Raw genomic sequence first — 68,460 nt, 5'->3', positions numbered from 1 at the left:
TTTGTGATGGGCAAGCCCATTAGGGTTCACACGTAAGGTTACGTGAATAAATCCTCTTTTGTGTCCTTTATCATATATATTATATGGCAAAAGTATTTACCATGACAAAAATACTTTGTTTTCCACAAATGTAGGATATTATAACAACTAATTAATATTACTATTAATATTATTACCAATCAATTTTACCGTTAGATCGATTATGTGGATCAAACAGTTATATTTATTTTTGTCTTTGTATGATTATGATTATGATTCTCCATATTTAATGTGAAAGCATTAAATATGAAAAATCATAACCATACAAAAGTAAAAATAAATATTAAATATAGAAAATCATAACCATACAAAGATAGAAATAAATATAACCATTGGATCAACTTAATTGATCTAATGGTGAATTGATTGATAGTAACACTAATTGATTGTTACAATATCCTTCCCCTTCCCACAAATATATTTTAATTGTTGGAGATCCTGATTTTTTAAATAAAAAAAAAGAATCCATCAACGGATCCTGATGAATATGTATCTATAAATTTTTCTGCAACAGTTGCAGAAAATGGAACCCATATTATATTCTTCGAGATTTTTGAAATGTTTGAGAAGAAAAATTATTTTATCAAGTCAATACTAAGTGCGCGTTTGGATATTTTTTTTCTAAAAAAATCTCTTTAGAATCATTTTATGCATTTGTAGCAACTTTAAAAAAAATAGAATTTAAAAAATAATTAAAATAATACTTTTACTTTTTTAAGAAATCAGGATTCCTTACTTATGAAAAAATAAAAATAGAAACCAGAAGTAAAATAATTTTTTAAAAATTCAATTTTATCCCAACCTCCCTTTTAATAATTTTATATATGAAAAGTGCTTATTAATTTTGATATCCAAATAATATTTTATTTAAAAATATTTTTTATATATTCGATTCAAATATAAAATAGTTTTAACTTTTAAAAAACCTCCATTTTTTAAAAGCCCATCCAAACTAGGTATTCTTTTTTCTTGTGAATAACAAATAAGATACAAGCCGATTAGGATTTCCATGTAAGGTTATATCAATAACTCGCCTCTCTTGTCCTTTATCATACACGTACATTCTTCAGGTGGTGTTTGGTTCAGGGGAACCAAAAATTTCCCCATGCAAATGAACATGGTTTTCTAGAAAGTCCCTGTTTGGTAGAGGGATTCAGCCAAGTTCCCCAGCAATAACAAATGCATACCATTCCCCCATTTGGTCCAAATAGCCAGGAATTGACACTGTTTGCAAAGCCAAGTTGGGGGTGGTTTTGTGCAGAAAGCAAGGTAAGTTGCAATTTGCAAAAATGAGCCAGACGAAAATACCCAATAGAGAAGAAAGACAGATGCATATGATGGTTTTAAAATGCCTAACAGAGCTTCTCAGACGAGGGTATCTCCGACGTACCCTCTTCTTGGAAAGGTAGTTGTGAAAAGGTTCATGACTTCCCTGGTTCTGCGTGTAACAAAAAGATAATCGGAGCCAAATCGTTCTTCAAAGGCTATGAATCATATATCGAGAGACCCATTGATGAGTCTGTGGAATCTAAGTCTCCGAGAGACACTGAAGGCCATGGAACACACACTGCTTCAACTGCTGCAGGATCTGTTGTTGCAAACGCTAGTTTGTTCAACTTTGCTCAAGGTGAAGCAAGAGGAATGGCCTCAAAGGCTAGAATTGCTGCGTACAAGATCTGTTGGAAGCTTGGTTGTTTTGATTCTGATATTCTTGCTGCTATGGATGAAGCTGTTGCTGATGGGGTCCACATGATTTCACTCTCTGTTGGTGCAACTGGGTATGCACCACAGTATTATCGTGATTCCATTGCTGTTGGAGCATTTGGTGCTTCACAGCATGGTGTTCTGGACACAGTGATACATTGGGCATTACCAATATGATTCAAAAAATGGACCTCACAACTGCCACCAGAAATGGTTAACAAACTCAACTGGGGTGACAACCTTTTTATCCCGACCAACGAAATGAGAGGAGGAGAGGATTATAGTCATGATGTGTTTGTTTGTTGGATTCATGTAGTTATTTTAATTTACATAGTATGATTTTGTTTGTTGGATCTGATGAAATATATGTTATTTAGTTTGAGCATTTTGCTTTTGAAAATGACTTAAATGCATATTCTATTAGTCTTGTTATGATTCATGATTCTGTTTAGACGTTGAAATTATGATTTTTGGTGTAGCAACATAATTTGAGTACTTTATAAAGTTGATTCATAGTTCTGCTTGGAAGTTAAAAATTAACAGGCTAACGGGCCAAGTCAGGCCATTTGTTTTTTTATAAACGGGCCAAACCAGGCTAACAGTTAGACTCATACAAGGCTTGGGCTAGGCCAAATTGAAATTTTTTGACGTAGGCTTGGGCTTTTCGGAGCAAAGCTTGGCCCAGCCCAACCTACTTTCACCCCTAATTACAGAGAAATGAAAACCTTTTTATTTGTCGTTGGTAGAAATGTGCAACACGCAATGCACACAACGGTAAACACTTTTAAAAACAGTAAAAAAAGAAAGGGTATTTTAGTATTTTCAAACAATTTTTCCATCAATATTATATCTTCAACCAAACATACACTCAGAAAATTTAACCCAATTTCCCCGGTAAACTTTTGTCGAACCAAACAACTTTTTTTACATCTTTCTACCAAACTCACTTTTCAACCATTTTCTTATCAATTACTTTTTCTTAATATTCAAAAAATTTCTCCTCAACCAAACGCCCCCTCAACGGTTTTCAATTAGCGAGAAGAAGATTTATTCCACTGAGTCAACACTCAATTGAACCTTGTTCAATTTCTCCATTTTTTTTGTTATGGATTACCAAAATGGTATTGTCTCAATTTTTAAATCTATATGAATTATGGAATGATTGATTGATTTCGACTAATTGCTAACATCACATTTTCAAAATTCTATAGGGTTTAGGGTTACGACAATATTTGACAATACCTTAGATATCATATTTTATCGTAATGCATTACTAACTCGTACGTTGGTGTCTCCGCAGCCCTTCAGTTCAAGGACGACAAAGCACTATCGTCAACTATGGAGACCAGCGAAAAGGAGTCTGATAGTTCGAAAAGAGAAAAGGAGTCTGATAGTTCAAAAAGAGAAACGGAACCTGATAGTTCAAAAAGAGAAAAGAAGTCTGAACCGTTGAGGTAACCATACAGATAATATTTAAGCCAATTCTATCTTGTTTCATACGAGTTCTTTTACTAGGCGAGCCTCATGTTGGAAAATCTAGGTCAACGACTAGTTATTTTACATATGGTACATAGCTACATATAGAGGTGGCAAAGCGGGCTGCCCGCCCCGCCCCGCCCCTGCTCGCCAAAAGCCCGCCCCGCCCCGCCATTGAAGGTGGGCTAGATATCTTTGCCCGCCCCGTCTTGTTTGGGCGGGCGGAGCGGGTTGCCCGCCAAGCCCGTCACATTTTACACTAAAAATTAAAAAAAAAAATCAGCCCGAGCGGGCTGGCGGGCTTGGCGGACAGCGGGTTTAGAAAACTCAGCCCGCCTCGCCCCGTTTGGCGGGCGGGGCGGGCCGGCCCAGCAGGCTCGGCCCATTTTGCCAGCTCTAGCTACATAGAGATTTAGTTAATGGATTTTATTAATAGCATGTTAAGGGAGATATGTAGGGGTGTAAATGAGCTGGGCTGGACTAGGCTTTGGCTTTCCTGGCCCAAGCCTACGTAAAAAAAAATTCAGCCTGTTTGGCCTACTTGTCTATCAAAGGCTTTATTTGTACGTCAAGCCTGACCTATTTTTAAAAATAAGAAAGCCCGACATGGCCTACAGGCCTTGTAGGCCTATCACTGTAGATACTAAGCAAAGAAAATAATTATACAGAGCAAAGAAAGTTTCATTCATGAATGCACTAGTACTTCTCATAAGAAAAAAATAAGAAACTAGAAAGAGTCAACATAATACCCCAGCTTTAGAATGTATATCATAGAGGAATAGAGTCAAAGAAATGAGGAAAATAAGAAAAACACAGTTATTGGGTGCTGAAATAAAGTCTACAAGAGAATGTCATTCATCTAAAAATTAGGGTTGGTATTGGTACTTTGTCATGCCACATAAAATAAATATTATTTTATTATTTTATTTTTAATAAATTAAATAGGCCAGCCTACAAGGCTTTGGGCCAGGCTTGACAAAATTGGCCTACGGCCTATTTGTTAAAAAAGCTTTCTTAAAAGCCTAAGCCTACTCTACTTTTCTGAAAGGCCGGGCCAAGCCAGACTTAATGTAAGCCGGGCTGGGCCAGCCTGGCCCATTTACACCCCTAGAGATATGTTATCTCATGTTATAGAGATAAATTTGTGGGCTCCACCATCTGAAAAAAAAAAGGTGACACAATTATCAAAGAGTGTGTAGGAGATAAATTTATCACGTAATATAAGAGTAATTTTCCCCTTAGTTACTTACTCTCTTATTTTATTTTTTAAATAACAAACAGCATAAAACTCCAAAATTTGCTAGGAATAGGATAGTATGAATCATAGACCTACAATTTATGATGACAGGTGGTAATGATGTTACACCAATATCAACACGGAACACGAGATATGACACGATATTCTGATATGTTAATTTAAAGATATATTAGGATACATTTGGATATTAATTAAAAATATATATTATATTTAATATTCAATAATTTAAAATAAAATAAAACTAAATTTATAATATCAATTAATTTTGCAAAAAAAAAAAATGAGATATAAATATTTACTATTATATTTTTAAATTAAAAATCTCTTATACATTACAATGAGATTTATTCAGTATCCATTTTTAATTTTTATTATATCAATTTGATAAGCTACTAGGATTGATTTAGTGGTGAAGGATCTAAGTAGATTGTATTAGGTTATGTGTTCATTTTCTACTTTATATCTAAAAAATATGGAATATTATACTTACAACCTATTTTCGTTTACAACTTCTTACAATTATATTTTATCCGTTGATTTCTGACAATCAACGGTTTAGATTTTCGCAAATCAAATTTATTAATTAATTATTAATTCGCAATAAATGACAATCTTTGATGACAGAAAACAACGGTTAAGATCTGATTGTAAAAAATTGTAAACGAAAATAGGTTATAAATATAACTTTTCTTCTAAAAAATTATATCAATTTGATAAAATATCAATAAATTTTTTTATAATATATAATAAAATTTTAAATATTATAAATTTCAAAACCTGTAAAGGGGTGTCAAGAAGTGTCAAACACTTTGAAGTATGGGTATTGGTAACACCAATGTAACCTTAAAAAAACCATGAAAAAGTGTGAGACAGTTACTTGTGTTTTGTGTAGAAGCTTAATTTGACTTCAATAAAAAAAAAGGAAAAAGAAAAGAAAAATACAAGTGCATTGAAGGAGGTTATTAACGACAGGGAAGAGGAGGATGCACTGTTGGGTTTGGATTGAAAGTGGCATTTTTCGTAATTTGACCAGAAAAGGAGGGCTACACACACAACGCTCACGAATTGTAGAATAGAGCAGTGTGCGTTGGCAGTGCCATTTATATAACATCAGAAAAACCATCTTTCTCTCTCTCTCTCTAAGCTGAATCGTGATCAGCCGCCGAATCCTGTGTTTCTTCCATATCGGTTCGTTGATTCTTCTATTATTATTGTTGTTATGTTATTATTATTTTTTTAGATCTCCAATTTCAGTATTCGTTCCACTATTTTTTTGTTGCATGCGCTCAATTTCTTTTTCCATTTTCGGATCTCAATTCTACTTCCCCTTCGTGCACTTGTCCTATTCACTTTTTTTTTTTCTTGCGTTTGTTAATGCATGTACGTTTTCTGCTTCTGGATCTATAGCTGCATAGATTGAAATTGAGTTTCAATTACTTTTTTTTTTAATTTTTTTTGAATGTTTGTGTGGATAGCAAATCGGAAATGGCATCAACAGCGACAGGAGCCACGGGATGGTACAGAGGAAGAGTGAAAGCTGTTCCTTCAGGTGATTGCTTGGTCATTGTGGCCATGGCCACCGCTAAGCCTGGTCCCTTGCCTGAAAAGACTATCACTTTATCATCTCTAATGGCTCCTAGACTGGTAATTTTACTCAACTCACGAATTATCCTGTTTTTAATTGTATATTGTAAAAAATTTCAATACTCTGTTGTATCAGTGTTATGGTATATGATATTTAATTTGGAAATCATGGTTGCCACTGCTGAGATATTTCCCTTGGTGATCCCTGTTTGAAAATTTTGTTAGGCACGTAGAGGTGGTGTAGACGAGCCGTTTGCGTGGGAAAGTAGAGAGTTTCTAAGGAAGCTCAGCATAGGGAAGGTGGGCTGAATAAAGTTTCCGTTTTGGTTACATACTCTGGTAGTTTGGTGTTATTTCTTTCTGATAAAAGCATTCTAATTTTCTGACCTGATATATTATTGGAACAGGAGGTGACCTTTAGGGTTGATTACAACGTGCAGTCCATAAATCGTGACTTTGGCACTGTTTTTCTTGGGGATAAGAATGTTGCAATGCTGGTTGCTTCTGGAGGATGGGCGAAGGTTGAATACCGCATGCTTCTGTGTGAATGTGCCCTGTTTGAATAATTTCTATATTGTTGAATTGCATTAATGCGGTTTTGTTCCTGCAGGTAAGAGAGCAGGGACAACAGAAAGGAGAAGCGAGTCCATACCTAGCAGAATTGTTGCGACTGGAAGAACAAGCTAAACAAGAAGGCCATGGTCGTTGGAGCAAGGTTCGTTGCTGAGTTTTCATCTTTTATTGTAGGACCGTTAGAAAATTAACTAGCGTAAAAAGCAATTTCAAAAACTGTCATTGGTGAACAAGTTGTGCTTTAGTTGCAACGAACAAGGCGTGCTTTAATTGCAACGAACAAGTTGTGCTTTAATTGCAACGAACAAGGTGTGCTTTAATCGTATCTTAAAAAAATTACGTGCAGGCCCTTGCTTTGTTGGCAACTCGGTTTACTTGAAACGTATGCGGATTATGAGGGGCATCTTTGCTGACATAAAGCGTTACGTTATGCACATTGACCTAATTAATGTTGCATGTAAATACGTACATTGACGTAAAGCGTTACCTTACGTACATTGACCTAGTTAACGTTGCCTGTAAATACGTAATGTTCACTTGTGTATTGTGTAAATGAGTATTTTCTTGTCGCCATTCAAATAAGATTTAATTAGAGTGAGGTTATGCTTTGTCATTGGTCATCCAATATATTATGAAAATAGCTTCATACACTTCCATTTAAAATTACAAGGCAGGATGATGTGTTAAATGTGACTGAAAATGGTCTATATATGATTTTGTGGCTGACTGCAGATTCCTGGTGCTGCTGAGGCATCGATTAGAAGTCTACCACCATCAGCCATCGGTGACCCTAGCAACCTGGATGCTATGGGTTTATTAGCCGCAAACAAGGGCAGGCCCATGGAAGGAATTGTTGAGCAGGTTCGTGATGGCAGTACCCTGCGCGTCTATTTGCTCCCAGAGTTTCAGTTTGTCCAAGTTTTTCTTGCCGGAATTCAGGTGTGTATCATAAATGTGATGCTACTTTTACCATTTTTCAGGCATGCAAATAATTGTTTTTCCTTAAATTAGGCCCCACAAATGGGAAGGAGAGCTGCACCTGAAAGTGTTGTTGAACCAGAGGTGACAGCTGATGAGACTAATGGAGATGTTCCTGGGGAATCCCGAGCACCACTTACATCTGCCCAAAGAGTCGCAGCTTCAGCATCTGCTCAAACTGCTGCTGATCCTTTTGCACCTGAAGCTAAATTTTTCACTGAGATGAGAGTATTGAATCGAGATGTGGGTAATCCGCTTTGGCAATTTATATTGCTTTTTACATTTCTGCATGTTTTCTAAATTCCAAGTGGGTATGTAGGTTCGAATTGTCCTGGAAGGTGTTGATAAGTTCAGCAATTTGATTGGGTCAATGTATTATCCTGATGGTGAATCAGCAAAAGACCTGGCATTGGAGCTCGTGGAAAATGTAAGTGCTGCACTTGTGTAGTGATATTACTATGGTTTAGCTTGTTTAATTCTACTCTTGTTGGACTTTAAATATTTCCTGCAATACGTTGTATTTAGCATTACTACATTGGTTTATGCGAGTCAGCAACAAGCTTGTAGCCTCTTGAATTGTACTTAATTTGAGGAGGGTCCAAAGTTGGGGCCTATCTGTAATTGGCTTTATTATGATAAACATTATATAATACATATTTAAGCCTCGAAAGAGTATTTTATTAACTACATACCAACTATATGGATTTGACAAGGAAACATTGTGCTTAGTATTCCTGCTGGTTTTGTGGGTTCATAGTAAATAGTGGCCTATCAAAAAGGAAACATCAAATGGTTTCTTGTCCTGTAGCTTTGGAAATTGTATTGTGCTGAAGTGATATGCGTTATAGTTTTCTAGAGTGAGATTTGAATATTTCTCCATGTCTCTTCACCTGATATGATATCACGTAAACTAGCCTGAAAATCTGTCATTTTATTTTTGTCAATCATACAGGGTTTTGCCAAATATGTTGAATGGAGTGCAAACATGATGGAAGAAGAGGCAAAGCGGAAGCTGAAGACTGCAGAGCTTCAGGCAAAGAAAAACAGGTTAAGGATTTGGACTAACTATGTACCACCACCTACAAATTCAAAGGCAATTCATGATCAGAATTTCACAGGAAAGGTAAAATTTTCTCCAATCATTGGTTTATTCCCAATAGGCAATCTCCTGTCATATAAGTGTATAATATTTGGACTTGACTTTTTCCAGGTGGTTGAGGTTGTTAGTGGAGATTGCGTCATTGTAGCCGATGATTCGATTCCTTATGGCAGTCCGCTAGCGGAGAGGCGAGTCAACCTTTCAAGCATTAGGTGTCCGAAAATGGGTAATCCTCGTAGGGATGAAAAACCAGCTCCGTATGCTCGTGAAGCAAAGGAGTTCTTGAGAACACGCCTCATCGGTCGTCAAGTATGAAAATATTATATGATGTTTATTTTGATATCATTGGTGAATACAGTTATAATTGATTTAAACTGTTTTCAGGTGAATGTTCAAATGGAGTATTCTAGAAAGGTTGGTCCAGCAGATGGATCTGCAGCTCAATCAGGAGCTGCTGAAGCTAGAGCAATGGATTTTGGATCAGTATTCTTACTGTCTGCTGCAAAGGCTGACGGAGATGATGCCCCTTCATCTGTTCCACCTGCTGGAAGTCAGCAAACAGGGGCGAATGTCGCTGAGTTAGTAGTTGGCCGTGGCTTTGGAACTGTCATTAGACATCGTGACTTTGAAGAAAGATCAAATTACTATGACGCTCTTCTTGCTTCTGAATCACGTGCCATTTCTGGAAGGAAAGGGATCCATTCTGCCAAGGATTCTCCAGTCATGCATATAACTGACTTGACCATTGTGAGAAAAATGATAATTATACTAACTTTTACTTTTACTCTGAAATATTCTTAAACCTTTAACTCTTCCCCCCTTTTGATTCCTTTTAGGCATCAGCAAAGAAAGCCAAAGATTTCTTGCCTTTCCTGCACCGCAGTAGAAAAATTCCTGCTGTCGTGGAATATGTCCTCAGCGGTCATCGTTTTAAATTGTTAATTCCAAAAGAAACTTGCAGCATTGCTTTCTCATTCTCTGGTGTCAGATGTCCTGGTCGTGATGAGCCATATTCTGATGAAGCAATTGCGATAATGAGGCGAAAGATAATGCAGAGAGATGTTGAGGTAATTAGGGGTTCCTCTGTGCTCGAGATTTCTCCATGTTACTTTCTTTTTGTTAATTAAATGTATTTTTTAATGTTTTCAGATTGAGGTGGAAACTGTTGATAGAACCGGAACTTTTTTGGGGTCCTTGTGGGAGTCAAGGACTAATGTGGCACTCACACTCCTTGAAGCTGGTCTTGCAAAACTTCAAACCTCCTTTGGCAGTGACAGAATTCCTGATTTTCACCTTCTGGAGCAAGCCGAGCAATCTGCCAAGAAGCAAAAGCTGAAAGTAAGAAGGAGGTCCCTAACCATTCTTGACATTACCACTGTTATTTTCCTGTTTATTGTTCTAAAGTGATTTGTATTGCAGATATGGGAGAATTATGTTGAAGGGGAGGAAGTATCAACTGGTGCAACTGTCGAAAAAAAACAGCAAGAAGTGCTTAAGGTGCTTAAGATATTGTTGCATAAATGGCATTTTCTTTTTGTGTTGAAAAAATGCTGAACGATTTGTTCCATTGTTATATGTTCTTAGGTAATGGTTACAGAAGTCTTGGGTGGTGGTAAATTCTATGTCCAGACCGTTGGTGATCAAAAGATTGCATCCATTCAACAACAGCTTGCATTTTTGAACCTTCAAGAAGCTCCTCTGCTTGGAGCTTTCAATCCTAAGAAGGGTGACACAGTCCTTTGTCATTTCGGTGCAGATAAATCTTGGTACCGGGCAATGGTAAGTTCTTTACATACTACTGAGAAGACATTGCTATTCTATGGATGAAAAAAAGTGGCCATTAATTAGTGAGAAACATTTCACTTGATGATCAAGTGATGGATCAAGCATCATTTTTTTTGTGGGGGGGGTGGGGGTTGGGTAAGAAGCATCTTTTTCTTTATCAAAGCGTCTTTTTTCCCCTACTTTTTTATTAATTTGTTTTCCAGTTTTCTTAGTGAGCATTTATGCAGATTTGCCATTAGCATGTTCTGTATATCCTAGGATAATTTTTTTGCTTGATTAAAGCAATCTAGTGGAGTTTTAAACCTACAGTATTACTGTTGAGTGGTTTCATCTCATTAAATATTTCATTTTGAAGACAATCCTTTAGACAATTTTTTTTCCTGCCAGAATGAGCATTTAATTAGTTATTTCATTATATGGCCGAATATTTTGTGCACATGCTCGTTGTAACCACTTTTTGCAATTTCATGAATAGAGTTGATGAAATGTGAATAGTTAAGTAAGCTCATACTTGTATCAGCTTGTCCGTTTTCACTCAATTTCTTTTTCCATTATGAAATGGTGTTTGGAATTGTGTAGATAGTCAATGGACCTCGGGGACCAGTTGAATCTCCTGAGGACAGATTTGAAGTATTCTACATTGATTATGGAAATCAAGAAGAAGTACCTTACAGTCAGTTACGGCCTCTTGATCCATCTGTATCTGCTGCTCCTGGTCTTGCACAATTGTGCTGCCTTGCACACATGAAGGTTCCAAACTTGGAAGAGGATTTTGGCCAAGAGGCAGCTGAATATTTGAGTGAACTCACTTTAAACAGTGGAAAAGAGTTTAGGGCCAAGGTTGAGGAGAAAGATACTTCAGGAGGAAAAGTGAAAGGGCAGGGAACTGGGACAGTTCTAGCCGTAACCCTTGTAGCTGTGGATTCTGAGATCAGTGTTAATGCTGCCATGCTACAGGTTTTCATTGCTACTCAATCTTTGGTTTGAATTGATTTCAAAGGCATATTCTTTGATTACCTGCATACAGTAATACTTAGATCACACTTCGCTGATTTTGTTTGCTTTGTGATATTTTCCAGGAAGGACTTGCTAGGCTAGAAAAAAGAAACAAGTGGGACAGAAAAGAAAAGCAACTGGCTCTTGATAATTTGGAGAAATTCCAGGGAGAAGCACGGACCAGTAGGCGTGGAATGTGGCAGTATGGAGATATCCAATCAGATGATGAGGACACTGCTCCTTCTGCAAGAAAGCCTGGTGGCCGGAGGTGAGGGTAATTTTATGACTGGAGGTAAATTATACTATAGACATCTTCAGTGAGGCTATAGGCATGAATATTTTACTTCAAGTTAGAGAGGAAAAGAAAATGCCGTGTGTAATCCTTAGTAAGTTTTGTTTTGTTTACTTTTTCTTGTTTTAAATTTTGTTTTTAGGTTCAGGGGACAATTTTTTATACAGATGTTAAAATAATAGGTGCATGCGGCAGGTTCTTTTCGTTTTTTTAATATCTTGGGGACTGCGGAGATATTGTTTTATAATTTATTTTATCATAGCTGAGAATTTTTTTGGTCGTTTTATATTTTATAAGTTTGATTGGATTTCGGTGTAAAATTTGTTTACATAATCATTCTGTCATGTCTTGCTATGTCGTAAAGAGTTTAACGTTGCATGGAGTTGTTATATAGTCAAAACTCTTTTATTAACACAGCAAACATGAATGGATAACAGTATAAAATAGTTTTACATTGCCAATGAAAATGAAAACCAAATCCTTTTAAGAAATTGCTTTTCCCTTTTCCCTTTCCGCGGTTGGTCTTGGTTTAGGTGAATTTCGTTATTGATGATTATCGTGGTATACAAATATACTGACCACAGAAAAACATAATAAACTAATTGAACTACCAGATTAATCCCATATCAAACAAACCCAAAATGATGCTACGTAAGTGTGTGTGTGTGTAAAGGGATATATATGGGTAAATGATTTCTTCAGTCAATGGAGATAAGTTATCTCCGGTGAGTCTAAAACGATATCGTTTTGGGATTGAAATCAAGATATTTTTATAATTATAATATATTGTAGAGTTATATTAGTTTTTATAATTATAATTTTTTAATCTTATAATCAAAACGACGTCGTTTTGAGCTTACTGGAGATAATTTTATCTCCGGCAACTGAAGAAATATTTTTTCATATATATATATATATATATATATATATATATATATATATATATATATATATAGTAGGAGAAAACAAACGGAGAAAAACATAAGGTTCGTTTTGTTTGTCCAAATGCTTTTTATTTTTATTTTCTTTTTTATTGATAATTTCAAAAATGTTATATTATTCTTATTTTGTTTTTTATTTTTTGTTTTTAAAGAATACTACAGTTGTTTTTCAGTTTTCACCATTTCCTGAACAAATTTTAAAAAACGGGATACAAATTAAAAAAGAAAAAATATTTGTCATTTTAAATGACGTAATTTTGTGTCATTTTTAATGAAATTATATTATGTTGATGTGTTTTTATATTCTTTCTCCTCCACTTTCTTTTTTCTTCTAATTTTTAAAAAAAGGAAAAAATATAAAATAAATACCAAAAACACACCAAAACAAAAAGTAGAATACTATTCGGTTGTAGATTGCGTTTTATGTGGATAAATCGCTTAGCCCAAGTGATTATGCTGGGAGCTCTCCCAGCCTCTTTGACTGTATACAGCAATACATTTTAAGAAGTGATTTGATTTATAATGAAATTGTTTTATTTGTAAAGTTGCAAAATAGTAACTGATTTAATTTTGAAATCCTTTTGATTAACTAATTTAGACACTCATTTAAATTTGGGGTGAATTTGAGTATATTTGATATTTAATTATGAGTTTAATGTTTTTACTTTTGCTGTAGAAATTTTTTTCCTTTTACATCTACTCACATTTATGTGAGCGTAATTATTTGAGTTACTATTTTATATATACAAATTTACCTATTTAAAATAGGGATATGTTATTCTACACCTACTCTTATTTTGTCTATCTTTGTCTTCTTCTTTCAACATGATTAGATTATAATCTCATTCAACAGTGGATATTTGTAAAATAAAATAAACTCTTTTTTCTCTTTTTTTCTCCTCATTTCCTCCCACACCCTTTCTCTCACAGAAAATTCAGGGAACAAAATCTCTTTTTCCAAAACAAAAAACACATACTCCATCAAAAAAAGAACGAAATACACATACCATTAATGACTATCATTTGGAAAAAATAAGACTATTTCCCCCTTCCCATATTCATAAACATTTCTTTTTAAATAAAAAACAAATATCTTAATATTATCAACAGTGATTCCTAATTAGATTGTTTTTATGAATATTTTTATGATTTTTCAGTTTTGACTACAATATAAATCGCAATTCCTAATTGGATTGAGTTGGAATTGGAAGAGATTAAAGCTTTTCTCTAAGTGCTCTAGGTTTTCTGAGATCCTAGATATTCTCTAGTTGGATATTCACGGACGCAAGCCCTCAAGTCATTTGCAACTATGCAAATAGATGTCCCTGATCCTGATTTACATGATTTTTACAAGGATCGAACTGAAAGATTTTTTTCGTGAAAATCAAGTATGGGCTATGTATGATTTTTCAGAGCGATTCCTAATTGGATAATTTTATTTTTCTCTTACAATATAAATCGCAAGCATAGAGATAGAGTTGTGACAATGAAGTTTTGGAGGAAGTGATTTTTTTTTCAAATGGTAATCGTCAATGGTATGTGTTTTTCATTCTTTCTTTAATGGAGTATGTGTTTTTCGTGTTGGAGGAAGTGATTTTTGTTACAAGAATTTTCTGTCTTGGTCCTCGACAGAGAGAAAGCGGAGGAATGAGAAAGGGTGTGGGAGGAAATGAGAAGAAAGAAAAAAGAAAAAAGATTTATTTTATTCGGCAAATATCCACCGTTGGATGAGATTGTAATCTAACGATGTTGAAAGGGGTAGGCAAATGTAGGCAGAATAAGGGTAGGTAGAATAATCTATCCCTTTAAGATATTCAAAATAAGAGTAATAAAATGAATGCTTAAATGAATTTAATTTACTTTAAAGATATTTCAAACATAGAATTTGATTTATAATTAATTCAAAAAAAATTATAATGGGTTTTGAACAGAGAAATTGATTTTTACAATCAAATTGATTTCATGCTATTATGATTTCGAGATTTAAACACTATAGTGTGCATGATCATGTTCTCAATTTTTTTTTCTAATCTCCGAGAAAGAAATAATTAAAAATAATATTTGATAAAAATCAATTTAATTTTATATTCCAGGAAATAAACCGTAGCAAAGGAATGCAAATTGATAGAAGTAAAGAATAAATTTTTTCCTGATAATATTTTTTCATATGCATACATATATACTATTAATTAAATATATTATTTATTATATACATATTTTGTCTTAGTGGAAATAGAAATGAAATTGTGTTATCAAATATTTTTTTTCATGATCTCCTTAATACAGAAATAAAAAAATATTTTTCCAAAAACAGTGTCACAGAACATAATTATTATCATGTACATTTTTTCAGCAATTCATTTAGATCCCGTAAAGATGATACTTTAGGCAATCATGACGCTTTTGGCACGGGGAAAGAATAATAAAAAATCATTAAATTAATTTTTAAAAATGATGTATTATAAAAATATTTTCTAAATATTTATATTTTTATAATTTAATTAAGGAAAAAAAAAAGTTTCTGTTTTTGTTTCAGAATTTTTTTTTCTGTCATGTTTACATAAAGTTGTTATAAAGAAAAGAGAAAAAGAACCCAATCACTTTTATGTGAATGTGAAAAAAAAAAATTCTACATTTAAAAGCAAAAACATTAAACCCTTCAATTAATCTTTCCAAAATACAAAATAGTTATTACATTTTGTATCACTTTTTAATCTTCGATAAGACGAATGGGATAATATTTTAGATCTTTCAAAGGATTAATTTGGTGGCAAATTTTTAAATAATGAATGCGATGACACATTTTTAGAGAATTAATTTGCAGATTGTAAATTTCCCAAAATAAAGTGATGTACTCAGTTTATTTTTATATTTATTCATTGATCCATTTTAAATATGTTTCTACTCATTGTAAGATCGGACGTCTGACGAGTTTCTATTCATTTCTGAAACCTTAGGAGAAGAATCGTGCTGCCGGCTGTTGGTGTTTCGCCTTTGGTTGCTACTGTTTCGTTCTCTTGTTATATTATGTTGGTTTATTCTTTTGTTTTGTTTTGTTTTTTTTTTATTGCTTTTATTGAATAAGAATCTACTCAAATTCTTTGCGATTTTGATTCTGTTAGTGTACTTCTAATTTATGTGTTTTTAGTTCTTTGTTTTTTAAGTAAGAAGACTTATTTTATAATTCATGCCTTAATACAAGTGGATACTTTAATAATTTAATAAATGATAATATTTTATTATATTTAAAAGGATAAAGTGGATTAAAGAAACTTCAACTTTAATTCAATGTTTATGTTTTATATTAATTTTATGGGATGTGTTATATTTACTATTTTTTACTACCAATTGATCAAAATCAAATTAAGACTCTCACTTGATATTATTTTATAATTATCTTTATAATATAATTTATTTCTATTCCTAAATGTGTATTTAATAAATAATGCATATCTTATCCAATAACATATACTGCGATATATATTTAATAAAAAAAATATTAGGAAAAAATTGTCATTCACATCCTAAATTTTCGGAATTTTTTTAATAATAATATCTTCCTTGCTTCTTTTTTTACTTATTTATTTTTTTTAGTATTATCCTTAATCAAGTTTATTGACATTTATCAGTATTCATTTAACAACTACTAAATTTATAGAAAAAATTTCTATAATATTTTCTTATTTATTATTTATTTTATCTTACAAAATTGAATTTTTTTTAATTTTCTTAATATCATCCGTGATTAATTTTTTGTTTATCGAAATTTACCCACTCTTTCTTCATTTAAACTCACATTCTTAAGGAAAATTTTCGCTAAGAAAGTTTTTAAATATTTGTATTCTTTTGGATTTGATCTCTAATCTTTTACTTGATGCATGTTTCACTTATTACTCCACAACACTGTTTGAATTTTTTTTCTTTATAATGAAATTATCTAGTAAGCAAGTAAAACTAACATTAGTGAATTAACATTATAATATACTTTAAATAAATTAAAAACAAATATATCTTTATTAATTTTAAAATAATTTCATTTTATCGGTTTGGTTCAGGAAGCTAGAAGCTACTTATAAGTTAAAGCTAAAAAAAAGAACTTAAAAAAAGAAGCTAAAAGCTGTTTGGAAATTACATAAAAAGTTTAGCTTAAAAATTACTTAAAAGCACATATTTCAAGAAAATTATCTCTCTCTATCTTTATCACTCTTCATTTAAAAAAAAAGCACACAATTCAAGAAAAATATATAAGAGCTTAAAAAAAAGCTCCTCCTAGGAGCTTTTAATTTTCAGCTTTTTTCTTCATTATAAAAAAAGAGCTTTTCATTATAAGAGCTTTTTTCAAAACCTATTTGGCCTAGCTTATACTTATAAGTAGCTTCTAGCTTAAAAAAGAGAGGATCCAAACAGGCACTAGGTTAGCATTGTTGTGAGAAAAAAAAGAAAAAGAAAAGAGAGAGCTTGTTTTATCTAATCTTGATTGTATTAGTTGTCGGTCTAGGATGGCCACTAAAGTCATACCCTTCCGCCGTCCCCTTACCATTTCACAAGCTAATACGAAGCTAGGCAATGGGGGAAAATAGTTACTTAAAAATAAACTGACGGAACCAACTTTAGAACTGGTTATTTATTAATCTAAACAAAAAATCTGGTTATTTAAAAAACAATACACTAGAAAAGATAATAAACAACAGGTACAAAAAGAATAATGGGCGAAGGATGCACCAACTGCACTAAAGATTCATACATAGCGTAAACCTATGATTTACATCATACATAGCACTAAAGTTTCATGCACTAAAGATCAAATGAGGACGGCCACCTATTCATTTAATTTCATTATATCGATTGACGCATATACTTAAATCGGGGTTCAAATTTAAGCATGGGTATGTTGCTTGGTGAATTGACTCCTGTGCTACTTTATTAGAAAAATAATTGTACAACCTCAATTAGCTTAAAATACTCAAGTCTCCAAATTGACCAGCACGACACGGAATATCTGATTTACACTCCTTATGCATATCATCTTTCAAAAGGTGAAGGAGAAAAATGAAAACAAAGTGCTATGGAAATTGACCTAATGTCAACTAAAGCTCAAAATTTATATGTGGTGTTGATCTTAATCGGCCGCCCCTGTCAATCTTCAATCAATTTCAAGTGTCTCGTTTTACCCTCCGACGTGGAGCGGAAGATGATTCCTCCTTCTCTTTGTTTTCTTCCTTCTCTTCGCCTTGGTTAGTGGAAGTTTCTTTCGGTTCTGTGTTTGTCTTCTCCACCCTTGCCTGCACAAGAGACATGGTCCAGAGATGAACATGAACTCCAAAACAAAGCCCCAGACAAAGAAATATAAAAAGATAAATGAGTTTCACTACTCACCGGCTTCTTCTTCCCACCAAATATGATCCTGAAGAAAAATGTCAAGAAGATAACCACAACGGCTACAAGGACTCCAATGGTGAGATTTGGTTGCTTTTCACCCTTTTCAATGAGATCCTGCAGAGAAGGATGGAATTCAAGTCATATTGCAACAAGTGTAACATTACGGGTACCAAGGTTTAGAAAGAAGAGACATTTGTTTAGCTACTTACATTTATTTTAAGCTTGTAGTCACTCAGGAAGGGAATGTCCGCGACCTTGTATAACAGGTCAAATACCTTCTTCTGCAAGGTCAAAACGAAAAATCACGCATAAGAAAGAGGAGTAGGGGAGGAGGAAATCCGGAAAGTAAAAATAAGGCAGAAGAAGAAAGTGGGAGAGTTAAAAGGCGGAGAAGTGTGTGTGTGTGTGAGAGAGAGAGAGAGAGAGAGAGAGAGAGGAAACTGCAAAATGACATTACCTGGAGGCCTGCAAGACCACTTGATCCAGTGTCCAAATCTTCTTCCTTCTGTTTCTCCTTCTCAATGGTAAACTTGGGCTTCCATGTAGTCTCCCGATAGGACGCTGCAACCTTATCATCTTTAGCTATCAAAATATTGTCAAACAATATGCCATCTTGCATTGTCCAAATCTCAATACCAATAGCAGCGATAGGCTCAAAATCAGGTTTTTCAAGTTCAAAGTAGTCAGGATTTGGAATATCCTGAGGCTTCCATATACCCTTATAATCGGGGTTTTCAATAAGGGGGGCATGCCATTTCCCCTTATAAGCTGGATTCTTCTTCATTGGCTTCTTCCACTCACCACAACCAGGAGCTGATTCACACTTCGGGTTATCAATCTTTGGGGCTTCCCATTCGCCATCCTCCTCATCATCCCAATCCTCTGGTTTGGTTGCATCTGGATCATCTATCTCCTCAGGCTCATCATCTAACCATCCTTCAGGTTTCTCAGCTTCTTCATCAACAATTTCCAGGGGTGCATCCTCGTCCCAGTCATCTGGCTTTACTGCAGTGGGGTCTGGAATTTTCGCTCTCTCATCCCAGTCCTCAGGTTTCTTATCATCGGGATCTGGAATTGTCTTGGGAGGGATAAGAGGAGGCTCGAAATCCTCAGAAGATAAGAAATTTGCCTTTTTCTTCTGTTCCCCATCAATCAATATTTGCAACTCATTGTCAGGCTTCAAAATAGCAGTGTACACGTGAGATAGTTTGTCAGACGGGACAGATGGGGGAGTCTTCAGATGGTGTTCAACATACTTCCCACTCTTGGGATTCTTATGCTTGAAAATGAAGTGCACCTTGTTTGTGGCCCCGCACTTGTCAGGACCAAACATGATAGAATATGGAGAATCGTTGTCAAATTCCTTGGGTTTCCATCCAGCCTCCTGTGGTCGAAGATATTTTATATATGCACCACCACATTCAAGGCCATCCTGAAGGCGAGTCTCAAACTGAAGAACAACCGTTTCATCCTTAAGACTCACAGACTCATCAAGTTCCTTTACTATAGCATATTTCCTTGCTTTCTCACTGACAAGAAGCCCATAATCATCATGCCCCTCACTCTTGGCATGCTTCCAGACACCTAGAACCCAAACAAAAGATCACATATTATATCAAATTCAGCAAGAACATACTATGTATGAAGCCACTATGATTGGAGTGGAATTTAGATAATTTGCAAAAGGTGTGCAAGGTTCAAACCTCTGTGTTTTCATCATACCAGGTAAACAAATCAAAAACAAAATATTAATCTACTTCATCCAACTGCTTCAAATATGCACCTCACTACCACAGGAACTAATGAACTGAAGCATGAACGGGGAAAGAAATCCAAAACTAAAATATAAGGAAAAGATAGTTTGCCTAATAAAAGTACTAGCAACGTGTCAATTTTCATGATTTATCCATTCCTATATAATATGGTTGGACTGCGACTGCCACAATATGATGTATGCAGTTGACTCTTATTTTGATAGTCAACACAAAAACTCAGTCAATGACGGCCATTACATCCGCAAGGAGTAATAACTCAGTCAAATCTTCACCGTTGATCTACTTGCATCTAACAATTTATTTAATTAGATGCAAGTGCTATTAAAATTGAGAGGGTTAACTTACACCGTGTAAAACGAAGTAACAGTCTTTGCCAGTGAGGTTCATTCTTTAATACACAAGAGATCCTCAGCATTTGCTAATGCAATCTCTTTATTACTATCAATATAATTATAATTAGAGATTTGCTAACAGAGCCCTTAGCTTAAGCAACAGTAAAAAGTATTAAATGAAAAATAAAGTATTCATTTCATTGAGAATACAAAAAACATTTGCTATTTGCTTCTTTTAAGTACTTCTAATGTCACAAGGAAATACGGGAGGTAAGTGTAATTTCCCAAAAAAGAAGAGTTTTATTTGTTATAAGCATTAATGTCAGGGAAGAAAATGTAATTACGCCATATTATTTTTATTATTGCTCCTACTACGAGGACTAAGACAACCCCTGCCACTATACTTTCCAGGATTGGTTCTGCTCGTCTAGAATCATAAATTTTAGTGAGATTATTATTCAATTCCATCCAATCATGTATCTAGCAAATATATTCATTGTATTTTTCTTTTCTGGATTTAGTAATAGATTTTCAATACAAGTCCTTCTACTACTACAGGGAAAATTTCAATAGATTTGGATTTCAGAGTTATTTGTGAATAAGTTGAGTGACATTCATCCACTACGCCAGAGAGTGGATAGACTGATAAAAAACTGACATGAAGTACGTAAGAAAATTCGCTTTAAAAATTAACAATATCAAGGAACCAATGGAAGAACAACGTTAACTTATAAAAAAAGTTAATTAAAACAACACAGTTTTCATCACACGGTAAATAATATGCAATCAAACAGCCTCCAAAAGAAACAACAGAGTTTGTCGTAGTTACCGTTGTATTCATCCTTCTGGGACACAACCCAACGGCCTTCAAAAGTATCGTCAAATGACTCGTAGAAGATCTAAACCACATCCACATACAACAATTCGTCAATTACAGCGTCACAAAAACATGGATCGGATCCAATTATCCAAAACACACACACACACACACACACACAAACAAAAACGGAAATGAATAAAAAAGAGAAGATGAATTATTACCGCGTCATCGGCATCGTCGGAAGCATAAGAGCTAGAAATGAAGAGGAACACCACAAAAATCCCCAGAGGGATTCGCTTTCGCTCTCCCATATTACACTGTTTCCGTCACTCTCACGGTGAAACCCTAACCTCGAAAAACTTTCCAATTTTAAGATCTAAGTGTTGTTAATTCGAGTTCTAAATAGTAACTAAATCCCACTCTTGTTCAAAGGCGGTTAGGTTCTATTTTATAGATCTCCGTCACACTTCCTTCGAGCTGTTTCAACCAATGGTTTTATGTGCCACGTGATACTGTCCAATAATATCTTGCCACGTCTTCCTTTTGCATCACTCCCCTGTCCTGCTCCATTTAAAAATCAAACCATGTAAAATAATAATTAATATCTTTTCAGGTTTTTTTCCTTTTTAGTACTTTCATCAGGTTCTTTTTTGGTTTTATTAATCTCATGTTAAAGGAATTAAGTTATCTCATGTCATAGAAATAAATTTGTGGGTTCCACCATCTGAAAAAAAGAAAAAAGAAAAAAGAAAAAGGTGACACAGTTATCGAACAGTGTGTAAGAGATAATTTTATCACATATGACATAAGAATAGTATTTCCCTTCTTTTTTTAGTATGAATATATATATATATATATATATATATATATATATATATATATATATATCTATCTCTGAAAAATAATTATCCTTTTAAAAGGATGGCCATTTTGGCTTTTTGACCCGTTTGTCCTTCATTAAATAAAACTAACCATTTTTTCCTTCACTCAAAATATTTTACCAATCTGTCTCTATCTAATCAATTAAACCACGAGACTCAATCGATTAAGAGCAAACCCTAAGCCTCCATTTGTGATTTTGCCCAAATTCTTCCTCTAATCGTGTGGTGAGTTCACAGAACAACATTAATCTCTCATTCCTCTCATGTTTTGGCATGTAGTTATCAGTTTACACCATTATTTTCTTCATTTTTTTATTACGAACCCTAGTTTTTCTCATTATTGTTTGGTTCGATTGGATTGTGTGTTTTGATCTGATTCTTCGGTTTGATGGCTATTTAGTTTAGGTTTAGGGTTATGTATGTAGTCTAGGGTTTAGGTTTCATATATTATTTTGGGTTTGAATTTGATTTCTATTTTTCGTTTTTGTTTTGTTTTGATTATGTTTGTTGTTTGATAAATCATCATGTGTTACTTCTGTTTATCATGTCCCAATTTTTGGTGAATTCCTCCCTTGAGCTCGTTGTATGTAATGTCGCATTTGATTTTCATCATTTCGTTTTTCCTTCACATTGAATACCATCGGGACCTTCAAAATGCCTCTTATCGTGGTAGATCACTATAACATACGTGTTTAAACTTGAGCTCATCTTTCACATGTAATTGGGACCAGGTTCGAATTTTCGAGGTTTGGGTTCAGATTTTTCCAACAAAAAAGGAATATGTAAGTACAATGATAATGATTTCACAAGATTAAAGCTTTAGAGATGGTTGGATAAATAGCCTCTTGATGAGCTGGATTAGAGACGAAAATAAAGAGATTTTGGTGAAAAAAAATGTATAAGTGAAATAAGACCGAAACATGTTAATATAGGATTTCTGACATTGTTTAATTGATGAAGCAATAAATTTGTAATCGACTAAATCATGTGATCAATGTATTATGCCTATTTTGACTGTGTAATCGATTAAGCCCCACGGGTTAATCGATTATACGTCTTTTTGTAATTAATGAAGGGCAAAAGGGTTAAAAAGTCTAGCCATTTTAGTTAAAATTAGTATTTTTTTAATTAAAATTAAAATTAAAAAAATACACATTTTCTCCTATGATCTTCACCGTATGTCTCTTTCTCTCATTTAGAAAAACACAATTATATAATTTTTAAAAGGACAAACATCAAGTCATATATATATATATATATATATATATATATATATATATATATATAGTATTTACTTAGAAACCCTCTAAATTAATATTGTTTCGAAAGCGAATAAATAAGACTAAATATATTCTTAAATTTTGATAGATTAAAATTATAATATTTTAAAATAAGTTAATAATAATGATGTTTTTATATTTTTTTAAATATATTTATTGAAAAAAATCTTTTCCAATCTTTTTATATTATGTAATATGTAAAGATTTGTCAAGATTTATACTAAAAAAAAAAGATTTGTCAAGGTTTGTATTTCAGGCCCATGGGCCAATAAATAACACTATATTTAGACAAAAATGTCAATTAACTTTACATAAATCCTTGAGTATGTTCATGTCAGAGGGTTGACTTGATTAATTTTTCTTACTAATAATAATTGTATAATTTAAATTTTGTTCGGTTCAGGTGGACCGTGAATATTCACCGTATAGGTGACAAATCTATTCGCTCAGAGATATCTATGAGAGTGGGATATCATACGCGCATATAGCCAATGTACAAATCACTGCACACTAACAACATGCGTATAGCCAAGGCGTGGGTGTGTGTGCACAATTATGGCAATAAAGTAAAATAAGTCTAAAGTGTGTACCTGAGAGGTTTAACCCTTTATTTATATAAGAGGTTACCTGTAGGTGTAGAGTCCTGATAGGAGTGTGATTATTTGGGATAGGATGATGGTGATTATCCTTAACTTACTGTTGGGATAATATCACTTTAATCTATCATTGGCTGTTATATTGTTAAGATATGAGCCCATAGAATAGGTCCAAAATAGTTGCTCCCAGTCCGATAATCTGAGTGTTCAGGTTGGCGGGCTGTAATAGTTTTCTTGCATCTCGGACGCTTCTAGGTCCATCCTTATTTGACATATTTGTGGCGTTCTTGAGTCGCTCTACATGCATTTTTTTGTGGGGGCTTAAGCCCCCTTTTGTGTAGTGAAATACGTTGTCGAGTTTGTTCCTGGCCTTTATTTTCTTTGACATGGCCATTTCAATTTCTATCATGCTTTTATGATGCATCTTGCCATTCTTTTTGTTAAAGTTGCTTTAGCTCACCCCGTGTTGTCGAGGCTTTATCTTTTGTGAATTTAGCTTGTTTTACTGAGACTCTATCTTGTACTGCTTTCCAGGGAGCTTTAAAGATTTAGGCTCAGCATGTTGCCTTTTGTCCCTTATCCCATTTATTATCCACGTCCGAATGGTAATGCCTTGGCTTTAGCGCTTTTCGAGCCAATGATATCGCATTTATGAGGTGCTCTTAGGTGTTGGGTTTGTAGCTCGAACAAACTAGGACCGACACGTTCAATCATGGGTCTTCACTAACTGCCCTAATTTCTATTCAGGGGTCTTAAGTCTGAACCTGAATCGATTTGCCGATATCAAAGTGTACGCAAAATATTCTTGAATAATTCACCTTTTACTGAAAAAGTAATAGTCTGTACATAGCTCTTTGCAGTTCACTGTTGTCGTAGCTGCTTTAGGGCCTTTGGAGCTCGAGGCTATAGCCAAGCTTCTGAACTTGGTCCAAAGGTTGGGTTGCTTACAGTGTTGCTAGCTGCCCCGCTGCTTCAGGGCATCTTGGAGCGGTCTGATCCCGTGTGACTCCGCAGGTTGGCCAACCGAGATTTGGTATAGATTATCTGGCCCTCATAAAATACATCTTTTATAAAGTTGTCTAAACCAGACTTGATATGTCATGGAATATAGTATTTGTCTTGATGGCCTTGTATAGTGTTTGTATAGTATTTTGTTTGGTCGGCATGTGTCATCGCGGGCCTTCGTTGGTTGGACCCCCGACTTCTTATCCAAGATCTTGACGATTTATTTTCCAATTTCTTACGTGGAGTCTGTAACACCCCGTATATATCCGGTAATGTTATCATATCATCGTATTAAGTTGCGCTTAATTAAAATGCGGAGTATTTTTTTTATTTTCAATTATGACGTCATTAACATTACCAAGTTGAATTACTTAATTCATTTTCAAACCATTGCTTATATGTAAATTGCAATTCAACATCTAACTGGGAAACCTCATAATATAGAATGACGGTGTGTATCTAAATCACGGAACTACAACACGTAGCTCGGATCATAATCCTGATACATTAATACAACTCGGTTCTAACTAAGGCATAGTCAATCAATAAGGCATGGACAATCCCCATGCTCACCAAATAAAGCAACAAGGCCCAACAAAGTCACAGCTCAACAGTAACAACATTATCATAATATGGAGCTAATAGCATAATAGCAACAGACATAATCCAGCATCCAAGCATAATCAGTGTAAGAACCCGCACCGTTAATTAAGGAATTTAATTAATAAATTATGAGAAAATAGGAAATGATTCCATAATTGACCCTAATAATTATTATGAGGCTTTAATAATTATAGGGCCGACAAAATGGGCTGAGCCCGCCCCGCCTGCCAAATGGGGCGGGCTGGGTTGAGTTTTTCAACCCACCAGCCCGCCAAACCCGCCAGCCCATATGGGTCAGCCTGCCAAGTCCTTTTTTTTTAGGTTACCCAATTGTTATGTAGCTCCGTATCTTAGATTTCTCTGCATGCAAGTGGCTTTTTTGAATTGTTGTGGACTGCTCATACAACACTTTGTTACTTGTTTTGTTACTCTATTTTATCCTGATATGATTTTATTTTTTTATTATTATTTTTGGATTGAAAGATGCATATTTATATGCAGATTATTAAACACTGATCTTCTTGGTTTCATAAGCATATTAGGATTTTATGCAGATTTTTGTATGCTTTCATGCAGAATTTTTTATGTGATTTTATGCAGAATTTATTTTTTTGTATTTTATTTTTATATTTTTTTTACTTAAGGCGGGCTGGCCCGTAGCCCGCCAGCCCACTCATAAAATGGACCGGGTTACTCAATTCAACCCATTTTGTCAAAACGGGCCGGGACGGGCCAACCCATTTTGGGCGGGCTAGTGGCGGGCCGGGGCGGGCTGGCCCATATTGCCAGCCCTAAATAATTATAGTAAGTGAGTAATAATGCTGAAAGTCGCTTTTCGGAAGAAAAGTGCAGATACCGGTTCTGCTAGTCGGTATAAATGCGTGCCGAAAAAGTATCCCGGAAAATTAATATAAGTGCATAATAATTACTAGAATGATATGTAGGACTTGTAAAACGAGTTTCAAGTCCAAATAATGAGAACTGGTGCTACAAACCGGTACTGGCTTGGAAAAGCGCGTACCGGAAAGGTGCTCAGAAAATTATAAGAAAAATATGATAATTCTTGGAAAAATGTGTAGTTTCAGATTCCAAAGTTTGGGATTAAAATGCTAAGCGTAGCAATTAAAGTTAATACTGTGCGTTTAAATGTTAAGTGGCTATATATAGGCTTGTTAGCACAAAACCCTAGGCCATAACACATTCTCTACGGGAGTCTTGGGGCTGGTCAACTGCTGAGTACTGTTCCATTGTGTTCCTCTTCCATTTCTTGAGCTTTGACGCAACTTCCTTCACAAATCCTTCTCCTAAACACTTGGTGTGGGTGAGAGTAGCTTTGGGGCTGTGTTGTTGACCCTGTTCTGTGTTGGGATTGCTGTTTGTGAGTGTTGGAGGGGCTGTCCTCTTGAGTTGAGATGGTGAGAGTCTTGTTCTTGGCTTGTGAAGCTCCAAGGAGCTTCCTTTGTGTGGAAAGGGCCAAGCTTTGGTAGCATTTTCGTGTACCCTTCAAGTCAGACTTGGAGAGGCAGAGTGTGGAGCTCCAAGAGCCTTTACTTATGAGTTTTGAGCCTTGGTATGTTGTACCAACCTTTAACTTGAGTTTTAAGGCTAAAAAATGGTACCTTGATGCATCTAATGGCTAAAAGATGATAACTTGTTGTTGGGTAATGTTGAACACGCCTAGAAATGCATGATTAGGTGTTTAAAATCGGTAAAAATGGAACCTTGGAAGGATATCTTCACGAAATGCATTTTCTGCATTCTGTCGTGAAATATCTGGATATGTGCCCGAGGAATATCCGGATATGTGATATCCGGATATGAGTTTTGAGTATCCAGATATTAGATATCCGGATAAGGGATTCTGGATATCTGGATATTGCATATCCGGATATGTCCAGTTAGATATCCGGATATTGCTTATCCGGATATGGTCCCGAGGAATATCTGTCTGGGATTTCGTAGAACAATAGCTGTGTTGTGTTACAGTAGGCTATTGGGGGTTTGTGGACCCTAGATTGATGAAGTTGAACTTCTGTAATTAATGATTTAAGTCAGAATCGTTGTGATTAAGGAGTTATGGCTTGGTATGGAGCCTTAAGACGTAAAACGTAAGGAAAGACGTTGTCTTTAATTTATATGCTTGTGTTGCATTATTATTGATATAGTATTGGTCCTTAACAGATTGTGAATCTGCTGTGTTTGGACTTTGAGCTGTGGACTCTTGGCTTTGGGAGTTAGCTTGCAAGGTAAGCTTTCGTGTCCTCGGTTTAGCCATGTTGTGGTTCCACCATGTCCCATGGGGGTATGGTTGTATGCATGCTGTGTTACATGCTTTGAATATTTGAAATGCTGTTGAGCTTTATGTGTAATGGCTTTTAATATGCATGTGTTGTTTCATCTTGACGGTAAACCTGAGTATGTAGCGTTATACGATATGGTGATCCGGGGTGAATGCAAGTAGCGTCTTGCACTAGTGTGGGTATTTGGCGTATGTAAATCCTGCATTTCTCTGGCCAGTAGAATAGAATTGACACACATGACATGATTATCTGCTGCATTGCACTATTTTAGAACTGATGATGATATCGGCTTTTAAACTTATATTGCTCATGTAAGTGAGCTTGGGGTGGAAGATCCTTGAGGACCCCTTGCCTTACTGAGATTTCTTGTTTAGAGATTTCACCCACGTTTGGGGAATGCTTATTTCAGGTTCCGGTAGTTTGGTGACTGATGCCTCTGGCGGCAGGAGGCCAGAGCTTAGTTGATGATATTATGATGTTTGCTGCCATGACTGAATATGGATGCTGTTTATGTTTTTCGCTATTTATGTTTATGTTAGTTTTGAGACTGATGTTGGGCGTGTTGCCTTATTTGAGTGAGCATGAGGATTGTCCATGACACTTTTATGTTAGTGCTTTTGATTTGGAGTTGTATAAACTGTTAGATGGTCCGGTCTACGTTGTTGTAGTTCCGTGACTAGAGCCACACTTTTATTATATATATGTTATGAGGTATATTCAGATAGCTGTTTTATTGCAATTACATACAGGCGATGTTTTATTAATTGATTAATAAGCAAGTTGGTAATGATAATGACATCATAATTGAAAAGAAAAAAATATTCCGCATTTTTAATTAAGCGCTGCTTAATACGATAGTATGATAACATTACCAGATATATACGGGGTGTTACAATCAGCATAAGCAGGTAAACATCAATCAACTAAGCTCCGGCTTCCTGCCGCCCGAGGTCTCAACCCCAGCGTTACCTGAACCTGAAATGTGTGCCCAAACGTGGGGTGAGATCTCTAAAAAGAAATCTCAGTAAGACAAGTGGTCCTCAAGGACTCTTCCACCCCAAGCTCACTTACAGGTATAATATAAGTTCAAAAATAGTAATTTCAATGCATGTTCATGCTAAGGCATTTATATCATGACAGTATAATCTCTTGCTCGACGAGCTAAATACTACAACTTATTAATCATGTGATGTATGTAAATGTGGTTCGACTGGCCAGGGAACAGGATAGGGATTATGCACGTCTGCGACCCATCTAAACATAAGAGTCGCAGTCTTATGTCTTACACACCAGAGTCGCTGTCTGATCGTGTAAATGACAACATCATTTTCATACACTACATGTCTTACACACCAGAGTCGTTGTCTGATTGTGCAAGTACTCAACAATTAATTTAATACATCTCAGGCATATATCAATGCATATTTCATCTTTCATAAAAGCATACCATGCATATAAACCACCCTCCCATGGAGGTCGGTGGAACAAACAACAGACTAATCCGAGGACACGAAAGCTTATCTTTCAAGCTAGCTATCCAAACCAAGAATCCAACCAAGCTCAAGGTCCACACACAGCACAATCACAATCTGTTTTGGACCGATAAATATATCAATATACATACTCAACAAACCTTTGACATAAAGACAACGCATTTCTTACGTTTCATGTCTTTAGGCTCTTCGCAAAGCCATAAGCCCTTAATCCCTTGATTTTGACTTAGTTTAATTATTACAGAAGTCCACATAAGTCAATCATGGGTCCACAAACCCAAAATGACATTCTGTATGAACAGTACCATCACTGTTCCGAAATTTCCAGAATATCCCGATATTTGTCGGGGGCATATCCGGATATCAATATCTGAATATCTCTCTACCAATATCCGGATATTCAGATCCCCATATCCGATATCAATATCCGGATATCATATTCGGATATCTATATCCGGATATTCATATCCGGATATTTCGCGACAGAATGGAGTTCTACATTTCGCGAGATATCCTTCTCTAAGATGGTTCATTTCATGCATACAGAAGCTTAAACATGCGATTTAAGGTGTGTTTTACATTACCCAATCCCAAGTTATCAACTTTAGATCATAACACGCATAAAGGTTCTATTTTTAAGCATTAAAACTCATTATCATGGTTGGTACAACTTACCTAAGCTTCAAACAGAAGCACAAGGTGCTCTTAGAGCTCAATTGAGGCTCCCAAAGTCCAGCACACCCAAGGACACGAAAATGGTGCACACACAATGTCCTTTCTCTCCAAAGGTTGCTTCTTGAAGCAACAAAATGCCAACACCAAGCTCCCACAACCCAAACAACAAAGGCCAGCCCCTCAACTCAACACACTGCAACTGGACATCTAGAGAAAGGCTACGTCTCACCCTCACAACGGTATCCCTCACTCACACAAGTGTTTAGGATGAAGAAACAACCAAGAAATGGTCACAAGGTTGCGTTTTGGTCAAGAACAAGGGAAGATGGCAATGGAACAGTGCAGGACTGCACTTTAACCGCCCAAGCACGTATGAAATATGTTATGGCCTAGGATTTTGGGCTAACTAATGTATTTATAGTGTTTTAAGCCTTAAGCACACAGTATTAGCGCTAATTGCTACGCTTAGCATTTCAATCCCAAACTTTGGAATCTGAACCTACTCATTTTTCTAGGATTTATCATATTTTTATTTTATTTTTCGCAGCACCTTTCCGGTACGCGCTTTCCATAGCCAGTATCAGATTCTGGCACTAGTTCTCATTATTTTAACTTGAAACTCGTTTTACAAGTCCTATATATTATTCTAGTAATATTCATGCACTTATTATAATTTTTTGGGATACTTTATCGATACGCATTTATACCGACTAGCAGAACCGATATCTGCATTTTTCGTCAGAAAAGCGACTTTCAACATTCTTAATCACTTACTACATTTATTTAAGCCTCATGATAATTATTAGGGTAAATTATGAAATTATTTCCTAATTTCACATAATTAATTAATTAACGGTGCGACTTCTTACAGAGTCAGTTTGGCATCTTGAGGATGTCGTATTTAACATCTCGGCCTAACCTGCCATTGTGCTTTCCATTTCGACTTTGGCTTCTTTTCCCAATCTTTAGGTTTATGGAGACAATTTTTTTGCCTTTTTAACTTTGAGCACGACTTTTCACACCTCGACTCTCTTCTTTGTACCCTTACAAGGGCATTTTTGGTGCTTGGACTTATAGTTCAGAATTGTGGGCCTTCCACAAATAGACTCAGTTTATTGGCCGAGGTCTTGGATTAACATCAAAATCTACTTGCCTGTTGAGACTTGGCTAGAATCCCTGTAATCCCGTTAAGACAAATTCCAAATTTTGCATTTCGAGTGCTCCTTGATCTACACCGAGGGATTTTCTTTTTGTGCTTCATGACCTAAATTTTATCTCGGCCTTTGAATTTTGGTGTCGGGTTTCGTGAGTCGAGTACTGAATATGCTTCTCTAGTATTCCTCTCTTGTCCTTTTTGGCCGAGGTCCAGCTCGGGCTGGCTGATCTTACTCTATGACCCCCTTGCCGAGATTTCAACTTTGTCGCTTTTCGTCGTACTATTTTGATGGTCGCCTTCTTATACTTGCCCCACAGTCCGACAGTCTGGAAGTCCGGGCTTTCAGGCTATAATGTTTTCATACTTCGATTATGCCTGTATCTTTTTTATTTGAAGACTTTATAGAGTCGTGCCGGCTCCTGGCTGGGTTTCTTGGGCCGCCCAGTGCGCCCTTACTTGGCGGGTGACTTCTTATCTGTATACGTGGCCAGGATTTAGTCCCAAGTGTCGGGTTACTTGCCACTTGACTCGACCTTCTTAGCCAAGGTCTGGATCTGGATTAGTTGGTTTTTTGTAGATCGTTTTATTTGTGCTTCTGTGCTGCCTTGTTTGGGTTGGCTGAGGTGTTTGACTTCTGGCCTTTTTCGAGTTCTGAAATCGGTCTAAGTCCAAGATTTTGGAAAAGTATTTGTGTGTCAGAATGCTGATTTACACTTTACTTTTTGCTAATTTAGGGGCCTCTGAGCTCCTTTTAAATTTGTAATTGATATTATCAGGATAGTTCTCGATCCTTTTTTGATCTGGTAGTTTGAATTTCCCTTTCTTTTTGTCCTATTTGCGGAGTTTGATTCTTTCGCGCTAAAATTAGCAAGGCTTTTATTGCCGTTAGCCCGTTACTTTGATTTTGAGATTGCTTCCTTCCGAGGTGTGTTTGCCTATTTAATTTTGAGCCTAACGACGTTTGTCATGGGTTTTTTATCTGAGCCCCGTTTCTTTGGGATGGCTTTTTCGTCTGAGCTCGACTTAGTTCATCGTGGCTTTTTACTTTTAAGCCCCGCTTCATTTGCTATTGATTAATTTTTTTTTATCTGAGCTCGGCGTATTGGGTTGCAAGCTTGATCATTTGACATCGTTGCCAAAATCTTGAATAGGAGCCTGACACGAACAGAGGTAGCCCAATTTTTGTAATTATCAGAACTCTTCAGTTTGGAATAAGTAATAGACCCCACATTAGTAGAAATAATTCCTGAAGAAGTTTTGGCAAAAGGAAGAGGAGAGTTAAGCTCCAAGAGATCAGGGGACGCTGCTGCCATTAAAGACAAAGCCGTAACTGAAGGCAAACAATAGCCAGTGAGACCCACAAAGAGCCAAGCCCAGATTTGGAAAGAGGAGGAAAAACCAAGCTACTCCCTCCAGGAACGATCGAAACAAGACGCCGGAACAATGCACAAGCATCAGTGAAGCACCATGCGCAAGGAGAGGGCGAGTGAATACTCCTCTAGTGATGGATCTTCCACAGACTTGATCGCCGAAAAAAAAGAGCTCTAATTGTAAGCTTTCCAGTTGAAGACGACATCAGAACAATACTCCAATGGTCTAAACAATGACAAATGGTGGTTGTTGAGAGTGGACAGAACCAAAAAAACCCTTCAGATGGACACACGACTGACAATAAACTTGTCAGAAGAACGCACAGCAAAATAGAAAAGAACACGGTTTATAATTTAGCGGAAACAAATTAAGATTAAATAATAATTGTGTATATTGAATAATAGGTAAATTACAATATCTCTATTTAAAAAAACTAAAAAGAAACTATTCTAACAACTACTCTACCCTATCAGAGACCAATAGATATTCCACTATTTTTAGTATACCAAGAATCGTACACAATGTATTGCAGGGGAGCAGGATTAATTAGATTATTGCACAGCCACTCTAATAAAATCCATATTTTTGCATTAGTCATGCTTATGCATATATACACACAATATCTCAGTTATATACATGAGAGTTTTACACAATATTCTACACCTGGGAAGTTCTTAGGCAGTGTAGTTTAGCAGGAAACTAAATATAAAAAGCAACAAGCCACATGATAGAGACTACTCGTTGAGTTTCTATTTACAACCTCACCTTTTTATTTATTTTTTCTCAGAAACATAAGAAAAGATAAAACCAAAAAAGAAAACTTGACTAATTCAAGGGATCAACCCCAACAGACTTGAGAGTCTCAACACGAGGGCGATAGGCATAGGCATCTTTGCGAGTAGGATCAGGGATTTGGTGCTGATCAGGATAGCTACGCTCCTGAACGTGTGCCACTTTTCTGAAGAACGACTTCTTCATGAACCTGTCAGCCTCCTCCACCACGTGCTCTGGCTCCACTACTTCTGGCAGAGTCTCCCTCCTTTGCTTCTTCACTCGCACAGTTGGGGAATTTCTCAGGTGCTGCCATGCAGTGTGGAGGCCTAGACCTGTGGACAAGGCTATCATCCCAATGGCCACGTACACAGGCACGAAGTCCCCTTTTGCGGACTTGGATGATTTACCACGCTGTTGGTGTTGGTTGTGAACATACCCATAATCAGTGGCAGGAGCATATGCTTTCATCTTTGGCACAGTTGAAGTTGTGTATGCAGCCTTACCTTCTCTTTGAAGCCCGTTTCTTAACAGTTCTATACAACGACCCATCTGCACCACATATTGAACGAGCATAAGGAGGTGATCATTAAAGCCATATAACACCTTATAAATGCATTAGCCCTACATACAAAGGAAAATTCATGGAAAACATAAGAGAAGAAAACAGTACCGTAGGCCTCAAAGCCATGATTGCAAACCGAATTAGAGCGAAGAATCGAAAAAGGAGTATCTGGAGAGTAGTAGAAGTAGTTGTAGTTAAAGTCTGCAAAACCAGAAAGCAGTCCGTTGCTTGCTGCAGTTTTCTGTCACAGATTTTCTAGTACCATGCTTATATAATTTGATGGATAAGCCCTCCAAGTTTGTACAGAAAGCGAAGTAAGTCTCAGTAGAGAAAGAAGGTTCCGGAGCCACGTAGCAGAATGTGGAAGCCATGGGACACGTGTCACTCTACAGAATTGACATGATAACCATAGAAGCCTCCGGAAGTGCCACGCACTGTTTATAATCTGAACTATGAAATTAATAAATTGTGTTATTCTAATGTAGTAGACTAAAATCAGTGATAGATTTCTTGTGATGCATCACCATGGACCAAAAGATTGTCTTTGGTGGCCCCACAGCTCTCGAGCTGGTTGGAAAGCTGAAAACTTAATATGTAAAGATCTAATGACAAATAATCATTCACAATTTATTATCAATAAATTAATAAAATAACAACCAATCACAACTAAATTTATTCCTAGTATCCAATTAATCTTTACACCTTATCCTTTCCCTCCCGATTAAGTTGGCAGTCATAGCCTTCGAAGTCAGAAGGTTCAAGTTGATTGCAGCTGCCTAGAACACCATGAGTGAGGAAGGAGATTATCATCTTGGCATCTAGTTAATGTCATTCAGTCTAATCAAACTAAAGCCAGTAATCTTCTTGGCCCTCTTGTTGGCGCTCAATGATCTCCTAATCTTGATTAAATCATCCCACTGTTCCGTGTGTGCATAAATATTAGCCATGACGGAATAAACCCCACCGTCTTCAGGCTTTATGTCCATCACTTGCTGGGCTGCTTTCTTTGCAATCTCAACGTTCCCATGTATCCTACATCCACCAAGCAACCCACCCCACGTGAACACATCACCCCCACTTGGCATCCCTTTTATCATCTCCATGGCTTCTTCAATCAACCCAGCCCTGCCCAACATATCAGCCATGCACCCATAATGCTTGTGCTCTCGAGGAACCCCATATAGAGTTTCCATGTCATTGAAAAGCTTTCGGGCTTCATGAACTAGACCCGCATGGCTACACCCCACCAACACACCTAAGAAGCTCACCCCATCAGGCTGAATTCCCTCTGCAATCATTCTAGAGAAGTAGTCCAGCAAAATTGAACCTTTCCCATGAATTGCAAGGCCAACAAGCATAGCATTCCACGTAAACACATATTTATCTGTGCATGACTCAAATATATCCCTCGCAGTCTCAACACACCCACACTTGGCATACAAGTCCACCAACCCAGTGGCCAAAAACGAATCAACTCGAATCTCATTCCTTGTAATGTAATCATGGACGATGCTACCCTGTTCTAATTCCCCAAGCTGAGCACAAGCTGAAAGAACTGACACCAGCGCAATATTATCTGGCCGAAGCTCCAAACCAATCATCTCATTGAATAGTTCAATGGCTTCACTGCACAATTTCGCGTGGCTATAACCAGCAATCATGGTGCCCCAAGACACGGAATCTCGCACAGCCATTTCGTCGAACAGTTCACGTGCACGACCAATCTGGCGAGTTTTGACAAACCCATCAATCATGGCATTGTAAGAGACAACATCTTTATTAAAACTTCCGCAGAACAGCTTGTGGGCATCACCAACACGGTCGTGGATGGAGTAGACGCGTATTAGCGAGTTGAGCACGAACAAATCAGCCAAAAACCCGAACTTGAAAGCTTGAGAGTGAAGAGACTGAGCAAGAGAAAGGGCACGGAGTTGGGCACAGGCTTTGAGGACAAAGGGGAAGGTGTGGAAGTCAGGGGGAAGAGAGAGACGGCGGAGAGAGGCAAAGAGTTGGAGGGCAGGGAGAGGTGAAGAGAGGAGAGTGTGGAATCTGATGAGGGTGTTGAAGGAGAAAGTTGTTGGGTTTGGAATGGAATGGAAGATGGAGAGTGCATAGGTCATTAAATTGGAACAACGGTTGTTGTTGTTTGGGGGAGTGAGTAGGGAAGTGAGGGTGGAGAGGATGCTGCTCAATATTGGGAGTGTATGGAGGGGTAAGAGACCGGTGGTGATGGTGTGAGCATGAACCTGGTGGAGTTGTGTGATGGATTTGCATTGCTTTATCACATGCAAGGTACTCATACGCATTAAGCAATGGGGTTTTCAAGGTGAATTTGTGCTGGGAACTCGTTACTCATCCCGTGTCATAATTGTTATTGACAAAGAACAGAGCAAAATGAACCAGGTCATGAGAAGTTATTAAATCTAAGAAAAAAAAAACGTGAACGGCAGGATTCGAACCTGCGCGGGCAGAGCCCACATGATTTCTAGTCATGCCCGATAACCACTCCGGCACGTCCACCTTGTTGCTATTTTCTTCTTACAAATTAACTTCATGTTTCTTTATTTTAAATTCATTATTAGTATTATTTATTTTCTAAATAATATTATGTGTACATAACATAACTACATAAAAATTATAATTATAATTTTGCAATTTTTATCATTTTCTCCTAGGGTATCTTCTTACTCAAGACAAGAAAAAAATTATGTTTATGGGTGAAAGGAAACATTACTTCCATGCAGTTTACAGCAATTATCATTTACTTTATTTTTTTTTCCCTTTTACTTCTCTCGTCTCTTTTCTTTTTTAACATATAGTTCATGGTCATGGGATTACACATTATATACAATCAATGTCACTGTTACTTGTTAGATCAAGCATGATTCAATGACCTTGAGCATATTTACGGCATCGAGGATGTGTAGGACTTTTTCTTTTTCTTTTTGGATAAATGCATATATCCTTCGCAGCAATTCTGTGCTCCACTTGCTCAGCTTCCATGCGTCGACTAAACTATCATTATTTAATAGGATATGTGGACTTTGAATAAAGTACTGAGTCCCAACATCAATTAAATTACCAATAATTAATAATTGGCTCGAAAAAAAGTTATGCATTGCCCACGAGAGATAGCATGTCGATGAGTCATTAGAGTAGGCCAAGAATATGCGGGCTTGTATAATTTATGTAAGGGTCTTCAAGTTTAAACTTGATCCCCAATCTGTACCAAATAAAGCCTCATTGCCATTACAGAAGAAGGAGAAGATAGCACGTTTATTTAATTCTTTTGTCGGGTTTCGTTTCAACCAAACTGTTGTTAAAATTGAAAAGGAGAAAGTGCAGAAGATATCACCAAGAGAGTAAGCCTGATTTGCAAGGTAAGTGACGAAAGGCCTAGGATTACCGTATAAAGAACCAACCCCCTAAGGTGAATTATTTTATATATGGGGAGTTCCAATAATTGCTATTCCTCTCAGTAAGGAAAGGAAGTGAGATTCCCAGACAGTTAAATTGAACAACATCAGTTAATCCTTATGCTATTCTATGAAGAAGCTTCCCTCATGAAAACAAAAAAAAAAAATTGACTTTTGGCTTCTCTTTAATTATACTACACCCACTTCCGCATTTAGCAATCCCACTAAATAATTAGTGCCTTTGGGATTTTGGCACATATACTACACCCACTTCCACTTCCACAATTAGCAATCCCATTGGTACGAATTGAACGGTGCCAACCCATTGTGCCCCATTTATATAATTTAAGTGCTTATCTACTATTCTCTTCTCTCTTTACACATGGCTGTTTTGTTGCTATAACAACTTTAACCAACTTTTCATTATTATATCATTTCTTCACTTCTTTTAACCTGTTTTTCAATCCGTTTCTTGTCGGTCTTCTCAACATGGAGTGACGAGTCTCTATGCCTCTATCCTATAGAATATTGTTAGAAATTGTCTAAAGCAGAAGAACAATAATAAGAAAAGCATTTGTCCATAATAGAATACTTTTGTGGGACCTTTTGAATAATGAAATGTTATTCTTTTCTTTTCTGTCTATGCTTATCTGTTCTCTTTTGTCTGCTTTTCCAATCCCCTATCATGTTAGAAATTGAAGGTATCCCTACACGTATCTATGCCTTTCAAGTGGATATATATGCTTTAATGTAAGGGAAAGAAGAAACTACCCGTTGTCCTTCATTCTCAGTGCAATCTAATCTACAAGATATGGAGAAAGAAGAGAATGAGGAGAATGAGAATGAATAAGTTCAGTTTTTGAACATTATGCTACTCTCCTTTTGAAGAGAGTAGTATGAAAAGGCAATTCATAGAGGCTTAGGGAAGGCAAAGCCTTTCTTCCAGGTTCAATTCATGAAGCTGCACCTGTACTGGTGATTCAGCTGGCTATGCCAGACACAGTCTGCAGTTTCATCTTCAATAAATGTTTTGTGTTTATTGCTATGGGGTTCATTTATTGTTATGTTTCTCTTTCCACCCTTTCTCTATGTTGTGAGTGATTTGAGAAATTGTAATTGTAATTTTTGCCTCTGTTTTTGTTGGAAGCCACGAATAAAGTAGTAAACTGTTTGTTGGCATGCAATAAGTAAATCCTAATATTGTCAATTTTTACTATATGCTGTCGAATTTTAGGTACATCTTCTGTTCATAGTCTATGATTATTCGTATTTGTGTGATGTGACATGTTCGTTTTTCGTAGATGCAAACAGTAAAAATGCAATTTCCACGTAGAAGTACCAGCAGGAAGATACTTCGAAGAACGTTTCTACTTTCTAGTTTGCCAGGCTAGTAACAGGAAGTCATGAACGATAATGGTGTATATCATATAAGAAGCTTTATGATGTAAGTTAGAGTTATGAGCATCCTAACTCCATGATATTAATACACGGTGATGTCAAAAACAGAAATGAATCCATTTTGCAGTGCGCACTGAATGCTTCCTCCACAAACTAAAAGCCAACGAAGGGGTAGATATTCGATTGTGAGATTGGAAAGTTCAAAATGTATTTCGATATTGCATAAAAGGTGATTATTCATTTCTGAAAAGATATTCAAGAGAGAGTCATTCCTTTCCCCGCTCTTATAAGTCTGAAAAGAAACTTAGATGTGTCTTCACGGATTTTTCTGCCCAAACACGGCACAGGGCAGTGACAAAAAATTGAGGTATGAACATCATAGTGAGTAGAGACTGTTGAAATTCACATCGTAGTGTGTTTTTTTTTGCCTGTGCAATACTAGAGTAGACAAAAAACCAATAAGAGTGACAGCTATTACTTCATTCACTAGAAAGGAATTCCAAACTATCGGAGTGCAAGGTCTAAACTATTAGCAATTCTCTGTACCGAACCCAAGTACGTTACGTTAATAATCTGCATTTCGTTGTCAACAAATGTTCCTTGCACTTGCATCTAGAGTAGAGAGTACATTCAATAGAAAGAAATGTTAACAGCCGAATCTTCACAGGTCAATAAGAATTCATTTTGCCATCATGCAGAAAATGATTCTATTTATCGTGGTTTCCTAAACATCAGAAGGATGCCATCCATCAATTTTACTCACTCACGAAAATCCATATGTAAATCTGTATGTTAGGTATTTCTAATAACATGAAAGTAGAGAAGAAACAGAATTACCTATCTTGGCCTTTTGACTATAAGAAATAGTGGACAAAATACATATCGAAAAGGATAATACCTATTACCTTGGTATATCTAGAATACAACCCTAATTTCTCAACATTAGTTCAGATAAGCATGGGGAAAAACTTTCTGACTACAAAATCGTGTTTTAAGATATCCTCTCAAAAGAATGACTATTTGTAAGAGTTCCTACAAGATTGGTAATCTCTTTTCTTTTTCGTCACCATCAACAATTCAAGACTTCCTATAATATTTGAATTAGCTCAATTTTCTAGGGCAATAACTACAACTCCTCTCTAATCAAGATCTAGATTCTTCTTCATACTTTCATAAACCATATAAGTAATGCTTGCAGCTGGCACAACTTTGAGGAGATTTGGAACGAGGCCCTTGTAGAAACCTCTCAAGTTTTCATCCTTAAGAGTTTTCCAAAATACATCAGACATTCCCTTGTAAGCACCAGAAGCGTTGGAAGGTTGTGCTTGCAGTCTAAGAAGCATGATAATGTAATGTCAGCAAGGAGCAGACATAAAATATCAATTATAAAATTAGATCAGAAGAACAAAACTGATACAACCCACAACTCCATATTTTCTTTAGGGGGAAGGAGAGCAGAGAAATGACATTACTGACACAACATTATACCTTGTCCGAATAACCTGCAACGGATAGACACATGTAGCTCCAAGAGCTCCTGAAATTGTCCCACATCCGAGTTGTACTAAAGGACCAGGTTCTATGAAGGAGAAAAAAGAATAAAAAGATTTTAAGTTTTAGAAGTGCCAATTTATCAATGAAAAGTCAAAGCTGTTAGAATAAAATAAAATCAGTAAGTTCAACAGACAGTGTGGTTGCAGTAATATCATACCGTTGTCATTTAGAATATATCTCTTGGATATATCTTTCAAGGTGTCATAAGCAGTGAGATCAATGCCTGCATAAGGAATCATACCAAGAAGAGATGGAACAAGCCCTCTGTAAAAAGCCCGAGGTCCCTCGTGGACCCATATATCCTTTGTAAGTGTGCCCAGCTTAGGACCCCTTCCACCTTCAGAAGCACAAGTCTGCAACCTAGTTTTGACAAGATCCAATGGATAGATAGAAATCTGTGCAATTGCACCAGCCATACCACCTGCAAAAAGTCTTCCTGCAGTACCAATATCTGACTTGTTCCCTTGACCATCTCCTATTACATTTTTCAGCATTTCATAGGCATAAAACTTGATGGCACTTTCCGGTGCTACCTTCACAACATTCAATCCATTACCTCGGAAAAACCCTAGTAAACCATCTTGTTTCCATATCTTCATCACTGCTGGCATAATAGAAGCACGTCCAGTCTGAACTTGTAAGACCACCTTTAGACGATCAAGAGGAGCAGTTGCTGTGCGAGAAGCAGCTCCTGCTATCCCCCCTGCAATAAAATATCTGCTCCTGTGCACATGCTTGCTGATGCCTTCAGGAATTACAGCTTGTTCTCCAATGTCTACAAGGCACACCCTCTCCCAATGCTGATATATATTTTCAATAGTTGCTTCGTGAGGATAAAGTAGAAGAAAATCTCTCCATTCTTCAAAAGTGATAATTCCATTATTATCCTTATCGACATGCTCCACAAAGCGAGCAAGCTCCTCTTCATTAATTTCAATCCCTGCAGCAAAGAAGCTGAATAAGCTTATAATAAATTATAAAGGACTGAGCTGATTATCGCATGCAAAAAAGTAAGCAAGTAAAGAAGTAACAAACATACAATAGAATCCACCATCAAAGATTAAAGTTGAACGAGGTTTCTTATATCCCAAGCATCATGCAGATCCATAGAATTATTCCCAAATTTTTTAAAAAGAAAAAATCTATAAGAAACAAAGGAGTGCATACTCAAAAGAGACACATGTTCACAAGGGTTCACCAGTGTTATGAACAAATATAAAACCTCTGCAGTCTCTCAACTCTTTTTCAAACATAATTATTGCGACTATGGCTACGAATGAACTATTTTTTTATTTAAAAAAAAAAAAAAAACTTCTCATCACATTTACAGAATCTACAAATAAGCTTACCCTGTAAGTTTCTCATGACAAATTTTCTGTTAGAGACTTAACCATAGGCAATGCAAGTCTAAGGAGTAACATCAAATGTCAACATGTCTTGGGCCACTCATGGAAAGGGGAAATGGTAAGCAACAGCCAAACAAGATATTTTTACCACTATAAAGTACTAAGAATAGAAGGATGAAAGGGATAGTTAGCAAATAGCAATAATCACAAAATAAATAAATAAAGTGCACCACTCGCCAAAAATAAAATAAAATAATAAAGTACACCAAATAAATAAACCGCATGCAATAAATACAAGCCATAAGCCATGAAACAGCAAAATTAACAAGTGAGTGGCATGAGAAGGGGGTAAAGGAGTACCAGCCTTGACAAGTGCATCCCAGAGCTCTTCAGGGAGAATGCAGCCATTGTGTTCAACGTCAATAGCTTGAAAGATGCGGTAAAGTTCAAGTTCCTTGTCATCCATGTATCTCCTGAAGTCATGGTAATCAATTCTACCATCCCTGTCAGCATCACACACCTTCAAGAGATCCTTTGCATACTTGTACTCAGGAGGTATCTGCAGTGCAGATAACCCAGTCTCAATATGAGCATAATCCAAGTAACCATTGTTGGCAGCATCGAAGAAATTGAAAAGGCTCCGAATACGAAGATCCCTCTCTTCTTTCGTCTCACGCAAAGCCAGAAGCACATGATCCATCGAAACCGAACCCGTTTTCTTACCAGGGTTTCCGCCGTGATCGGCGGCCTGAGCCGCCGTGGATTTCGCTTTTGAAAACCCCGCATGCTCCATGTCTATGGCTTGGCTTGCCCCAGACATGCTTTTGTGCCTAGAATTTCAAAGTCACGAATTAGCAACAGAATTTTGCGGGAGGGGGAGACCCAATGAAGCATTTGAATTGTGAAGAACCGAAAGATGCTAACTTTGGGTTCAGATCTGAACAGCAATTTTTTGAAGTTTGAAGGGTCAAAATCTCAAAGTCATAAAAGAGCAACTTGAAAGAAAAATTGCTATTGAATTGAAGTTACGGTCAAAGGAGAGAAGGAAAAGAAAACAAAAACAAAAGAGTAATCAGAAGCTGATTGGACTAAGAACAGTACGGTGCGATGTAAAAGAAGAGGAAGAGGAAGAAGAAGGTACCTGAAATTGATAAAGAACGTGTAATTGGCAGGGACGGTTTCAACTCATGCATCAATATCAATCAATTAATATTATATTAAATAAAGCAATGCATTATGTCGCGTGTGCTGCGGAATTATGGTAGAAACCAAATGAGAGCAATTCAGAGGCAATGCGATCCATATTGAGAGAAAAGGGGCATCTAATTGGATATTCCTCACCAGCTATTTGGTTTCTCCTGTATCATTCATTTTATTTATTTTTTAATGGAAATCATTTTTTCATGTAATAGTAGATAGTTTTTTCATGTCATGAGACATCAAAAATTGTGCTGTTCTTTTTGTTTTTTTTTTAATAAGTGGTGGACCCCGCCACTTATTATATCTATGACATGAGAGATGATATCTCATATGACATTAGAAAAAATAAACCCATTTTTTAAATGGGTTAATCTAATCTCATATTGGATAAAAGAAAATTTCTAATGACACATGTGGGCCCGTCATTTAAAAAAAAGAAAAAAAAAGTGTCACGATTTTTAATGTATCTATTGAAGATAAAACTACTTTTATGTTGCATAAGAATAGTGTTTCTCATTTTAAATAGAGGAAATTACGGTCTCTCCCACTTGATAGTCAATAACATGTATCAGTGGGTGTAATATTAGTATTATACCATGTATTACCAGAAGTAATACATGGTATAAATACAAAAGTGACTTTCTTTTTTTCTCTCAAGTATAAAAGCAGGTGACATGACATGCTCTTATTGGTTTGTTGTACATACATTGGTAGTAAACTAGATTTTTTCCAATTACATAGTCATCTTTTTATTTATTTCAAAATCACATTTTTTTAGAGATATTTTAAACGGTTCGTCGCTTCGCGATTAGTCCGATTTGGAGCTGGTCCTGGGATTAAGGTTTTAAACCCTTCTCAAAGACGGTAGTGTGGAAGATCTTCCAATATATTCTCAATCTTTATGTAAGGAATTACAAAAAAAAAAAAAAAAAAAAAAATTCAACAAATATGTGAACTGGGAAGGATTAGTCGACGAAATATGAACTGAAGGCTAAATCTTGATATACCTCAGAATAATACATTTTTGTTACCACAAGATATATTGACAGCCGTGGATTATTTGGTTAGAATGAAATTTGTTAATACTATTTATTCAACAAATTCGATTGATTGATATGGGTTGATTTTTTGTTTCGATAAATTGAAGAAACAATAGTCAGACCAATAGTTGCTTCAACGGTTGCAATATCTATAACAAAAATTAAAAAAATATTTCCTTTTAATTGGTGACTATCAAAAAAATCAGAAAAGGCTACGAGATTGATATTAACTTCATTCAGTATAAGTTCAAGACACATAAGGGCTCTAACCATATTTCGGCTCGTGATCCCCTTTTAATGCATTTACCTCGTGGAACTTGGGGTTTTTGATGCATGCAAGTATTTTTGTTTGAATGTTGATATATAACTAATGGAATGCTTAAAGTATCGAACATATACTTTTACCTTTATCTGCTCAATTTTCTAGCACCAATTAAGCTATCATCATAGTAAAATCACATTCCTTTTATCCTAGAAATAAAGGAAGTTACATTTTAATGCAAGCAAATGTGGTGTTAATTAACTTATATGCTTACGAAGGGTATATCAACAAGGAATTTAAGAGTTTACTTATCAAGATATGAACAATAATATTTTTTTCACATGAGTTAAAGATTAGGAAGATATCTTCTATTTAAAATATGAGATTTGATATCTTATATCAGTTTAAACCTCCAAGGATAGCTTAGTTGGCAACTGAGCTCCTAAAGTTTGCTTGGGTCAGGGGTTCAAACTTTGTCTCTAGTAAATTCTTGGAAAATTATTGGGGGCCAAAGAATGTGTCTTTCTCCTCAAAGGAGGTAGCCTTCAGGCCTTACTCTAAGGATAGAGGGCCTCTAATCACATAATGATATGTATACCATTTGATCACTTTTTAACTTTGATTTTACAGTGCTTCTTAGGATTGACAACAGTCCATTAGAAAAGTACCTTAAGCTCTTTCAATCATCTATTTTTAGTTGTTCAATCTGATTTCCAAGAAATTTAAAAGACTTGAATGATCATCAAAAGACTTGAATCCTTATGTAACACAGAAATTTAAAATAAAATAAACAATCACACTGCAATAAGTAAAATAAGAACAGACTCACGGTATGTCATAATACATAAAAGGAATGAACAATGTATGCAGAATACTGAAAGAAATTCGAGTCCACAAAAAGTGTCTCCTTAAGACAATTTATTCCTTCACTGATATCGAAGGTTGAGGAACACTTATCTCCCAGAATAGAACGGATTGTGTCTGAAGAATGATGACACTATCAGTCAACAGCCCGAACGAACACAACTGAGTTCCTGAGGAATTACATCGAAAAGAATGGAAGAATGCATGCACAGATGAAAAAAAATCCAGCAGAGTAACAATGCAAAAAATCGGATGGATTTTCTGAAGGGAGTCTGTATATAGACGCCGGAAAGTCACGATGAATCGTCGCGACGGATGGCGGTCAAGCAATGCGACCCGTGACCGGTTTGGTTCGTATTTAACCGAACGCACCGGTTCGGTTCAGAATAAACCAAAAGGTAAGAACCAGTTCGGTTCAAAAATAGCGGGAAGCAACGTTTTAGTTTGAATAATTCGGAGGGAAACAATGGATAGAAGACATAGGTATTTTTGACAAAAAATTAATAAAATAATTTAATAAAAAATTATTTTTTATCTCACACACACGAACCGAATCGATCCAAGCTTGACGGATGGCGACAGCGACGGCTGCGCGTGTGGTTGACCAAAGGCCATCTAGCTCATCTCCCCTCCACAAAATATGTAGTGCCCCATGGGACAATTTAGCAGTGTGAGGTGGGAGCTTATATACCTTCTCACCTCCTACTAGTTGTCTAATGTGAGATTTCTTATAACCTATACTCCCTTTCAACTTCCCTATTTTTTTTTTCTTCCTCAACCCATTTCTTATTCATAACCCATACATATTCCAATAGTATTAACATAGTATCTAACAAGGTTGACATCTTATACATATTGTTAGCACAATAAAACTCATTAATAAAGTATTTTCACAAGATTTAGTGGTAGTGTGAGAATATTTTACATATATAGTATATCAATATTAAAGTATATTTCTATTAACTTTAAAATTGAATAAAAACAATGTTAAGTTATGTGCTAAATAATTTTCTTTTTATTTTGCATATTTTATATGAGTAAAGAATTTCTCCAGTCAATGGAGATAAGTTATCTCCAGTGAGCACAAAACGATGCCGTTTTGGGCGGAAATCAAGATATTTTTATAATTATAATATATTGCAGGGTTATATTAGTCTTTATCATTATAATTTTTTAATCTAATATCCTCAAAACGACGTCGTTTTGACTTCATTGGAAATAACTTTATCTCCCGTGACCGAAAAAATACTTTTCTCGTTCGATATTATTATATTTGAAAGAAATAATCATGAGATGACAAGGCAAACAAACGCATGAATTTGGGCCATGTTTCGGACCATAACTTTAGGCTATTAATTTCGTTTCCTATTTTATTTTAATTTAGGATATTATGAAATTATGTTAGTCTTTTTTTATAAAGAAATTATGCTAGTCTTTTACAGTTTTACTTATTCTTTTCCTTTGAGAGTTAAATTTCATTTGAATTCAGGATATTACGGAATTATGTTAACTCTTTTTTTTTTTTGGGTACAAAAGGAGGGCTTAAAAGCCCAAGAAAGAAAAAGACAAGAAAAACAAAACAATCAAAACTAGAAATATGAAATCTAAACTAGCCATCTGCTATCTATACTGATTGCTAGTGACAGCTCTTATATCCTCTTCTAGAAGAGGAACTAGGCCTTCTGGAGCTGCATTATAAGCAACGAAGCCTTCCTCATTTGATACAGGCTGATGAGCGAGCCAATGGGCGCACTTGTTTACCTCCCTATAGCCGTGAGATAAAGTAACCATCAGTATAGATATGTTAACTCTTTATTTATTCTCTCTTTTTTTTTTTTTTTGATAACAATTTATTCTCTCTTTTTGGAAGCTATGGTTTTGTTACACGTTGTAAGCCTTTGCTAATAAAAGAGAATTATCAGTCATTAAGATTGGTTTAGTAAGGAGAGATTTGAATAATTTATATGAGGTCATAATTATTATTGTATAAAAAAATAAAAATAAAAATAAAAATATTAGAATTTGAGTCGACAATGCATATCTTTCCTTGAATTTAGTGTCGTACGATATAATAATTGGATGTTTTTCATGTGTCTTTGTTCAAATTTGAATCTCAAGTGTATGTGTGTTTTTCTATGTATATATGAAGAAATTATTACAAAATTTCTTTTATTTTTTTATTTTGTTATATAAGTACTAGATTAAGCGACAACAACTAACAAGCAACAAACAAACATAGTTTAGCATGTAAAAAAAAAAAAAAAAATAAGCAAAAGAAAATACAACACTAGTTAGGTTAAGTGTGTTCCCAATTTGGAGCATAAAAATTTTCCTCTAGAGGAACAATATATATGCTTTTGATCTTAAAAAGTACATTAATGGAGTTTACATAAAAGTTGCATCCAATAATAATTCTTCTTCTTGGAACAGCGTAAAATAAAAATTAGTTGATCTGTTGCCTGAAGTTTAGTTCTAAGCGTTTGACCAAAAGGCCAACATAGTTGCTTAAACCAACAACGTGGCATGCATGCATTGAATAAATATTTGGTGCTGTGCATAAAAAATTCGGTACATTCCATCAATAGAAATATTATATATTAGTTAAAGTTTTCTTTTTTCTGTCAAATTTTTTATCTCTCCTACGATGTGTAATGCTCTTATTGGTGGAATACACTGAATCTTAATGCATAAGTAGCATCAAAGTTTTATTCGCATGCATTGCCACCTATTTGAACCTTTGCATCCGGTGCGTGATACATTTGCTCCTATGCTCTCTCAACTTCAACGTCCCACTTTCCCAAACTCCCAATCCAGCTTTCAGAGTATAATTAATCTTCGTTGGTGCTAAATCCGAAGAGATAGAAAGCGATGGGGCACAAAGAAAAATCAAAAGAGCGAAAAGAAAAGAGATCGCAAGAGATATCACTTCTGAGGACCATTCCTTATTCTGATCACCAGAGGTTTCATTAGTAAACATAGATGCATAGTTATTTTTATATTGTAGTTTGCCTTAACATTTATCCAACGTCTTTACTAACATTTTATATTGCAATCAATTCCTTAAACTCATTTTTTTAATTTTAATTTTTTTTCTTACTTTCTCTAGTATCTTCTCTCTCTGACATGCTATCCTTTTTATGAATCAGGAATGGATCTTAACCTTTGATATATTTCTTTTTATGATAAAATAATAAATAAATAAAACACACAAGTTTGAGAATTGTGTCTGTTGATGGCAATCCTTAATTCACGGAATTAGTGAATATGTGTTTGAACTGTGTGGTTATGCATAGGTGGTGGTCTAAGGACACAGTTGCGGTGGTTACTGGTGGAAACAGAGGAATTGGTTTTGAGATTTCTAGACAACTTGCTGAGCATGGATTAACTGTAATACTAACATCAAGAGATGCAAGTGTTGGTGTTGAATCGATTAAGGTTTTGCAAGAAGGTGGTTTGGACGTGGCTTGTCATCAACTTGATATATTAGATTCTTCATCCATCAACCAATTTGCAGAATGGTTGCAGGAAAATTATGGTGGCTTAGATATTCTGGTAATTATTAAGTTTCTAAAACACATGAAGTTTAACATATGTCTCTTATTGTATGTTTTTAAGCAATAATATCATATATCTGCAGGTAAATAACGCAGGTGTTAATTTCAATGTAGGGTCTGATAATTCTGTTGAAAATTCTCGTAAGGTTATTGAAACAAATTATTATGGCACCAAGCGTATGATTGAAGCTATGATTCCATTAATGAAGACATCCACTGCTGGTGCTCGTATTGTAAATGTTAGCGCTCGCCTAGGTCGACTAAATGGCAAACGAAATGTAAGTAAAGAAAAAATATGTTGTTTTCGAAAATTAATTTTTACTTACATAATGTTTAAGTTACTTGAGTTATATAATGTTGGTGACTTTTGATTCTTGCAATTTTTCTTTCTCTTGCTATTTATACCGAAACAGTGACCAAAGTGTCACTTTTTTGACAAATTTTTTATCCAAATGACACGTGAACAATACTTTTTACCAGACTGCCACGTGTCATTGGCTGAGTCTGCTGGACTGATTGCTGCTGAAACTGCGAATTCGCCTCTAGACTTGTCTGAGTGGAGGCCGTAGTCTAGTAGTGCTGAACTCTTGATGGTCTCTCTTTTATGAAAGGGATTGCTTTGTGACATGGGTTGAGTCTGATAGGAGGAATTGCTTTGAGATTGTGGGCTAGTCTGAATTCTAGATGCAAGCTTCTTAGGATAATTCGCTACCACTGTAGCGAATTTTGTAGCTAATGATTTCGTGACACATGGTCATATTGCGACCAAATTTGCTATAATTGGTTGCGAATTATGATACGTCAGTTTTTTTCTGCGAAAGTGTGCCACGTGTCATACAATCATTGACGAAGGTAATTTGCTATCAATCGTAGCGAATTACGCCCACGTGACAATCTGGTAAAAAGTATTATTCACGTGACATTTAGGTAAAATTTGACAAAAAGTGACATTCTAAACGCTGTTCCACTTATATAAAAAACTGATTCTGAATTGGTGGGGTAACAGAGATTGGAGAATGAAGCTTTGAGGGAGCAATTAAGCGATGTGGAATCCCTTTCAGAGGAAGTGATTGATGGGATTGTATCAACTTTTCTGCAACAAGTAGAGGATGGAACTTGGGAATCAGGAGGATGGCCTCAAAAGTTTACTGATTACTCAGTGTCAAAATTAGCAGTTAATGCTTATACGAGGTTTATGGCAAGGAAGCTTTCTGAGAGACCTGATGGTCAAAAAATTTATATTAACTGCTATTGCCCTGGTTCGGTCAAAACAGCTCTTACAGGTTATGCAGGAAGCGTTACAGTTGAGGTAGGTGCTGATACTGGAGTATGGCTTTCTCTTCTTCCTGACCAAGCAATTACAGGGAAGTTTTTTGCTGAGAGACGGGAAATTAACTTTTAAGCACTGGGAATTTGGGGATTAGAAGATTCAAATTGTGACCTATTCCACAGACTGCTGCAAAAACGAAGAAGAAATTTTAAAACAAAAATAATAATCTTATTCATTATAAATTGGGGAAAATAATCATACAAGGACTACCATCGTATTTTGGGATTGGGATGAAATGATAAATTTTCCTAACAATTCGTCAATGTGACTTCCCATTAGATTATTTGAGACACTTTCATGATCATCCCTTGGAAGTCTTACCATGTTTAATGCTATTATTCTGTATCATGTTTTAAGACATATTCCGTTAGTGGCGAGTTCATACTTGGTACCAAAGGTAAATTCTCATATATCTCATGCATCATACGAAAAATGGATAAAATTCACTAAAGAGAAGAGAAAGAAATTAAAAATTGATCTTATCCACTTTTTTATATGTTTGTCTGTCTCATATAAACATATTTCCCTTAAAATATATACTATCTTGCCTTTTCTCAATAAGTTTTTGCTAAATTCATTAAATGCAAATAATCTTACAATTAGCATAAAAAAAGGGCAAACAAATCCTTCTTTTCTCTATCCCTCGCAATGCCAAATAGTAAGCTTTTCTTAAAAATCAAAATCAAATTGATGACATAATTATCTAAATTTAAGGGTACAATTGAGGCTTGACTAGGAATACAAATTTTCGTTTCTTTTTTTGAAAATAGGAATTCAAATTTTCTCAAACTAAATCTTGAAACGTATATGAATATTAAAGAATTTTTATTAGAGGAAGAATATTGTAACAACCAAATAGTATTATACTCATGTTATTACCAATTAATTTCACCGTTAGATCGGTTATATTGATTAACGGTTATATTTAGTTTCATCTTTGTGTGGCTATGATTTCTCATATTTAATACTTTATATTTATTTTTACCTTTGTGTAGTTTTGATTCCCCATATTTGATGTGAAAACAATAAATATGAGGAATCATAACCATACAAAGATAAAAATAAATATAACCACTGGATCAATATATCAATCTAACGGTGAAATTGATTGATAGTAATATTAGTAGTAATACTAATTGATTGTTACAATATCTTATTTTTTTATTTTATTTTTTGGTAAACAATATCCTACCTTTTTTTTTTTTTTTTGTAAATATATCCTACCTTTTTTATTAAAAGAAAAGAGTATTTTATTTTTTTGGGGGTCCGGTAATATAGAATAGAAGTGGTTGCGTTTTCCTTGTTTGTTTAGGTGGCGTGGTGTGGAGGAAGGAAAGCCACGGTAGCAAGATGGCCAGAAAGGTTCCTCGTTATAAATCTCTGTGTACGAGAAGATCAAAGAAAAAAGAATCAAATTATAATAATGGCTTCTTTGTATATGAGAAGATTTGTAATCAACGTTCACAGAGTTCTCAAATCCTCCTCGCCACTGCCAACAAATCCTCTTTTTCTGTATTCTTCGTTTTCCCCTTACACTTCTCAGACTACTAGTAACGACTCTGATCCTCACTCGCTCCAAATCGATTTATCTAACCAAGAAGCCAAAAGACGCCTATTCAACAGGTTCCCCTTCTCATTCTCACTCTTTCTTTCTTACTTTTTTATTTGTTTATTTGATGATCCTGTTTTGATATATATGATTGATGAGTGAGGTATGATTAATGAATGATCCAATAGGTTATTGTATAGAAGCAAGCAACGAGGGTTCCTCGAACTCGATTTGATTCTCGGAAAATGGGTAGAGGACAATATTCACTCCTTGGATGAAAATCGTATTCAAGCTCTCATTCATGTCCTCCACTTGGTATTTGGTTTTCCTCTTTACTTAATAATAATGATTGTGTTTCAACCATGACATGATATTCCACGCCAATGACACTGAGTAGCCGGAGTTTTAATGTTTAGTGTTTGGAATTTTTCTAGTTAAAATCCAGAAGCTGTTTGATTTGAGATGAACTTGATATTTAGTATGATTGCAATGCTATCTAGAAAATTCTAAACTCAAGACCTTCAACAATATACATGGTCTAATGTCCTGAATTTTGGAGTTAACCTGTGAATATATTTGATAGGGGTGTTTTGGAAATGAGTTTTTGTTCTGTTTGTACATGAAAATGGACTTCATTCTATTAATTCCATCTGTGCGAAGTTCCAGAATTTTTTTCAATGCACCAGTTCTTGAATTCAGGTTATTTTTCCTGTTAGCCATTGATGTATCTCCTATAAGAGGGGATTTTTATGTTTGGAATCTTTTCAATTGTAAATTTAACATCTTTCCTTCAGTAAAATAAAGGATGGAGTACCAACAAAGCCCAGCACAGTTGGTAGATAACTGGGTTCCTTAAGCATGCTGACAGGGATTGACCCCTGGCCGTGTGTATGGAAAAGGCTTTGTTGGGAGAAGTTTACCCGCTTAATGTGACTCCCGCCTCGAAAGGATTAGTCTTCGAATGTCGGCCGGAGGATACCTTGGGAAACCAAAAAAAATAAAATAAAAAATAAAGGATGGAGTGGTGAGATTGAGATTAATCCATAAAATGTCGGTGAGACTTAATCCAATTATCAGTGCCTCTCGAACTTACTAATTTTGTACACCTTTATGATCCAAACTAGATCTTGAGTTTGTAAATTAAGAAAGGGGAGTGACAACTGTAGTTTGTGCCAAGGTTTTGTTGGATTTACTTCCAAGTTCTAATGAAAATTCGAAACGAGATACCGATTAGTTGCTTAAGTTTGACTGACAGAGCTGTTGACTTGAGTTCATGTCTTCAAAAATTCTATTTGTGTTGTGCAGGAGAATCCAGATTTATGGAGCTGGATATCTGGGCAGGAGCAACCCCCAGAATCAGTGAGCATAAATCCAGTGAGTCTCGTTACATTATTTAAATGATGAAATCCCTATTTGGTTATTTCGTTTTATTTTTTTTATTCTTTGGGGTAAAATTCTCATGCCAGTCGTTTATTGCTTAGGTCTTTACTGCAGTGAGGGAAAGAGTTATGAAGAATCTTGAGAGCTATTCTGCTCCCGAAACAAGAGCAACACCTGGCCAACCATGGGTAAGAGGCTGGGATGACATCAAGAAAGGTCGGGACGGTCCAATTACTGGGAATCAGTAGCTTGAGAATAAACGATCTTGTGATTTGTAATAATGAATAAGTCTCTTGTCTACCATTTTTGTTACTATAAATAAGGGCTGTGTAACTGCAATTTGAAGGTTTGTATTAGCTGCTTGGAGATCAGCAAAAGGGGTGAAACCTAGAAGATTGTGACTTGTTTTAACCTTTGTTTTGCAATCGTATTATATCTGTTGTGAGTGATTATATGTTCTTGTTTAAAATGCTTGATTCTGGATTCTTCTTTTCCTCTTCCAACAAATCTCATTTTAGGATGTGTTTGGTAGGAGTTGAAATGTATCATTGCCAATGTTCTTAGAACTTTTTTTTTTCCTTATATGTTATTGTTCTGCGTATGTTCATTATGTTGAGAACAAAGAAATAAAACAAGGTTATCATTGTTACATGGAATGGTTTCATTAATTTGATGGTAGTTGCCCAACAGGGCCAAGATGAAACCAATATATAAACCAATCTAGACCAGTTAAATGTTCTTAATTTTCTCACCCCACTACATAATATGCATTAAGTATTTTCACTGGATCACTCTCTTTCATTCACCTTCATTATACATAACCACCCATGAAGCACAACATGCAAAATCACTCTGCACAACCTCCATACACTTCGTCTATATATGGCATGGCCCCATAGTGAATGAGGGGAACATATTTTCAGTATTCATAAGGCTTACCATCATTGTTACAGCTTTCACCCTTTTATCTTGTGCTTCATCATTGTTACAGCTTTCACCCTTTTATCTTGTGCTCGAAGCACATTCATCCCCTTCTTTAAGTAACACACACATCCTTAATTATCACTCATCGGATTGTTGGATGATTCATCATTACTAGACATTTTTACAACGCATCCGTAAATAGAAACACCTGCTTTCATCTGTTCAACCCAACTTATCACAAACCAATGTATAATCAATTTGTCTAAAATTTTTAATAAAAAATAATGGAGAAATATAGACAATAAATAGGTATATATATATATATATATATATATATATATATATATATGTTTTCATTAATTCGGCAATAAGTTAAAATTCAATTATTTAAAAGTGTATAAATTATAAAAATATATAACTTACCACATAGTGATACAAATTCAGTTTACTTTGGTTCTCCCATAAGCAAAAATAAAATAAAAAACCGAACCAAAGCAATTCATCTATTTTTTTTAAAAAAAATTACTGTTTTCTTTTTAGGTTAGCGAGGTGGTGAAAAAAAAAAGGAGGGGCAAAGTTGTATCACAGGGAATGGACCGTCAACAATTTTCACGTGCCGTTGTGATGTGAAAAGCCCTATTGACCTGAAGAATAATTTGGACCTCATCTTGTTTTCATTCTCAACCAAAATTTAGCAATGGCCTCTGCAAGAGAAGCTGTTTGTTTGTTGGTATTCCTCTTTCTTCAACTGTTGGCATCGTCGATAGGGGACGACATTGATGGGGATCCAACTCCAGTTGCGTGGCCTCATCAGTTCCACTCAGTGCTTTTCATCAACAGAAGCGGTTCTCTCCAGAAAGTTGACTTATGGTATGACTGGCCCAATGGTCGCAACTTCAACATCATCCAACATCAGCTCGGTGTCCTCAAATATGACCTCGAATGGAACAATGGCACCTCCTTTATCTATACATTCGAACCCTTCAACAACACTTGCAAAGTCCTTCATTTCGATGTTGGTATTCTCCGCCCTAATTGGATGGATGGTGCTACCTATTTGGGTCAGCAGCGTGTTGACAATTTCCTCTGCAACGTGTGGGAGAAAGTTGAGTTCATATTGTACTACGAGGATGTCCTCACTCAAAGACCTGTTAAGTGGATCTTCCTCAGCTCCGGTTAGTTAGTTAGTTAGTTACTATGTGCCACTCTCTTTTTCCAATTAATCACAATTAATTATCTTGTTAATTAGTCTTTAATTTTTATATAGATATATGTATCACTTTCCTATTTTGGTGAGTGCAGGAATGACAGCTCATGTGATGACATTTGAGGTCGGTGCAGTGCTTGAAGATGAAAACTGGCAGGCTCCTGTGTACTGTTTTAGTGAGGCCAAGACACAGAAGAAGAGGAGTGCTCGCCCCTTATTAGATCTAGAATCTGCTGTTCATGGTGGTTATCTTGGGACATTAATGAGAGCCGAGTAATTGTGAAACCCGCATATGCACTTTTATGTAATAAGACATGTTTTTAGTTTTGTTGGATTGGATGCATAATAATAATTAAGTCTTAAGTCTTGCACAAGGCATGATTCTTAGTGTAGTTTTCTCTTATGAGCACTGAGATAAAGCAAAAGTAGTACATGTCATCTCAGCTCATTTAGAAATAATGAACTGTAGTAGTCCTTTGGACCTTGAGTAAATTGAAATAGGCCCTTAAATCTGCCGTAAAAGTGGGTGAGGTTTATGTTTGTAAAAATATATTGTTAAGTAGGATTTTTTTTTTCATGTGATGAGATCATACGAAGGCCTTAAATAAGGTTCATAAACTTTGAAAAGATCCACCTATTTAATGTTTTTGTATTTACTTATGGTACGCCAACCATCTCAGAATAAATCAGTATGAAGATACTAAATTGATAGCAGAGTCACACCCAATTTGCTCATTTAGGCCCATTATAGTTTGATTAGTTTGATGGAATAGTTTTCCACTTTTCCTTTTGATGTCTGCACACATATTGCTCCCCGCAATGTAAGTTGATTACAAATGGAACAACCAACATCAGTGTATGATATATCATGAATATCTTCCTTGGGATCGCAGGCTTGGGGTATCTTACGAATTCAATCCTGCACCAACTTCAAGTTTCAATTATATGTTTTCTCTCTTGAATTAAAGCCTTTCATATAGCTACAATGAATTAACTCTGCTACCATAACTACCTGTCAGTTTATTGTCCTACTCGTAAATTATTACTATCTCGATCTTTCTGGCAAATGTCAATATTTGGTTTTCAGTCGAAAATACCAAAATCATTAAAGTGCTGGCTTTATACATTTTGTTCAAGATGGATGAAAAATCCTAGAATATACCCAACATTCAGCCTAGTATACGCTGTTCAGATAGAAATATAATCCAGCCAGCACAGCAATTCCCACGACAACCGCAATAGGAAGTGCCTTCCTGTGCAAAATAGATTGCATAACATTAATACTGAAATTAAGCTGGGATAATGGCTGTTTGAATTCTGTTTTCAAAAATAATTTTTTAATTTTCAGAACAAAAAAAAACCCTATTTGATGAGACCTGTTTTGTAAAATTAATTTTAAAAGTTATAACTACTTTTTAGTTTTTATAATCAAATTTAGAGAACATATATAAATTGTTTTTGTTTTGTGTTTTGACTTTTAACTTTCAAAACAAACACAGAAAATATCTATTTCATTAACAGATTTTTTTTTTTTTTTTTTTAAAAAAGCATAACACAATCAAACAAGCTCATAATGCCGGGCATAGAAACAAATGCAGATTTATGGCTCACCCAATTGCTTCATCTCTCTGTACTTCGGCTTTTCGTGCCTTTCTAACAGCTGTATCATTTGCGTTTTTTGTGACAGCTGGTGCATAGGTCTTAAATCTTCGTTTTGGAGCACCACAAACTGCAAAACATTAATGGCAATTATAAAGCAGTTTTCCAATGCTGAAACTATCGGAATGAACTAACTCTTTGACCAAATGTGAAGTGGTCCAAAGCAAGGGATACCTTCTTCATCAATGGGCTAATAGACTAAACACAATAGTGAACTTGACATCCCATATTAATTATGACCTTATGCAAACTACTCAAGTCCCTCACTACTAGACCAATCCTAATGACATGCTTTTAAGTTCTAATAAGAGTTGTCTAACCATTCCAAACCACATTTTTCTTTCTTTATCCATATCATTGTGATACTAGCCATAAGTTCCTCTAAAATAAGTTCATTTGTAGAGTGCACAAGTAATCATGTATTCTTTAATTTAATTTGAAGTATATGTTGATCTTAATTCACTAAAATTCAAGGCTAACATCTTGATGCATTATGTAGAGAAGTTTACTTTTGAGCAGGTTTTTACATTATGAGAGAGCTTAACTCTACATATCTCTTTTATTTTTATTATATCGGAAAAAGTTTAAGAATTTATAAGATTGATGTAATGAAGGATCAATATTACATGGTAAAATTGCATTTTAAATAAACAAGATTGAGGGTGTTTGTAATAGTAATAGAAGGGGTAGGGTGAAGTCAGAAGCAATTACCAGGGCAGAAGTAGCTATCAGGCAACTTTTCAAAAGGAGTCCTATCGTTGTAAATATATCTGCATTTATCAAAATATTAACACTGTGTATTCAAACAAGTAAACAACAACTCCATTGATATTGAATGATGAAAAGGGTAAAGATGAAAATTAGGAAACCCGCAATCGCGACAGATATAGGCTTGCTTGGAAGCCACGCGCATGGAAATCCTGGGTGCCCCTGAAGTAAGATGGTGTTGATTAGGATGAAGTAATAGGTTGATTGAACCACAGAAGAAGGATGATGATTTCAGAGCTAAAGGGTTGAAGGGTCTTCGAATGCTAGTATTGGCAGTGGGTGCTGTGTGAAGGCTGATTTTAGTGTGTGCCTGCACTTGCAAGGCCATTTTTTTTTCTTTACTCTTCCTCTAAATCAGTATCACAGAGAAAAGAGAGACAAGAAGAAGATAAGAGAAGCAACGAGAATGGTTGTGGAAACAAAGGGGGAGAATGTGCAAATATGTCTCATGCCTACGTGGAAAGCGTGTCATCCTCACCACACAAGCTCTTTCTCACTTTCTTGTTTTATCCCCTTTGGACAAATGAACAATGTCTTATTAATATATTTTGCATGGATTTTCGACCCAATTTTAATGTCAAAGACTGTAATTTTCGTGAGACGCGACGAAGAAAAATACGGGACTTGTGCACAGATGCGGATCTAGGGGAGAGGCGTGGAACTTTGATTTTTTAATATTATATATGAAAATAGTTTTTTTTTTTTAATAATAACATATTATTTGTCCTAATAGTTAACACCTTTATAAAAAATATTTGTAATAGTTAGGATATTCTTTAATCCTAATAATATTTGTAATTTTAATATTTATTTTCATCATAAAAAAATCTTGGGTACGCGACTTGGTATTATTTTGAAAAAATATTTAAATTTTTTAATCAATCCAGTAAAAAAAAAATTATATCACAATGGTCAAAATGCCTATTTTGCATTAAACTGCAATGTATTTATGCCATTGAACCCGGCTTATCATTGGAAATCCAAACTAGAAATATGAATATATATATATATATATATATATATATATATATATATATATATATATATATCTCTCTCTCTCTCTCTCCATTCTGCTGAGTAGGAGCGTAATAATTAATCAAACCGTCAACATTTGATTGGACAATGTTGACATGGCAAAATTACGACATTGGAAAGCTGGCATGGTTGGATCGATTTTAAGAAATGCTCTTGTACCTTCGCCAGTGTGAGTGGGGTAATATTTCATTTTGCTTTTCTTAACTAACGACCTACATTCTAACTGAATCGTGCAAGACAAGATTATCTTCTTGGGTTGGTAGGGGCAGGTTCCAAGCTTAATGACTTAAAATATGGTTAATGGACACTCGCACAAATTCTTAAAGATTTAGTATTATGAAGTTATAATCTCAAGTCTGAAAATTGGCAGTTAATTCATATGGTTTGTGTCTTCAATCTTTCGAAAAGAATTAGTTAAAGAGGAAAGAGGGTGGAAGTGGTAATATTATTCATCACCGATTGGAATAGGCAAAGAAAAGAAAAAGCAAATTATTATCGGGTGATAAAATTTTAGCTGCAAGCCAAGTTCCAAACTTTAACAGCATAAATACCATGCTGCATATGCATCCAGTGTCATAGAAGAAAAGTGCCTAATATTTTTTGGCTAAGAATCGTACTGATTAAACTGAAAGCACGGTCTATGGTCTGATGAATTCTCTAGTCTTAGCCTTCTTATGCAAGCATTCGAGCACATTGTCAAAGCTTTTTGAGAAAGAATCCAGCACCTCATGTTCCAGTTGTGATCCAACAGAACTCCAATCAATCCCCAATTTCTCAATTGCATTGTAAATGTCCTGGGCCTCTGATACTTTTGCATCAATGGTTCTTGAAAGAATGCCATGGTCCATGAATGCTTGAAGAGCTTGGTCTGGCATGGTTGAAATCTGTAGAGGTACCAAAAAATAACAAGGTTAATGAATGATCACCTTCACCTTTTAGCTTGTGCTTACCAACATTAACCTGTATTAAATTACATGGTCACCAAATCAAGTTAATAGATATGCAACTGATATGGCTTACCGTATCTGGTCCAATAAGAGAATCAACATAAAAGGTGTCAGGGTAAGCAGGATTTTTCACATTTGTTGAGGCCCACATCAGCCTCTGTTTCTTGGCACCTCTCTTCTCTAGGCTCTCCCATCTTGGACCAGAAAACTTTTTCTGGTAAAGCTGATAAGCTAAGACTGCTTGAGCAACCGCGGCCTAAAAAAATTGTAACATTTTCAGGAAAAACAAAATGTGTATATATAAGGAAGGGTCAACTTACTCCTGTATAAATCTTACACTCATTATTATCCTTTACGTATGTAATGACTCTTAATTTATATATTTAAAGATAGTTAGATATAAGAAAATAAAATGTTTTGCACCTTTCCTTTGAGATCAACAGCCTCAGTGGTACCAATTTGCTCAAGTTTCTTGTCAATTGTAACATCCACTCTGCTGATGTAGAAAGCTGCTGCACTTGTTAACTTAGAGAGATCAGTCATGTCAGCAGCTTCAAGGCCATCCAAGTATGCATTAATTACTTCCTCGTATCTAGGGAGACAGAATATGAGCTGTTCAAATACACAAATGATGAGTATATTGCTATTGCAGCCTGCAAGGATCAAATTTTCGTGACATCAGAATGCCCGTAACAAACTTACAGTGACATTTACACTTATCCCCAGAGAAATGACCTCCTTTATAGCAGGGATGGATTCATCAGTTGCAGGAATTTTGATGTAAACACCTGGACATCCAACCATTTTATGAAGCCATTTTGTTGCCTCTATTGTCCCTTCGGTATCATTTGCAAGCTTGGGGGAAACTGCAACAGATACATGCCCATCTAACGCATCTGTTTCATTGTAAATTGGCTCCATTAGTTTGCAAGTATCCTGTATATCCTTCACAACCAATTCCCAATAAGCATTTTCAATGTCTTTCCCTGCCTCTATCAACTCCCTGCTTGACCGATAATCAAATTAATAATATTTTTATATCATAAAGAAAGAAATGTTAACATGCATCAGTTGCATATTCTCATGAACATCAACATCAAAATCAACAACACCTTTATCCCAAATTAATTGGGGTCAGTGGTAGATAAACTCAAATGAAAGATACAAAAAGGTTGAGAAAAAAAAGAACATAAAAGTAAAAATAAAAATAAATAAATAGAATAATAATATATATATATAAATAAATAAAAGTAAAAAAAGAAAGGGAAAAAAAGAAGAGGGGAAAAGGACTAAAAAGGGATCATCTGGAACATAAGAATAACACCGAGTCTAACCCTCCACCATGCTTATAGCTTTTCTCCATTCCGTTCTAAGGCAATACCGTCCGCCAATCTATATTTCACTCCATTAAATCTTGTTTTATTACCTTTCTCCTAGTAAGTTTCGGTCTACCTCTACCTCTTATTGTGTTGAGCTCTTGATAACAAACTTCTGTTCTTACGGGAGCATCAAGGGGCCTTCTCATTACGTGTCCAAACCACCTCAATCTATGTTCTCTCATCTTCTCAGCTACCGGTAGTACTCCTACCTTTCATCGAATATCTTACTTTCTTATCTTATCCATCCTCGTATAACTACACATCCACCTTAACATCCTCGTCTTTGCATAAGCTCAAATCACAAGTTAATTTACCTCTGGCACAATTCTCAATTTTCTCCAATACCAAATATCAGAATAAGAGTTCACCGGTTTCATTAACTAAAATTTGTTTTTCCCCTTATGCAACTAAAATATATGCCTCTAGCTCATTGAATGCAATTTTATTTTACCTTGACAACTTACTCATGTCAGAAGAGAGAAAGAAAACAAGAAGCATAATATAAACCTTTTCCCAATAAGTGAGGTAAGACACCACTTCTGCGTTCAATTAAAATAAGAACATGGCTGGGGATTTCGTTTTTTATTCTTTTAAAGAAGTAATCTAATGCAAACCTAAGTACAAGTTAAAAAAATCACCTAAACTGCTCATCGTAAGCATTTGAGGATAATATAGCTCTTTCAAAAATCTGCAACACGTGAGAACAGTGTACTTGAATTAAAGCCAATACACAGAAAATAGATAAAACTAAAAGCAAAAGAATATTACTTTTAACATGGAAGCTGAAGAAGAAGAAGAAGAATCAGAATACCGCGGGATTGGAAGTGACACCTCTGATTCCAGAGGCAATCAATGGAAGCAAATCTGAAACAGGGCGACAGAGATTGTCATAGTAAGGACTCTTTCTGTGCTTCTCATAGAGATCATGCAGAATTGTTCTATTCATCATTGTCCTGTTACTATTAGCCATTCTTCCTCCCAAAAATCGCAATCTGTGGATTGGTGTTATAAAACAAACTTCAAAGTTCTAAAAAGGAAAAAAAAAAAAAATTAAAAAATGTAAAAATAAAATGTCAAAGCATGCACCACAAAACTAGCCTAAGTCATAGGTGGATGCAACTCACATTTAAAATAAAATGGGAAAAAGATTGTTTTAATCTAAAAATATGAATGCCAAATGTTGTATAGAACTATAGATAGAGGAATGCAGGGGAGAAGAAAATGTGGGAAAAGGAGTACCTATTAAACAATGGAATATGTAGAGTGATAATTCGTATGTGTATTTTTTCCTTTGTATAAAGGTAATTATATACACTAATTTTGGGCTTCACCATTACTGTCGAGCTTCAATCAAGTCACAAATTACTCTAAAAATTAACGCTAAAATCAAAGAATTGATGTCTCTCGTCAATCAATTTTATTTACAATTAATTCCTATAATTATTACCACAATCAAAATCAAATTGATCACGGATACTATTAAATGTATACAACTCAATAGTACTGAAGTACTCATTTGAGAGGAAAATATTTGAGAAAAGAAATAGTGGTGTGTTCTTGATGAAATTGTATTTTTGAAGGAAAATTTTCTTATAATAAAAGCCCATTTATCTTCTGTATTATTCTGCACCAATAAATCTCCTACAATTGGAACAAGCAAAGGGAAAATGGAGAGAGGGAAAAAAGAAAAGAAAAAAGACATGACCACGTAGACAACAAGTGTTACATATGGTGCAACTCTTATGGTAGCTGAAAAAGAAGAAAAAAGGGTATCACTTTATGAGATCAGGGAACTGACCTCAAGGTTCTACTATGCGAGCGAAGTTTGTGTCCTCCGGAAGCAAAAAAAAAATATTGGTGACATTGAGGTGAGAGAAAAAGGGGAGAGTGACCATTTTGCCACGTCTGACAAAAAAATTTACCAGACTGCCACGCCAACGGTAAATTTTGCCAAAATGTCACGCGGCATATTTCGCTACATTGTGTAGCGAAATATGTTTGCATATAATTCGCTACACAGTGTAGCAAAATATGTCATGTCAGGCTGCACAGTCAGCAAAAATGACATGTGTCAAGCAGGCATAAATTCGCTACATTGTGTAGCGAATTATGCTTGGGTTCTGCCTGCTTGACACGTGTCATTTTTTCTAAATGTGCAACCTGACATGGCATATTTCGCTACACTGTGTAGCAAATTATATGCAAACATATTTCGCTACACAATGTAGCGAAATATGCCGCGTGACATTTTGGCAAAATTTACCGTTGGCGTGGCAGTCTGGTAAATTTTTTTGCCAAACATAACACAATGGTCACTGTTCCGAGAAAAAGTTGAGGGGAGAGAGAAGAAAGAAAAAAAATTGGTCAAAGTGTCAATATTTTAATGGAAAGATCACGATGGTCCTGGACTATATTAAAAAAATTTCCTACTATGCACCCAGCTTGGTAGAGTGAATAAGGTTGACTGTGGATCTGAAAAAACCAATGCCATCATCAGAGTTCTTGGGAATAGTGACTAGACTGTCACATTTAATGCAATTTTTTACCAATCTATCATGTAAATAATATTTTCTACCAGAATGCCACGCTTTGAAATTCGCTACGACTGGTAGCGAACTTGGTCGTCAATAGTTTCACGACACATGACAAACTTTCGCAGAAAAAGTTGACTGTCATATGTCCAAGTTTGCTACAACTGGTAGCAAACTTGGTAGCAATGATTTCGTGACATGTGACACACTTTTTGCACGAGAAACTGACTGGACTAAGTTCGCTACTAGGGGTAGCGAACTTGGTGTGTTATGTGGCACAATCTCATTAATGTACCAATCACAATTAATATATCAATCATCAATCACAATTTAGTGTACCAATGGGATTAACTTTTGATTGTATCAATCACAATTAATGTACCAATCACCAATTACTTCGGAAGGTCACGAGATTGTGCCACATAACATAACGAGATTGTGTCACATATCACACCAAGTTCCCTACCCTTAGTAGAGAACTTCATTCAGTTAGCTTTTTTTGCGAAGTGTGTCACGTGTCAAAAAATCATTGACTATCAAGTTTGCTACCAATTGTAGCGAACTTCAACACATGGCAATCCGGTAAATTTTATTATTCACATGACAGTTTGGTATATAAATGTAAAAAATGTGACATATTGATCGCTCTTTCGAGTTCTTGTGATGGGAAAAGAACTAATGAGAACAGGTTTCAAAGAAACTCAACAAAAAAAGTTACTGCAACTGCTTAAGATTATTTGGTGAACTTCTTTATACTATTTTGAGTCATTATTAAATTCATTAAGTTTCTCATCTTTTTTATTTCTTCAATAATAAATTTCAATTTCCTTTATTAAAAAAATGTTCAAATTTTAATGTCCTTCGCTCTATTTTAATAAATTGTACTTTTGTCTCTTGATAGATTAAGATGTGCTACACTTGATATAAATGAGTTTCTTAAGAGTAATTTTTAGCTATTTATTATTCTAAATATCATTGAGGCGTTCAAAAAATCATTTTAGTTCCTTAAAAAGTCTGTTTATATTAGTATGAACTAAAGTGTAATACATTTTCTTCTCTTAAAAAGCATAGTATAATCTTTTAAAATTAAAGAGGAAGGAAATGTAATAAGTACACCTTAAAAAAATTTAATGCAATTGATTTTATTTTGATCCAAAGAAACAACAGGTTGACTGTTAAATTAAATTATCAAATAACTAAAGGAAGTTAACTATTATATATAAGTTAACAAAATAGAATTGGATTATGAAAAATTTTAAGTCTCTCTAAAAACCAACCTAACAAAGCACCTAATAAAGAAAGAAAACCCCACACCCCCAAAATGTAATGAAATTGTGCTCAAAGTCTAAGATGTACTTTGTCTTCTTTTTATCTCTTTGTCTCTCTCCTTTCTTATGGAAGCTCCCGTAAGCTTCTTACAATTCCTATTTTCTCTTAAAAAAAGAAAGAAAGAAAAGAAAAGAAAAGAAAAGAAAAAACTACTTTTTTAAAAAAAAAACCTTTTCTTTCCTCGTTGGAGGATTCGGTTAGATGATAACTAAACTATAACGTCAAAATCATCCAATTAATTTTTTTTATATAATAATAAGAAAATGACAAAGCCCAAAGGACATCATCCAAGAGTACTAAGCTCCCACCATCCTAGCAAGATAATAAAGTAGAATTTCGTACTACCAAACCAATAGCTTTCATAAGAACCCATTTGATAAATGAAATGAAAACCCAAGATTGTCAGGGTCAAGTAACAAGCAACTTGTGATCCCCAGAACTTGTTTAAATCTTGCTGGAACCATTATCTTGGGGAGGGTTATCTTCAAGCACATTCCTGCCTAACCTTTACCAAAACATCAAAAGCTTAGTCATTCCTAAAGTCTCATAATCAATACAAATAAATTAATCCATCAAGAATTAGCCCTTATTCTAAAGTTAATTACTATCATCAGAGCAGGGGGACGTAGACAAGAAACATACGATGCATTGCTGCCATTATGATTTTGATTTCCAAAGTCGTGACCCAAATTACTGACTCTTAAAATCTTTTTGGAACACCTGATAAAGAAGATAAGATAACTTATCATATCTTACTTTTATCTCTTGTTTGGTGGGACAATAGGATATGATTAGGTTATCCTATTGTCTCATTTTATCCTCTCCAATACATGATTTCTTATCCTATGGGGAGAGCTGGGTTACAATTCAACAGGATAGAATACTGATCCGGATAAAATATAGGCCCAACCAGGGCCCAAAAACACATAAGGAAGCCCAGACCCATTGAAGACCAGAGCAAAGCGCAAAGAACAAACACAGACGTGATGCCCTCATCGCGACACACAAGACGCGATGTCTTCATCACGTCACACAAGACGCGATACCCACATCACGTATGAAACCTTCTATAGGAAGTAAACTTAAGGCCAAAGGCAACTCCACCGCGCCTTAACTCCAGTAAACAACGGACAGCTCCAGCTTGCCACAACTCTACTACTAGACACTATGGAAGATAAGGCTACTCAGGTTCCCTGACTGATCTGCAGCCCAAGGCTGGCCACTCAGAAGCCAAGCCGCCTTAACTAAAGCGGCATCTTAACTACTATATAAGCAAACGATATACCACCAAGGTACGATCATCTTTACTCAATCAACACAAAAACACCTGCCTCTGATACTAACTTAAGCATTGGAGTGTCTTCGTAGGTACCCCCCATTTGGTGCAACACGCCAACGAGAAGGATAAAGCTCAAGCACTCTACAACAGCAATACCAGGCCCAGGCCACTAACAACGTAAGCTTATTCAACCGTGTGTGATTGGGCTCGATACATATAGGCCAGTCCATATTGTATTTGGTCTGATAAGATACCAATATTGGATACCTAATATATCCCAACGCTACCCAATATATTTGTATTTATTGCATTATATTTTATTTTTTCTTTCTCCTTTCTCCTTCTACATAATCTTATCAGATTGCTAATTAGGTGCTCATCAAACACAGGACATGATATAAACTTATCAACCCCATATCATATCCTACCCTTATCAGCCCCATATCATATCTTACCCTTTATCCTATCATCTCCACCAAACGAGCCCTTAACATGCAGTACACACAAGACAAACACACTCTCCTACAAAAGCAGGGAAACAAGATGCGTGCGAATGCTATTGAGAGCAATCATATTGCAAAATGGATTACATATCAAAATTTACAATGTCAACAAACAATTGGCATCTCAATTACCAACCCCTATGAACACATTGGGAGGATTGACCAAGAAATAGAAAGAATGGTTATTGCCTCAGAAAACTATTGTAACTGCTACCAAGGTTTAAGGTCACCCACAGGGCCAGCAGTCCAATTCAAGAACTTCTCCCCAGGTTTCAAGAATACGCTCCTGTCATGTGGCAACTTACGTGCAAGTCCATTTAGAACTTGATGGAAAGCGTCTCCAGATTGAGCAGGTTGTGGGAATAGCATTGCTTGCTTCATGGAAGGGTTAGCAAGCAATCTCTGTTTCCTTAATATAACTTCTGGTGGGATAGACGTGAGTATGGTATCCAACTTAGGAACATCCTCCTCATCAACAAACACCCCTATCTCTTCCCATGGGATTGCATCAGCAAATGGCAGAACAATATCATCAGCAATAATAACAGGGATGCAACCAAATACCACAGCTTCAACCAATCTTGGGCTCCAAGGGGCCCATCCAAGCGGGCATAGACAAAACACAGCTCGTTGCATGTCCTCGTAGTATGTGGCTGGATGCTCAGTGGAAATGTCAAATAGTGGATTGTCCTTAAAGTTCTCCCACACTGCTGCTCTTGCACCTCTGTAAGATTGCAAAACATGGTCAGTTTGACCAGTCAGGATTATTTGGTTGATCCGAATTTCTTTTCTTATGAAACCATCAATGTATGCACCAAACATCATGCATACTTGATTTTCAATCAGAGTTTTAGAAAGAACCAAGTTTAGGTTATTAATGCAGTTAATCTCAATATACTTACCAGTTTCAATTATTACAATATTAATAATTATTATATAAATTGAAGTCATTCTTCATGGCATTTTCAGTAAAAGGATTCAAGTCAGCTTTCTTATGCGAATATAATATGAAAATAATGAAAAGGCCACATACTCAAACAGCCCCCTTTGAACTTGTTATAAGACCTACCTTGCATAGTAACCACCTTCAGGGTCATTTCCAACGTCATAAAACAGTCCTCGAAAGTAAACAAAAATGGACCTGGGAGTTTTATCAGGAATTAGGTGGGCATGCATTTTCTGTGGGGGGGCATATGGAGGAATGGTAATTGAGCCCTCTTTCAAGCACACATGATTCCTCTGTCCAAATGTTTGGACCAAGGTAGCACGCTGTAGCAGTGGAAGAATCCCTCTTTCAATTGCCTTCTCTTCCTGGAACAATATAATATAATAGAAGTGCGTGTTACATGATCCGCATGCGGTATTAATAATGGAATCGGAGGGACTTATCAAAACAGCACACAATTGGTTCAAACACATAAGTAGCATTAACAGTGATATAAATAAATAAAAAAATTGAATTATACACTAAATCTCGTACTTGGTAATGAAAACATGCCCCAAAGTCATGAGGAACCACAAAGAAATGATCTGCCCCTTCTGTTCGGTTCCAATAGGGCCAGTTTGAAGAAATAAGCTGAATGGCACTCCTCATCATTCGTGGTGACTTGAAGGGTAAAGGAAGGCCATTTGGTGTCAAATCACAGGTGGTGTATACAGGGGTATAAAACCAGTCAGCTTCTTCAGGATTAAGGGTTCGGACAGGGCTAGATAAGAGAAACCGATGCATAAAAATCTCGGCAGCAAACATATGGGTGAGGCATCTTGAGTCCTTTTGCAGAATTTTCTTATTATATTTGCTTGGAAGTTCATAGACAAAAACCTTCAACCTTCCCACTGGATCATCTTCCAATACATCACCAGCGCTACCTACAATTGGTTCAACCACAACAAGCTTAGCAGTCCCATCTTCAATAAAATGAAATATATACTGATTTTAAAATAATAAATTCACGCTGAGAATTTAAAAAAGCATATTTGACTCCAGTGTAGAATTGCTTCATGCAAGTCATGGAGAAATAGTACACAAGACTGCTTATAACACCTTTAAATTCCAAGCGACTAAGCATGTGCATTTGTTTGTGTGTATCAAATTATCAATTATCTGCAAGTTACATAAGTTCTCCTCTTTTACCCAACTCCCACTCCAGCTACTTCCCCACTGAATTGAAACCCAAACTGATTCTACATTCTTAAACATACATACTGTTAGGGACAGCTTTTATATTTTGGCCATAACTTACCCTTTCTGGCTTTATAAGGTTCAAAAGGCATAAAAA

The 68,460-nt window shown here is 35.6% G+C and overlaps 11 protein-coding genes and 1 non-coding gene across 19 annotated transcripts in view; 4 read left to right on the top strand and 8 right to left on the bottom strand.

Moving 5' to 3' along the window:
* The first annotated feature begins 5,599 nt into the window (after positions 1-5,599).
* Positions 5,600-12,086, top strand: LOC133312651 (ribonuclease TUDOR 1). The gene is made up of 17 exons (XM_061513885.1): positions 5,600-5,665; positions 5,953-6,121; positions 6,287-6,361; positions 6,469-6,582; positions 6,672-6,776; positions 7,367-7,573; positions 7,646-7,855; positions 7,932-8,039; positions 8,565-8,735; positions 8,823-9,020; positions 9,096-9,458; positions 9,548-9,778; positions 9,861-10,049; positions 10,131-10,208; positions 10,296-10,490; positions 11,076-11,453; positions 11,576-12,086. Exons 2-17 carry the CDS (start codon positions 5,963-5,965, stop codon positions 11,762-11,764), a joined length of 2,970 nt encoding a protein of 989 aa, XP_061369869.1. The 5' UTR covers positions 5,600-5,665; positions 5,953-5,962; the 3' UTR covers positions 11,765-12,086.
* Positions 12,087-17,432: 5,346 nt separating this feature from the next.
* On the bottom strand, positions 17,433-21,435 carry LOC133312652 (calnexin homolog). 2 transcript variants are annotated; one of them, XM_061513887.1, is made up of 7 exons: positions 21,253-21,435; positions 21,041-21,110; positions 18,562-19,688; positions 18,314-18,385; positions 18,095-18,218; positions 18,038-18,042; positions 17,433-18,007 (listed from the first exon to the last, which is right to left on the bottom strand). In XM_061513887.1, the coding sequence occupies exons 1-7, from the start codon at positions 21,340-21,342 to the stop codon at positions 17,879-17,881; spliced, it is 1,617 nt and encodes a 538-aa protein (XP_061369871.1). In that variant the 5' UTR covers positions 21,343-21,435; the 3' UTR covers positions 17,433-17,878. The 2 variants fall into 2 exon arrangements, with proteins under 2 accessions (XP_061369871.1, XP_061369870.1); XM_061513886.1 differs by lacking the exon at positions 18,038-18,042 and having other exon boundaries at positions 17,438-18,007; positions 18,102-18,218.
* An 11,524-nt stretch (positions 21,436-32,959) lies between these two features.
* Positions 32,960-33,996, bottom strand: LOC133312667 (uncharacterized). The gene is made up of 2 exons (XM_061513909.1): positions 33,836-33,996; positions 32,960-33,714 (listed from the first exon to the last, which is right to left on the bottom strand). The coding sequence occupies exons 1-2, from the start codon at positions 33,851-33,853 to the stop codon at positions 33,217-33,219; spliced, it is 516 nt and encodes a 171-aa protein (XP_061369893.1). The 5' UTR covers positions 33,854-33,996; the 3' UTR covers positions 32,960-33,216.
* A 133-nt stretch (positions 33,997-34,129) lies between these two features.
* LOC133312666 (pentatricopeptide repeat-containing protein At5g61800) lies at positions 34,130-36,100 on the bottom strand. Its single transcript, XM_061513908.1, has one exon. The coding sequence runs from the start codon at positions 36,031-36,033 to the stop codon at positions 34,546-34,548; it is 1,488 nt and encodes a 495-aa protein (XP_061369892.1). The 5' UTR covers positions 36,034-36,100; the 3' UTR covers positions 34,130-34,545.
* A 65-nt stretch (positions 36,101-36,165) lies between these two features.
* Positions 36,166-36,247, bottom strand: TRNAS-AGA (transfer RNA serine (anticodon AGA)). Its single transcript has one exon. It is a non-coding gene; the product is annotated as a tRNA-Ser (tRNA).
* A 3,145-nt stretch (positions 36,248-39,392) lies between these two features.
* On the bottom strand, positions 39,393-42,734 carry LOC133312659 (calcium-dependent mitochondrial ATP-magnesium/phosphate carrier protein 3). Of its 6 annotated transcripts, none has more exons than XM_061513900.1 (6): positions 42,583-42,734; positions 42,165-42,378; positions 41,802-42,000; positions 40,253-41,035; positions 40,030-40,120; positions 39,393-39,873 (listed from the first exon to the last, which is right to left on the bottom strand). In XM_061513900.1, the coding sequence occupies exons 2-6, from the start codon at positions 42,225-42,227 to the stop codon at positions 39,681-39,683; spliced, it is 1,329 nt and encodes a 442-aa protein (XP_061369884.1). In that variant the 5' UTR covers positions 42,228-42,378; positions 42,583-42,734; the 3' UTR covers positions 39,393-39,680. The 6 variants fall into 6 exon arrangements, with proteins under 6 accessions (XP_061369884.1, XP_061369886.1, XP_061369885.1 ...); XM_061513902.1 differs by having other exon boundaries at positions 42,165-42,271; positions 42,583-42,603; XM_061513901.1 differs by lacking the exon at positions 42,583-42,734 and having other exon boundaries at positions 42,165-42,271; positions 42,366-42,551.
* Positions 42,735-47,650: 4,916 nt separating this feature from the next.
* LOC133312687 ((+)-neomenthol dehydrogenase-like) lies at positions 47,651-50,020 on the top strand. Its single transcript, XM_061513929.1, has 4 exons — positions 47,651-47,767; positions 48,101-48,359; positions 48,445-48,639; positions 49,368-50,020. The coding sequence occupies exons 1-4, from the start codon at positions 47,676-47,678 to the stop codon at positions 49,761-49,763; spliced, it is 942 nt and encodes a 313-aa protein (XP_061369913.1). The 5' UTR covers positions 47,651-47,675; the 3' UTR covers positions 49,764-50,020.
* Positions 50,021-50,997: 977 nt separating this feature from the next.
* LOC133312665 (succinate dehydrogenase assembly factor 2, mitochondrial-like) lies at positions 50,998-53,120 on the top strand. Its single transcript, XM_061513907.1, has 4 exons — positions 50,998-51,314; positions 51,429-51,555; positions 52,546-52,614; positions 52,722-53,120. The coding sequence occupies exons 1-4, from the start codon at positions 51,115-51,117 to the stop codon at positions 52,866-52,868; spliced, it is 543 nt and encodes a 180-aa protein (XP_061369891.1). The 5' UTR covers positions 50,998-51,114; the 3' UTR covers positions 52,869-53,120.
* Positions 53,121-54,228: 1,108 nt separating this feature from the next.
* LOC133312653 (uncharacterized protein At4g14100-like) lies at positions 54,229-55,262 on the top strand. 2 transcript variants are annotated; one of them, XM_061513888.1, is made up of 2 exons: positions 54,229-54,719; positions 54,847-55,262. In XM_061513888.1, the coding sequence occupies exons 1-2, from the start codon at positions 54,242-54,244 to the stop codon at positions 55,026-55,028; spliced, it is 660 nt and encodes a 219-aa protein (XP_061369872.1). In that variant the 5' UTR covers positions 54,229-54,241; the 3' UTR covers positions 55,029-55,262. The 2 variants fall into 2 exon arrangements, with proteins under 2 accessions (XP_061369872.1, XP_061369874.1); XM_061513890.1 differs by having other exon boundaries at positions 54,229-54,723; positions 54,842-55,262.
* A 427-nt stretch (positions 55,263-55,689) lies between these two features.
* On the bottom strand, positions 55,690-57,601 carry LOC133312654 (uncharacterized). The gene is made up of 4 exons (XM_061513891.1): positions 57,280-57,601; positions 57,122-57,180; positions 56,363-56,480; positions 55,690-56,004 (listed from the first exon to the last, which is right to left on the bottom strand). The coding sequence occupies exons 1-4, from the start codon at positions 57,504-57,506 to the stop codon at positions 55,926-55,928; spliced, it is 483 nt and encodes a 160-aa protein (XP_061369875.1). The 5' UTR covers positions 57,507-57,601; the 3' UTR covers positions 55,690-55,925.
* Positions 57,602-58,851: 1,250 nt separating this feature from the next.
* Positions 58,852-61,509, bottom strand: LOC133312683 (uncharacterized). The gene is made up of 6 exons (XM_061513927.1): positions 61,351-61,509; positions 61,178-61,227; positions 59,863-60,163; positions 59,584-59,772; positions 59,234-59,416; positions 58,852-59,097 (listed from the first exon to the last, which is right to left on the bottom strand). Exons 1-6 carry the CDS (start codon positions 61,507-61,509, stop codon positions 58,852-58,854), a joined length of 1,128 nt encoding a protein of 375 aa, XP_061369911.1.
* Positions 61,510-66,310: 4,801 nt separating this feature from the next.
* LOC133312664 (probable beta-1,4-xylosyltransferase IRX10L) overlaps positions 66,311-68,460 on the bottom strand; it is a 3,760-nt gene continuing 1,610 nt past the window's right edge. The window contains exons 2-4 of the mRNA XM_061513906.1: positions 67,662-68,050; positions 67,251-67,492; positions 66,311-66,905 (exon numbers count right to left, since the gene is read on the bottom strand). Coding sequence (XP_061369890.1) covers positions 66,392-66,905; positions 67,251-67,492; positions 67,662-68,050 — 1,145 coding nt within the window. The 3' untranslated portion in view covers positions 66,311-66,391. The remainder of the gene's footprint in view (positions 66,906-67,250; positions 67,493-67,661; positions 68,051-68,460) is intronic.

The sequence above is a fragment of the Gastrolobium bilobum genome, unplaced genomic scaffold (genome assembly GCF_033153095.1).
Source record: "Gastrolobium bilobum isolate Gb01-03AN ecotype WA unplaced genomic scaffold, APGP_CSIRO_Gbil_v1 utg11336, whole genome shotgun sequence".
Taxonomy (NCBI): domain Eukaryota; kingdom Viridiplantae; phylum Streptophyta; class Magnoliopsida; order Fabales; family Fabaceae; genus Gastrolobium; species Gastrolobium bilobum.
This window is presented reverse-complemented; position numbering and strand designations above follow the sequence as displayed.

Excerpts from the sequence above, each read along its gene's own strand:
- LOC133312683 (XM_061513927.1), bottom strand. The coding sequence starts at position 61,509 with ATGGCTAATAGTAACAGGACAATGATGAATAGAACAATTCTGCATGAT. Across the intron at positions 61,228-61,350 it reads GTGTCACTTCCAATCCCGCG|ATTTTTGAAAGAGCTATATT; the intron begins GTATTCTGATTC and ends CACGTGTTGCAG. Across the intron at positions 60,164-61,177 it reads GCTTACGATGAGCAGTTTAG|GGAGTTGATAGAGGCAGGGA; the intron begins GTGATTTTTTTA and ends TCGGTCAAGCAG.
- LOC133312687 (XM_061513929.1), top strand. The coding sequence starts at position 47,676 with ATGGGGCACAAAGAAAAATCAAAAGAGCGAAAAGAAAAGAGATCGCAA. Across the intron at positions 48,360-48,444 it reads ATGGTGGCTTAGATATTCTG|GTAAATAACGCAGGTGTTAA; the intron begins GTAATTATTAAG and ends ATATATCTGCAG. Across the intron at positions 48,640-49,367 it reads GACTAAATGGCAAACGAAAT|AGATTGGAGAATGAAGCTTT; the intron begins GTAAGTAAAGAA and ends GTGGGGTAACAG.
- LOC133312653 (XM_061513890.1), top strand. The coding sequence starts at position 54,242 with ATGGCCTCTGCAAGAGAAGCTGTTTGTTTGTTGGTATTCCTCTTTCTT. Across the intron at positions 54,724-54,841 it reads ATCTTCCTCAGCTCCGGTTA|TGCAGGAATGACAGCTCATG; the intron begins GTTAGTTAGTTA and ends TATTTTGGTGAG.
- LOC133312654 (XM_061513891.1), bottom strand. The coding sequence starts at position 57,506 with ATGGCCTTGCAAGTGCAGGCACACACTAAAATCAGCCTTCACACAGCA. Across the intron at positions 56,481-57,121 it reads TGATAGCTACTTCTGCCCTG|TTTGTGGTGCTCCAAAACGA; the intron begins GTAATTGCTTCT and ends AATGTTTTGCAG. Across the intron at positions 56,005-56,362 it reads CAGAGAGATGAAGCAATTGG|GAAGGCACTTCCTATTGCGG; the intron begins GTGAGCCATAAA and ends TATTTTGCACAG.
- LOC133312666 (XM_061513908.1), bottom strand. The coding sequence starts at position 36,033 with ATGCGTATGAGTACCTTGCATGTGATAAAGCAATGCAAATCCATCACA.
- LOC133312665 (XM_061513907.1), top strand. The coding sequence starts at position 51,115 with ATGGCTTCTTTGTATATGAGAAGATTTGTAATCAACGTTCACAGAGTT. Across the intron at positions 51,556-52,545 it reads TCATTCATGTCCTCCACTTG|GAGAATCCAGATTTATGGAG; the intron begins GTATTTGGTTTT and ends TGTGTTGTGCAG. Across the intron at positions 52,615-52,721 it reads AATCAGTGAGCATAAATCCA|GTCTTTACTGCAGTGAGGGA; the intron begins GTGAGTCTCGTT and ends TTTATTGCTTAG.
- LOC133312659 (XM_061513898.1), bottom strand. The coding sequence starts at position 42,261 with ATGTCTGGGGCAAGCCAAGCCATAGACATGGAGCATGCGGGGTTTTCA. Across the intron at positions 41,036-41,801 it reads GGATGCACTTGTCAAGGCTG|GGATTGAAATTAATGAAGAG; the intron begins GTACTCCTTTAC and ends TCTTTGCTGCAG. Across the intron at positions 40,121-40,252 it reads ATATATTCTAAATGACAACG|AACCTGGTCCTTTAGTACAA; the intron begins GTATGATATTAC and ends TCTCCTTCATAG.
- LOC133312652 (XM_061513887.1), bottom strand. The coding sequence starts at position 21,342 with ATGGGAGAGCGAAAGCGAATCCCTCTGGGGATTTTTGTGGTGTTCCTC. Across the intron at positions 18,386-18,561 it reads GTGGTCTTGCAGGCCTCCAG|AAGAAGGTATTTGACCTGTT; the intron begins GTAATGTCATTT and ends TTGACCTTGCAG. Across the intron at positions 18,219-18,313 it reads ACTACAAGCTTAAAATAAAT|GATCTCATTGAAAAGGGTGA; the intron begins GTAAGTAGCTAA and ends CCTTCTCTGCAG.
- LOC133312651 (XM_061513885.1), top strand. The coding sequence starts at position 5,963 with ATGGCATCAACAGCGACAGGAGCCACGGGATGGTACAGAGGAAGAGTG. Across the intron at positions 6,777-7,366 it reads GCCATGGTCGTTGGAGCAAG|ATTCCTGGTGCTGCTGAGGC; the intron begins GTTCGTTGCTGA and ends GGCTGACTGCAG. Across the intron at positions 9,021-9,095 it reads CACGCCTCATCGGTCGTCAA|GTGAATGTTCAAATGGAGTA; the intron begins GTATGAAAATAT and ends AACTGTTTTCAG.